Raw genomic sequence first — 72,089 nt, forward strand, 5'->3', positions numbered from 1 at the left:
CAACCAATTTCACTAGGAAAAGGTCAATATTGAATTTAGTGACAAGGTTTTGAACTAATACATTGTAACTAACAAAATCAAATGCTTTTTTTGGATCTTAAACATAAACTAAACTAATATAGGCATTAGACTTTTGAGGAATTTGCTAGTAAAGTTGACAAGATAAGCTATATAATGGGAGGTAGATGTAGAACTTAGGCTCCTGAATTGTTCTAGGTCTGTAAAAGGAGGAAGGATTTTTTCCTTTTGCAAAGATTCAGCAGAGGATTCTTCATGCAGTTCGGGAAATAAACGCGATCGGAGAAACAACTTCAAAACCAATATTCTAATAAGAAGAAATGGGATATCAAAAGGACAGACACTGGCTTTTCTTAGCTTTCCAGTTCATAATTCAATTTCAAACGGAAAAATCACACAAAGTAAGGGGAAATTGTTTCAACCATAAAACGGCCATAAGAACGGACTATAAAAACGTTGATGGTATGCTTCCTTGTGGGTACGATTTTTTATGGATACGAGTTACATTTTAGCTTTATCACTGTAAGAAACTGATCGATATGATAGGTAACTTTTAATCAGCATAACTATAGGAGTGGGACAGCCTAATTCTAATAGCTTTTTTAAAATCCCGGGGTGCCATGCATTGTCGAAGGCACCTTTATTGTCAAGGAGAAGGCAAATTGTGAATTTGTTTGTCCTGTTATTTTCTTCCTCTGTCGTAACAAGTTTTTCCAGGGCATCTACTGTTGGTTTGCCTTTAGCAAGTCCAAACTGGTCTTTATAAATCTAGTCCTTATTAATACTTAGATTATTCAAAATATATGATAAGGTTGTTTCGAAAGTCTTGCCAAAAACTGGTAATAAGCTAATGGGTCGATAAGAAGATGGTAAATAATCATTAGTTCTCCCTGCATAGGAATTGCTATGATTTTAGCATTTTTCCAGTCCCTAGGAAAATACTTAATATCCGAACATGCATTATATATTTTAAGCAAAATGGGAGCTAAGTCATGGACTTTTTTTTACAACTGTATTAACAATACCATCTAAGCCGGGAGTTTTCTGTGGCTTAGGAGAATTAATAGCATGTTGTAGATGCTGTTGATCAATAGAATCAACTGTTATAGGTGAAAATCCCGACTGTTGTCACAAGCTTATTCAACTTGACCTCGAATTTGGCGGTGATAAGAAGTTTTGGTTTAGCGGTAATCAGGGGTAGACCATTTGTTGAAGAATAACTGGCCACCTTCCTGGTATGATTCTGTGTACGTGCCGTTATATTTTGCAATGTGAATAGGGGATACTAGGGAGGGGTGGTTAGAATATATCTTATGTATTGTGCTCCAGGGATCTAAGCTACCTTTATCTTTACAGAAAATTTTCCAATCTACAAGTTTTGACTTCTCATTTTCATTCGAACACAGTCTTTTTTCCAAATATTGCAATTTTAATTCCTATTTGTATTATATTTGTAAGGCTTTGAACAAATTAGCTAATCTCTTGTTTATTTTTCATGGGTATGCTAAATATGCCGTCGATATTATTTTAAAAATGTTAGCCAAGTGTATTCCAATCCACTTTCTTGTAATTCAGCCTTGGATCAGTGAAACTTATGTTGGAGGAGTCAGAATATCTTAGTTTAAAAGAAATATACCCATGCTCTGAAAGACTGGGACATGTTGACACTTTCTAATGATAAATATCACGGGACAAACAATTACCGACAGCAGTTACGTCCGGGCTCGTGGTGTTCATTCTTGTATATGTTGCCACTTTGGATCATTTACGACAACTAGCGACCTATTTGTAAAAATTAATTCCAGTTCCTCCCCTTTTTCGTCCGCAATATTATTAGAAAGCCAAAAAGGTGTTTGGGCATTAAATTCCCCACCTAAAATTAATGCAGACGCATTTCTTACTTTCTCAATCAGTTACAGACATAAAGAAGGATTTTCGTTAGAAGGAAGACAGTAAGGTCACGCAACTGTAAAGGTCTTTTTGCGAGCATATATATAGACAACAACATATTCATTTGTCGAGACACCAAAATGTAGATCTGCTTTCAGCGTATTTATAACAAAAACTGTTGCGCTATAAAGTCTTTTTGAAGGATCAAATTTTGAAAAACACCTTAAATTTGGTGGTGCAGAGGAGACTTTAAAATTGTATTTACATATGGGTCTTGAACTAATATAACATCTGGTTTTACCATCTCCATATTTTTTATATAATTCTAATAAAGCTACATACGAATGCTGTAAATTAATCTGAAGAAATGATAAACTATTTATACATGATGCGGAAGGCTTTGCATCAGCCTCAAAACATTTTAATTTTTCTGGTAGATTGACTTTTAGCTTTTTGGATATATGGTGAATTTGAATTTGGTTAAATTTTTTGTTTCTGTAATGGTCCATTTTCTTTTCCGGTAGCTTGTCAAGATTAATTGGTATTAATTTATGTGGACTTCCTATATCGAGATCTTCCCGTGTTATATATTCAGCTATTTGCATGGTCTGACAAGATGCAAATGTTAGATCAATTATGATTGAGTAATTAGTTTGAGCATTCATATATGTTAATACCAGAACTAAAACTGGTATATCATAGATAAAATTTGCAATATCCTATCCTGACCTATTTTGACTGCCATTAGATTCCCACTTTTTTCCTTTGTCAGCGTACTAGGCTATCGTACTAAAATCTTGATTATCGCCTCTCCCTCCTTCTTCCACAAAATTTCCAGGCAAAATTTTAACAAAATTCTCTTATATTAACAGAATTATTTTGAATTTATTATATAATGAATAGTTTCTTTGTGACTGTTATTAATTTATCAATGGAACTATTTAATTATTATTAATCATTATGATCTAATTATTTTAATTATGTTTATTTAAAGAACTTACGCGTTATAGCAACCACGATCAAGCTCTTGATCTGAGTAAAACTAGAGTCTCTGTCTGCATTCAGAGATAATTAGCTTAGTCTCAGTGAGATAAACGATATGCGTGTAACTTAACCGCCGTGTAGTTAAGCCCCAAGCAACTGAAACCCAATAACTGAAGCACCGTGGAACTGAACCTCCGTGCAACTAAACCTACATGCAATTGACTCCCGTGAAGCTGAATATCCCTGCACTGTATGAAGCTGAACAACTGTTACACTGTACCGCCGTGCAACTTAACCCTCGTGCAACATTCTACCAAGTGTAGGCAATATTATTGGGTAAAACACAAGTTAGAATCTTCACATATTCGACTTTGTTGGAATTGTTTTGTTTTTTAAATCACTATATAAAGCCCTGTCAAGATGATTCACAAAAAAGCTGTTTTTTTTCCGCAAAATATAGAAAATTGGACGTCGCAAACCATTAAAGCCATATTTATTTCTCCTATTTTATGTTTTATGTCTCCACCCCCTTGTCATTGTCCAAAAATGCCCCTTCCCCCGAAAATACCCGAAAACCACCCCTCACACAGCTGGTTTTTTTTTAGTCATTTTTGACTTATTAAAAGGACTAGAACTCTCAATTTCTGATCGAATGAGAATCCTCAGAAGTTACTAAAAACCATGAGACGGGGGTGGAGACGGGGAAGGGAAAGTCCCCCTCCTATTTGGAATGAGTTCTGTTCATTTTGGGGTTTAATGTCACTCTTTATTCTTTATTAAATACAATTCTTTATTATTTCTTTATTAAATATCAGTTTCGCATTTTTGATGTTCAATGATTTTTTGTCCCTCACCAAAAAAATCACCGCCCAAACAAAAGTCCTGGATACGGCCCTGGGGATTTCATGTCGAACAGGGTCCAAATAGGCTCGTGGGAGGATCTTTCCATCGAGGAATTTTCCTTTGGGAATGGGAATTTTTCCTTTGATTTCCTGGGATTATTTAAAAACTATCAAAACTAAATGAAAATAACAAGTCTTTTCAACTGAAATAAGGGAGCAACATTAGAATTTAACAACATTAAAACGACGTATATGAGGAGGGTTTTCTCCTCCTCAATGTGCTCTTTACGCTAAATATGTCTTAGAACCCTTAAACAAGGTTATTATTATAATAAAAACAAGAGTCATTTTAAATAATTGGAACAAAAAGTCAAACTTTAGTGCAAAGACCGTGGTATTGAGGAGGGGACAACTCCGTTCATCTACAGAATAGCTTCCGTTCGTTTTAAGTTTTTATGCTACTCCACTCTTTCAGTTTAAACACATGCTTTTTAAGCTGGAAGCATTTTGTTATTTAATCCAATATGGATGTCACAGTCTATCCCATGTAGAATCATGCACATATTATGGAGTGGGGGATGTCGGGGTCATCGGACGTGGAGGGGGACTCATGTTGCTTGACCCTCAAACAAGCGCAGTTTGAATACTATTATATAGTGATCATTTACTATTCCCTTTGCGCAGTTACTATTATTCTACAACATTTTAGTTCTCTTTATATCTTCCAGAGTTCGTCATCCTACCATCCACACATCTATGAAAAAATCATACTTTTAGTTCCAACCATTCAATTGACCCAATCAAGGACTGGCTGTCCCCAAGTGGACGGGGAAGGGGCTTTACAAAGGAGGTCTTAAAGGTAATTTGCTCCCTTTTTATTATTGTTACTTTTTCATTTACTTCGCTCTTTTTCGTTTTATTATGTTCTACCAGAAAAACTGACAGAACGGGAGAAGCACCATTATGGCTGAAGTATTTTGTGTTTTTATTTTTAACGAACCCAATTATTTAGTTTGGGACGGGGGTCAATGATATGACTCTGTAAGTTCAGCCAAAGTCAACCCAGTTGTAAATGGGTACCCGGAGAAATCAGCTGTATTCTTTACCAAGTTTATTTATTTTGGATGGGCAATTCCAGAGAAGGAGGGAAATTAGAAATTTCTAAGACAGGAGAACCTTATTTCTCATTTTCTTACTTTGATAATTGTTCGGAGTTTTCCTAAAAAGGGAGAGGGTGCATTCATGACCGCAACCGGCGGAACTCACAGACAATTAGATATTCTACTAGCAGCCAATCAAGCACGGCCAAATGGAATTCAAGTCGTCTCCAAATTAGGCGGGTGAGTTCATAAGGGAGGATCTAAGGGAAATTAAAAATTCTAGGAAGGGTGTAAAGAGGGTAGCTCTAAATATGTTGGTAAAGAGGAGAAGCGTGTCTAGCTATGCTGGTGTTTGGCAGCCTGGTGCCGCAGAGAGTTCTAGTAGTTGTACAGAATCTACAAAAAGTAGTGATTCAAAAGTCTTCACACCTAACAGTCTAAGGATAGTCATCGTAGTATAGTTGTTACTTTGAATGTCCAAAATCTGGTTAATGTCGTCATTCGACGGTGACTGTCCAAAATGTCCTTTCCTCTGCTTGGATTCAATTAGCTTAGCGAATCAGCATTTCTGTCTTGTGCAAGATTTGATGGTAAAAGTTAGATTAGGTTAATTTAAGCTATAACTCTTAGAAATGGGATACAAATCTAACCTAGATAAACCTGTTACCATGAAACCTTACATAAAACTAAAAAAGTTGACTGGCAACGCTGAATTAAACCAAGGAGAAAAAGTATGTCGGACATTCCCCGGTGAATATGAAATTTCTTTTTCTAGCAGTTAACTCTCGATTTGAGTGACATATTTTATATTGATCATTAACAGATATTTATGCAAAAGGTACGATGAATTTTGCTTCCAGATGGTATAAGTATAAACAATGACTTTAAGACATATTAAAGTCATATTTCTTTTGGAACACAATCAAAGTGAGGGGGGATATCCCCCTATATTTTTTGCTTCTTCCCTTAGATTTTGAAAGTTACTTTGTTTATGGAATTCTCTAATAAGTATTTTTAGATGTCAATTCTCTAATAAATCTTAGTTTTCAGTTCAGTGGTAGTTTTATATAAAGTTCGGTCTTCTAACATGTCTTTCGTCTAAAAGCACACACAAAGTCTCTGCCAGCTATTTGTTTTCAGCAAGATATATCGGTAAATTCATTTTGCATATCGTTAGGAACTACGTGTCGGCCTTTCAGGGGGGGGTCTCAGTCAGTCTCAGTAGTGTGTAACTGTCACAGCAGAGATTATCAAAATATGTAAATGTATCTGATGGGTAATCTAACTGTATAATTGTTTTTTTTTTATGTTTTTGTTTGTTTCCTATACTATAAGTCGTGATGTTTGCATAATTCTAAATGAAGAAAATCATGATGAAATATTGGTGACTTCAAACAGTTAAATTTTGTGCTATTGTCGAAGAAAAAGTGACCAAGGCCTGGCTTGGTATTTGATGTTTCTTCAATTCTTTTGGTGTAATTGTGAGGCATTATTACCATAGTAATAAGCACTGGATCTCTGTTTTTGAAACTAGCAAATTTGCTAAGTTAAAGAAATAAAACAATAGCGACAAGATCTGTCAAACGCTAGATGGAACTAGTGATATTTTTTGACGCTAGGACAAATCTTCAGTCCCCATTCCCGCTGTTTCTAGAAATTTTTATTTTATCACTAATTAGGCTACTATTTATTTTTCTGCCCGGATAATCCTCTCAATAGTTTCTATATAAAACACTGAATTATGTCTTCTTGCTTACTTTTTGTACCCTACAGTTTCAAAGTAACTGGATACCCTGTGGTTAATTTTGCCCATTTTAATTTTTGTTTCGTTTTTAGTACTTTAATTTTGTTCGATTTCTCGGTTAGATGTTTTTCAAGTTCTGTTCGAGTTTTTCGTTGCGAAACAGTCTTAGTGGTGAATTGTCCAACAATAAAAAAACTTTGTTTTTTGCCCTTGAAGCGGTGGTGGGATTGAATTTTCCTGTCCAGGCACGTACGCAGGTATTTTTTCGGGGGGGGGGACACAAATCCTTCAAATCCCTTATTCTGTGAGAGGTATCAGGAAATTATGTGAAAGTAAAACAAATCGTGGGATTTTGGGTTGGGGGGTGCATCCCGTACGTACGTGCCAGTCCATGTCTCCCATTCACCATTTTGGAATCGTGTTTCATCTGTTTAAAAATGATTCGCTGATCACCTTACCAAAGCACTTTGTTATGAGGCAAGCACGGTGTTAAAAATGTGTCTGTTTTATTCACATAAATTATGTACTTTTTCAGGCGCAGAATTCTCACCGTAATACAAAAGAAGCGCAACATAAAATAATGAAGAACATTAATCTGTAAAATACATTTGTATTATTTCTCGGATAACGGCTGAGGAATATTGGGTCTCTTGGATAAAAACACGGGGATGAAGTTTTTTGGAAATTTGATTGAAGGCTGAATTAAATGTTTTTGACTGGCAATTATTTATTTCTATTTTACCATGTTATGTAGAGTAGTTAGCATCGTTCTGTGCTATTCTCCCTTTAAAGAGTTTTTTTTTCTGGATTTATGCTAGGGACTAGGCAGAGACTGCCGATATCGGCGTAACAGGTGTTTAACAAATATTTCTTATTTATAATTTTTTACTAAGAAAATTTTTCTTACTTAGAGACTGAGGATAAATTTGCACAAACTATTCTTGAGTTTAATTCTAATATCGATAGAGGGCGAATTCACCGTTTATCCTTGAGTTAACTGATGCTATGTGATTTAAAGACCCCCTCTGTTTAACGGATAGAAATCTCAAAAGGTGCCCATTAAAACTAAAATGTAAAGCAACTAGTATAATAGTTCTTGCGAATTGGCAATTACTAGTGTAATCGTTTATGTGAACTCGCTCTTTGTCTTTCAGTCAGTAAAATTGTATATTCAATAAAAGGAATTTCGTTTTGCGGTTAGAAATTTAAAGGAGAATTTTAAGAAGGGGAATTGAAAGGGGACAAAAACTAAGTTTGTTACATTAGTGGAAATTTTAAAATTTCATAGTCCATAAGTTAGAGCTGAATAATGTAACTTTGCTTACGGTTCAAATTTTCAAATATTAAAATTTTCCTTTTATTAAAAAGAACATTTAAGCAAATGCAAATGCCATCAAATGTAAACGGTACGATAAAATTTATTTTAAAACTTTTCAAAAAGTTGTCTAGAAAATCCAATCCAAGTCATTTAAATTAAAAAAAAATTAAAATAAGAAATGACTCTAGGATTTTCTTAGGGGGGGGGGGAGGGTAAAACGGCTTTTCAAAACGCATCGAAAATTTGTCTAAAAGTATACTAGTTGCTTTTGTACGAGTAGTACCAGGTTTCAGAGCCAATAAGCCCCTTCATCTGGCCTTGCAAATAAGTAGAAAGAGATCTATTTTTTGTTGATTGAAAAACGGGTTTTATAATTTTTGTTTGTTCTTTGGTCTCTGTTGGGAAACTTGTTTCCCAAAATTTCCCAATTGCAACATCATAGCATAAGCTAAGTTTGTTACATTAGTAAAAATTTTACAATTTGAGAGTGTATTTGTTCTTTTATCGATAGTCGATCAGCTAGAGCAGAATATTGTAACTTTGCTTGCAGTTAAAATTGTCAATACCTCGCTCTTTACGCTAGATTTCGAGTTTTGTTCCAATTACTTGAGAATGACCCCTGAATCACAAAGGCCGTTTAATTAGAATAAATAGCTCTTTAGAAATTACTGAAAATATTTTAGCGTAAAGAGTCAGGTATTTAGGAGGGGATCAACCCCCTTTTATGCCTAACAATTTATGTTTGTTTTAAGTTTTAATGTTGTTTCTTACTTTCAGTCGAAAAAACTTTTTTTTCAGTTTAATTTCTGATTTATTTTTTTTTCAAAATAATTCCGGAAAATCCAGTGCTCCCTTCATGGAAATTCTCTTCTCTCATGATAAATTCTTTTATGGTGAGATCCTCCCTCGTATCCCCCTCCCCTGATGAAATAAGCGTGGGAGAGGGCTGGTTTTCCTTCATTTTTGTTGTCACTTAAAAGGGCGCTAGAACTTTTAAACTCTGTTAGAATGAGCTCTTTCGCACCATTCTTTGAAAAATGGGTCGACAGGATCACCCCTGGGTGAAAAAAAAGAAGCAAATAGCATAAACACAGTGATTTTTATGGTAAAAAATACTAAATTCCACATTTTTGCAGATAGGAGCTTGAATCCTATACAGTAAGGTTCTCTGATATGCTGAATCTGATTGTGTGCTTTTCATTAAGATTGTATGACTTTTTCTAAGGCTCGTAACTTTTGTTGGGAAGGATTTATTTGGATGAAACTTGTATATTTAAAGTCAGCATAAAAGTCCAGTTCAGTTGATGTAGGCCCATCTATTGGTATTAAAATTCCGTTTTTACAGTTTTGGTTACTATTTAGCCGTGTCCCTCCGTACTATAGTTCGTTACCATGAACTGTTTGATAACATTGCTGCGGTCAAGATAGAATATGAGGTCAGAAGCTGGTTTCATATTAAATCAGGAGTTCAACGGGGTTGCTTTCTTAAAAAAAAATATTTTTAAGAAAACTCAAGTCAATAAAACATCGTTACTTACCCAGGTAGCATAATTATTAAGGACGGTGGAGCAGTTTCTAGGAATTTTTATTTGACCAATAATTAGGCTAATATTTGTTTGTATGCCCCGAATAATCCTCTCCATAGTATCTTTATGCAACACTGCATTAGGCCTTTAATATCTTGCAACGGCTTAGGTTATGGCAAACATGTCTTCTTGCTTACTTTCTTTACTTAAAGCAACTGGATACCCTGTCAATGAGGTCCATTTTAATATTTGTATTGCTTTTAACAGTTCAATTTAGTACGATTTTTTGTTTAGGTGTATTTTTCAAGTTTTGTTGATTGCTAGAGTTTTGGATGCTAGAGTTTTGGATTGAATGCCTAGAGTTGAAGCTAGAGTTTTGGATTGAATGCCCATGTCTCCTGCCTACCTTCTTGGGATTCATTCTTCTTGGGTATTAATAGTTCATCTATTTAAGAAGAAACTGATTCGCTGATCGCCGTACTGAAGCACGGTAAGCACGATAGTAAAATGTGACTGTTTACTTACCATAAATTATGTGCTTTTTCAGGCGTGAAAACCCCCCACCGTAATATGAAAGAAGAGCAACTTCAAAAAAGGAAGAACAACTTCAAAAAAAGAAGAACCACTTGTATAGAAACTTATTAGAAATTGGAAATGGCTACAGAATGTTATTTAAGAGAAAAGAAGAGACTCAGCGACACTCAATTTGATACCAATGGCTAATGGCAAAGCAAAATATAAGGTAGTAGACATAGATCGGGAAAATAAATTTGTATTATTTCTTAGATAACGGGTTGAGGAATATTGAGTTTCTTGGATGAGCTATTTTGGAAACTTGATTGAAATCTGAAACTGAATTAATTGCGGTTGACTGACAATTATCAATTTTTATTTTACCATATTATGTGCAATAGTTCATATCGTTCAGTGCTATTTTTCCTCTTAAAGAGTTTTCTCTTTTGGATTAATACTGGGGACTAGGGAGAGACAACACATTATGGTGTGATGGGTACTCAAGAAATATATAATTTTTCTGACAGAGATACGGGGGGTAAATTAGCATTAACTACCCTTGAGTTAATTCCTAGCTATCGGTAAAAGGCGAATTTGTCATTTATCCTTGATTTAATTGACGCTATTTGATTTTAAGACCCCTCTCTAATAGATAGAAATCTCAAACGACGCCCAATAAAACTATATTATAAGACAATTGGTATAATGATGAGTTTATTACATGATTTAGCCTTACGGCATTTCACGACTAACAAAGAAACAAAACTAAATATCTAAAATAAACTACAAATCACATAATTTTGTACATACAATCTAACTAGACAAGAGAAAACAAAAACAAAAAGACAAACTAAATAATACACACTGAATTCCGTTATCAGACATAAAAAAATCCACATATTTTTAAATAAGATTATAACCCCAAGTCCAAAGTTCTCAATCAGGAAAATTGTTCATTTGGCAAAAAAAATTTCGTTTTGCTGATAGAAGTTTAAAGGAGACATAAACTAAGTTTGTTAAATTAATAACAATTTTAATATTTTATTACGTATATCCTGATTTACAGGTAGTCGGTCAGTTAGAGCTGAATAATGTAACTTTTCTTACGGTTCAAATTTTCAAATATTAAACATTTTTCCTTTTATTAAAAAGAACATTTAAGCAAATGCAAACGCCATCAAATGCAAACAGTAAGATAAAATTTATTTTAAGATAACTCAAAAGCTAGCTTGAGCCAAATTTTTAATCTGAAGCAAAAACAAAAGCAGAATAACATATACAAGGCTTATAAATTCTTCCATATATACAAAAGGGCAAAGGAATGCACCGTCATTTTATGAAAACGATAAAGATATTTTAAAAAAAACGTACGTATATTTTGAGCCATATCTTATGGGCCATAATATAAAAAAAATATTGTGAACTTGAAAAGGGGTTAGTACAACCGTAAAAAAGAGGATAATTTTTTTTTGTCAATTTTTCTCTGGATATAAGGGGCATTGTTTTTCGTATCTTGAAAAGATTCAACAGAGGATTATATATATATATATATATATATATATATATATATATATATATATATATATATATATATATATATATATATATATATATATATATATATATATATATATTCTGAATCAGCCAAGTTCATTTAAAAGGCCTCCAAGTGCCATTAGGCAGATGCGGGAATTGCCATTTAAAAATCTTACAGTTTTTTAGCTGATTTAAAAGCTCCCGAGCACCCTAGTGAAATTTTACAATACGTGATTAGCACCATTGGCAATAACATGATTTTCCAGATGACTTTTAGAATTTGCAGGGGAAAAGTTAATAGACTCGCCTTGAAAGGTATTCTCTATTGTGGAAGCACGCTTTCAATTTTTTATTGATACAAATAAACAGGTTAGACATGCTTTGTGTATGAAGACAGTTGTGCGTCGGATTCTTGCCTTTTTTATTCATTTATCTTCATTTATTGCTGTGATCAATAATGTTGATTCACACATTCTGAATGAGTCAGTCAAATTGGAAAGATTTGAATTTTTTAAATTTAAGTTTCTATGTTGTTTATTTTCTATGCAGTATTTAAATAGGAATAAGATTAGGAATAAATAGGAATAAGGTTTGATTCATAGTGAAAGGACTTATATTGGTAACACTAGATTTGATTCTCTCCACAAGGAAAAATAAAAGTAACATTATTTTTTTCTTTTTTTATGGTTAAATTTTATTTTTGTGAGAATTTATTCCCCTCTAAATGACATGGAATAAGTTATACTAGTCTATCTAAAAATTGTTTAGAATCATAAATGAAGATATTAGGCTAACCTTCAAATGGGGTTGTTTGGATTGAAAAGGAAAAGTGTTAAGAGAATAATTCATATTTCATAATATGCAGACAAATTTAGAATAGTTAAGACATTTGAAGGCACCTCCACTCTACCCCATCAAAAACCGTTCCTAGGTGGAGGAGGGCGGGCAACTATGGCAGGTACTCCGGGAGCCTTGGCTTAGGGGACACTGGGGCTGGGGAACTGCCCATTTTGATCCAATGTTTCTCTTCAATTTGGTTCTTTTTGTTTACATTTGAGTCGGGAGGTAGTGCTGTAAATGTTTTTACAGCGTTCTTTACACTTAAGTTTTCGAGTACTTTTAAAACAGCTTCTTACTGTTCTAATTAAAGAACCTTGTGTTTCAGGAATCGTTTCGAAAGAATTGGGACCAAATATACACTTTAGTATATAGAGCTTGGTGCTTAGGAGGGGGCTACCCCCTTAAAATACCTAATAATTTTTGTTCGTTTTAAATTTTAATGTTGCTCCATAATTTCAGGCGAAAAAACTTTTTTTCTTATTTAATTTCTGATTTTTTATTAAAATAATGCCAGGAAGTCTGGCTCCACCTCTACGGAAAAATCCTCCCCATGGACATATTCCTTAGACAATTCAAAACTGGTGAAAATTTACCCCAAACAATTACCATTAACATCTCTTCGTGTAAAAATGAGTCGACAAAGTGAAAGCAAGACATAAGAAGAATTTCGCATTGGAATTCTGGCAAATTTCCCAGTATAAAATTCACCGCCTGGAAACTTCCCTCCCTATGGAACATTCTCCATGTGGAAAAATCCTCTGGAGAAAATTCGCTTCTTACCCGAAAATGTATGCATACTTCCCAATAACAAATACTGTACGTGACCAATCGGCAAATCTTATAGCGTAGACCCTTCCCCAGGGGCTATTGGGGGTCGTGTTATCCCTAAAGGCATACAAATTCTGCCTTTCAACTATGCTGAATAAAATGGCTATCTCAAAATTTGGTGCTTATATGAAAGGGACTGTTCCCTCCTCAACACACTGCTCTTTACGCTAAAGTTTTTACGGTTTTAAAAAGTAGATTTGAGAGAAAGAGTCAAACTATAATCAGTTAATGTTTTACCACTCTAGATGTCTATATGAGATCTCAAATCAATCACCCCAATTTTTGGCTTGTAGATTTGTTTGATTATGTTTCCTGTATATCATGCCGCGGGATCTAGAGGCGATATGGCTATGGGATATATTAGAAATAGTCTTTTTCCCGATTTGACGATCTGGGGGGGGGGGAGTGGGGACCGGTTAATTAAAAAAAAGAAGAAAAAATTAAGTATTTTTAACTTACGAACGGATAATTGGATCTTAATGAAATTTGATGTTTGGAAGGATATCGTGTCCCAGAGCTTTTATTTTAAATCCCGATCAGATCCGGTGACATTGGGGGGAGTTGGAGGGGATAACCTGAAATCTTAGCGGAGGGATCGGGATGAAACTTGGTATGGAAAATCAGCAGAAGTCTTAGATACGTGATTGACATAACCGGAACAGAACCGCTCTATTTGGGGGAGTTTGGGGGGGGGGGGTAATTCTGAAAAAATAGGAAAAATGAGGTATTTTAACTTACGAAGGTGTCATGGGACCTTAATCAAATTTTATTACTAGAAGCACCTCGTAACTCAGATCTCTCGTTTTAAAGCCCGACCGGATCCAGCGTCATTGGGAGGGGGAGTTGGGGGGGCGGAAATCTTGGAAAACACTTAAAACGGAGACATCAGGATAAAACTTGGTGGGAAGAATAAAAACAAGTCCAAGATACGTGACTGATATAATAGGACCGGGTCTTCTCTTTGTTAGAGTTCGGAGGGGGAGGGGGAGTAATTCGGAAAAATTAGAAAAAATGAAATATTTGTAACTTACGAATGGGTGATCAGATCTTAATGAAATTTGATATTTAGAATATTGATATTGGGGGGGGGGGGTTAGAGGGGGAAACCAGAGTTCTTGGAAAACGTGAAAATTGATGTATCTTTATCTTACGAATGGGTGATAGGTTCTTAATGAAACTTGATATATAAAAGGAGCTTATATCTCAGATGCTCAATTTTCAAATCGGATCTGGAGACATAGGGGGTTGGAGAGGGAGAAACAGAAATCTCGGAAACTGGAAATCTCGGAAAACGCTTAGAGTGGAGAGACCGAGATGAAACTTGATGGAAAGAATAAGAACAAGTTATAGATACGTGATTGACATAGTTGGAACGGGTCCATTCTCTCTGGGGGAGCTTGGGGGTGTTCATTTGGAAAAATTAGAAAAATTTAGGTATTTTTAACTTAAGAAAGGGTGACCGAATCTTAATGAAATTTGAAATTTAGAAGGAAATCATGTCTCTAAGCTCTTATTTCAAATCCCGACCATATCTGTTGACATCAGTGGGAATTGGAGGGGAAAACCGGAAATCTTGGAGAATGCTTAGAGTGGAGATATCGGGATGAAATTTGGTGGGTAGAATAAGCAAATGTCTTCGATACGTGATTGAGATAACCTTACTGGATCCGCTCTCTTTGGAGGAGTTTTTTCATTGCTTTTTTTTAAATAATGCTAGAAAATCCTGCGCTCCCTTCATGAAAATTTTCCTCCCCCATGATATATTCCTCCAGGGAAAGTTCCTCCAATATATCCCCCTCTTCTCAACCCACCCCCCTCCACCTAAAAATCCCCCCGAAAACGTCTGTACACTTCCAAATAACCATTACTATATGTAAGCACTGGTCAAAGTTTGTAACTTGTAGCCCCTCCCACGGGAACTATGGGGGAATAAGTCGTCCCCTAAGACATAGTTATAAGGTTTTTCGACTACGCTGAATAAAATGGCTATCTCAGAATTTTGATCCGGTGACTTTGGGAAAATAATTACCTAGGTGCCCTCCAATTTTTTTGGTCACTTAAAAAGGGCACTAGAACTTTTCATTTCCGTTAGAATGAGCCGTCTCGCATGATTCTAGGACCACTGAGTCAATACGATCAGCCCTGGGAAAAAAAAACAAATAAACACGCATCCGCGATCTGCCTTCTGGCGAAAAATACAAAATTCCACATTTTTGTAGATAGGATCTTGAAACTTTTACAAAAGGGTTCTCTGATACGCTGAATCTGATGGTGTGATTTTCTTTTAGGGGTTTTAGGGGTTGTTCTCCCCTATTTTCTAAAACAAGCCAAATTTTCTCAGGCTCATGACTTTTAATGGGTAAGAATAAACTTGATGAAACTTATATATTTAAAACCAGCATTAAAATGCGATTCTTTTGATGTAGCTATTGGTATAAAAATTCCGTTTTTTAGTTTTGGTTACTATTGAGCCGGGTGGCTCCTTACTACTTTTCATTATCAAGAACTGTTTGACATCTGCGTGTTTGACTCTGGACTCTTACCAACATAACTTGAATGAACGAATTTATTTAGTGATTCGACTTACAAAAAGTATTTCACTTTCTATTCTAAAGCTAAACACTGGAAAAAATTTTTTAAAAAGAAGGTGAAAGCAACATAATTCATTTACCACACATACATATAAAATACAGGAAACGTACTAATGAGTTCTAAATTTCACGATTCTAAAAATCTAGGCGACCAATTTTGGTAATAAAATTCATGAATAAACGACGTACATCTTTCATATGCCACACCAAGTTTAGATCCAATTTGAAGCTTACGCTATAAAAACCTAAATTTACTTCTAATGAAAATCTAGCTGGTATGTACAAGGGACAATCAGAAATGACATGATCCATAGTTTCTTCTTTACCACAGACACATAAAGGCGAATCTATTTTCTTAATTTTATATAAAAATGAATTTAATCAAGAATGACACTTGTGTCAGCTTAAAAGATGGGGTTATCTTTGCCGCTGCTTTAAAATCATTGAGTGTTTTAAAAAAGTGTTTTGTCCACGGCTTGGTTGCAATTTTGAAGGTTGAAAACCATCGAGTTAAAATCATATTATGTAATTTTTTCCTATCAAAGTTAAAAATTTGGTCACTTGTATTTTCACAACTTGTAAATAATAATAATGCTTCTTCATCTATAAAAATACTATGCATATTTGACCTGAAACAAATGCCAGAATGCCTGTTTTCTTGACTTGGCTAATAATTTAGTCTATCTTTTTATTGCATCTGCTCAAAGATACTTCAATTGGACGTTGATCGAGAGGAAAACATCCAGCAACAGCTGTCACTGTATCTGTTTTCGTACATCGGAGACCCTTTGAAATGGCAATCATTGCCATTTCTACCCATGCCACTACCCATACAGGCGCAGCGTATAGTATATTGCTTTCAATGACATCTTTATATAATTTGCTTAAAGCCAGTGGTTTTAAACCCCATGTTGTTTTTGCTGCTAACATAGGTTGCAAGGAATACTGCTTAGCTGCATCAACTCTGGTTGTGACATGTTCGCTCCATGACAGCTTTCGATCCAAAATAACACCGAGGTGCCTAACTTTTTCTTTTATTTCTACACGGGTATTCATAAATGTTAGCGTTATATCTGGTACTACAAAGGGGCTCTCCTCCCCTTTTTATTGTTTTGTTGCTTGAAATTGTTTATTGTTTGAAAAAGTAGAGTTGTGAGAAAGAGTCAAACTTTAGCATAAAGAGCGGGGCGTTAAGGAGGGGACAGTCTTTTCATATACGGACTAATTTCTGATCGTTTTAAGTTTTAATGCAACTCCTTACTTTCAGTTGAAAAAACTTGTTTTTTTTTAAACTGAAAGTAAGATTTTAGCTCACTTAATACTGATTTTGATTTTATCTCACTGTATATGAATAATTAAAACAAAATTTTTAAATTAATTTGTTCTTGCTAAATGGTTTTCTCAAAGTTTTGATTGGAAAATTTTGAGAGAAAAGAGGTGGGGAGGGGGCAAGGCCACTAAAACTTTCAGTTTTATTTATGACCGTTTTTATTAGTAATAAATATACGTAACTTACAAATTAACTTACTTATCGAACGCCTATATTTGTATATTTTTATTACGTATATCAGAGGGTTCGCCCCTTGTCAATACCTTCCCTTTTACACTATAGTTTGAATTTTTTTTGCCAATTCTTTAAGAATTACCCCTGAATCATAAAGGCCGTTTAGTTAGAACAATTAACTCTTTTGAAATTGCTAAAACCACTTCAGCGTATTGAGGAGGGGACGAACTCCTTTATATACGTAATAATTTCTGTTCGTTTTAAGTTTTAAGGTTGCTTCTCACTTTAAGTTAAAAAACTTTTTAAATAACGTTTTTTTAAATAATGCTGGAAAATCCAGCGCTCCATTCATGAAAATTCTCTTCCCCCATGATAAATTCCTCCATGGAAGGATCCTCTCACGTAGAAAAATCCTCCCTGAACATGTCCGTATACTCCCCAATAACCAATACTATATATGAACAATGGGCTAAGTTCATAACTTACAGCCCTTCTCGCAGGGGCTGTGGGGGATTTGGTTGTACTCAAGACATAGTTATTACATTTTTCGGCTATGCTGAACAAAATGGTTATCTGAAAATTCGGATCTAGTAACTTTTAGAAATAAATGAGCGTGGGAGGGGTCTAGGTGCCCTCATTTTTTTTTTTTAGTCAATTAGAAAAGGACGCTAGAACTTTTAATTTTCATTAAAATGAGCCCTCTTGCGACGTTCAAGGACCACCTGCTCGATACAATTATCCCTGAAAAAAAAGAAATAAATACGTATCTGTGATCTTTCTACTGGCAAAAATACAAAATTCCATTATTTTGTAGATAGAAGCCTCAACAGTAGGGTTCTCTGATACGTTGAATCTGATGGTGTAATTTTCATGACAATTCTATGAGTTTAGGGGGTGTTTCTTTCTTTTTTGAAAATAAGAGAATTTTCGCAGGCCCGTAACTTTTAATGGGTAAGACTCAACTTGATAAAACCTATATATTTAAAATCAACATAAAATGCGATTCTTTTGATGCTACTATTTGTCAAAGTTACGATTTCTATTGAGCCGGATTGCTCCTTACTGCAGTTCGTTACCAAGAACTGTTTGATTGTTATCGGTCAGTCATAGCGTTTGGAGTGTATATTTGATGTTTAGCATTGCTCAACTCATCAAAAATATTCAAAACATTGCCATTTTCCTGCGTTATTTTCTGTTTTGTAAACAGGAGTGGCCATGTGACATTATGTTACTCTTTGGAAAAATGTTATGAGTTTTATTTTTGTTCATGGGTTTATAAGGTATTACTTTTACAATTATAGTACTTTTTTAAAAGCTTAAGTTGCCACTGATTCAGTTCAAAAAGTGATATCTTACTTTACTGTTTTTACTAATTCAAGATGGTGGGGAAGCGGTGTTTATCCATCCTCTTGCGACAAACTGGAAAATACCTTCCCTAATTCGCTTTTTTTTTTGGAAAGAAAGGTGAAAATACCACCTTATGTCATGGAAAATACCCTAGCCCTTCCCTCCCCAAAAGATTTACCCTCATACTCTATATAGCCCCCTCCCCCCCAAAAAAAAATGTATTAAAAATGTTGGATACGGCCCTTAAGGCAAAGATTCTTAGACTTATAGCTTTTGATGTGTCAGCTTAAATCTGGCGATACACCTTAAAATAGATTGTCTTGATGCCTATGTTTTTCGATATAACTTTTCTATCATTTTCGGTTAATATTTTCCCAGGGTGCTCCTTACCTACAGTTAGTTTTTGTTACCACGACGTGTTTTTTTTTCTTTTTTTCTCAATTTGATTACACGTTTGAAGAGATACATTAGTGCAACTAACTAAAGTATTTGGCATATTGGGGATATACTCAAATTAATTCATTCATAATTTTAGTTCTGCTCTAAGGCTCTTAGATCATTCAGGAAGATGTATCAGAAAATTGTTCATGCATAAGAGCAAACCTTTTGTGCATATGATGCTGTGGATAGATCAGTTAGAATAAAACTGAAATAAGTCAAAGAGTTCACTAAGTTAATTAATAATAGAACTTTGACAATAAAATGCAAACAGAAACTAAATTGAAAACAAATTTAAATGCAAAGAAGCTTTTCAGACAAAAGCAGAGATCGAAAATTAAAACTAAAGAGGAGAAAAATAAAGCCTTGTAATGATTCAAACTTAGAAGGGCCAGAAATAACTAGCTTATCAAAGAATAAACAAAACTAAAACTAAAACAAATTATAACAAATAGAGTGAATACAAAACATGCTGAGAATGAAGATGAAATAAATTATAAAATGTTTCAATTAAAATATATACTCATGTCGAACTTAATACAAACAAAAATTATTACCAACATGATTTTGGGAACTAAGCTCCCCCTACCCCTTAAATCTGCTGAATATTTGCTTTATTTACAATTTATTAAAAAAAACTTTCAATTTTAAGACACAAAATTCTATTACATAAAATCTGGAACATTGAATTCCAGAAATTCTCTAGAATTAAAATAATTATAATTATATATATATATATATATATTAAATACAATTATAATTACAGAAATAGTATAGACTAAAAATAAGTATTGACTAAACATTCAATTTTTTTTATTACTTTTTCCAAGTCATCATTGTCAATCATTGGAGTTATTTCATTTTTTAATTTTTATCGAAATTTCGAAGAGCTAAACACACTGTCGAAAATCCACACAATTTCTTCATAGCCAAAAATGACGAAATATTTGAGTCGGGAGGGAGGGATGATGTAATTCAATTGTCCCCGAGCAGCAACAGCAATATGAGTGGTTTTGGGTTTACAGGTAGCGAGAACAAGTAGCCATAACTCCTGTTCGTTATAATTTTTGTTGTACTTGGTATCCATTTCGACTTTCGCTCGTTTTATGATTTTTTTTTTGTATTTGTATAAGTATCTGTTATATGATTGCTTCATATGACTATGTATTTTAATTTCTGTTTGTTTTTTTTATTGATTCTTAGATATTAGCTTTATTTTGTAATCAAAAGAAACAAGGTTTTTTTCAACTGAAATTCTGGGGGAATATTAAAACTTAAAATGAACAGAAATTTTACCGTATAGGAGGGTCTTGGAACAGTCTTGGAAATTACAGTAAAATTAATCTAAAAAAAATTTATATAATGCTATATATATGATTTTCTTCCACAATAATTTAACTTTATTTTCAATGTTGTAACAAGTACAAAAGAAAATATTTCTACTAGTATTCGTTGTCATTAAAAGACCAATGACAGAGTAGGCTTTTGAATTTTACAGTTAGGGAAAGGGGTAGTTGCCAAACTGTTGCTTGTAGTGAAAATTATATGTGAAGAGTACCCACAAGCTGACATATGAATTCACTACAATCGGAAATGCTTTCTCTGAGTGGAATGCTGGGAATTTCTGTATTTTTCCCCTTAACAGACATGTTTTTGTGTTTTATTATCATTTATATTTATTCCAGGAGTGATTGTACTTATCTAGCTGTCACTTTGAAAGAAAAATTAATTTCTTACAGTTATGAAGCATAGAGGTGTCAAATATATTGTTTTTTGGCATTCAAAATAAAAATATTAAATTAAAATTTTGTATTTGATCTTCTTAATCTTAGTTCTAATGTTTTACTTTGAACAAACTACTTTAATAATGCGTTACTTTTTATAAACACTGAGTCTAAAGGTCTTGAATATTTTTGTGTTTGATAACGAAGTTCAAAATTTTCGGTATTTTTAAAAAATACCCGAGAAACGCTTCGGCATTACTCAACAGAACTGAATGCACGGGGTTTATGTATTGTTTTTTTAATTGGCTATTGTTTAGTGTACTTCTTGTAATTACTTTTTTTAATTTTTATACACTTTTACTTTAATCAACATACTCTTCAATTGCCATTAAAAAATATTTGTCTTTAACCCTCGTTAAATAAAAAAAAAAACAAGTTTTTTCAACTGAAAGTAAGTAACAACATTAAAACTTAAAACAAACAGAAATTATTAGGTATATGAGGGGTTCGTCCCCTCCTCAACCCCTCGCCTTTACGCTATAGTTTTTCGGCACTTTAAAAAGGTTATTCATTGTTCTAATCAAACGACCCTTGTGTTTCAGGACTTGTTTTTCAGGAATTGGGAAGAAAAAAATAAACTTTAGCATATCAAGTGAAACGTCGAAGAGGGGGTGGGCCTTTCATATACGTAATAATTTCTATTCGTTATAAGGTTTAATGTTGCTCCTTAATTTCAGTTAAAAAAAACATGTTTTTCTATTTGATTTTTATCCTTTTTTTAAATAAAGCCAAGATACCTGGTTCCACCTCCATGGAAAAATCCCCCTCCTCACGGAAATATCGTCTGGACAATTCAATCCTGATGCAAATTCACCCGGGACAATTACCCTTAACATCTCTACGCGTAAAAGTGAATTGGAAAAGATAAAACAAGAAATATAAAGAAATTTCGTAAAGGAATTCTAAGAAATTCATCCAGCGTAAAATTTCCCCTGAAAAGTTCACCCCCTGAAATTTCGCTTTCCATGGAAAATTGTCACCGTGCAAAATCTATCCAGCAGAAAATTTGTCATCTCCTCCTCATGCGAAAAATGTATGTATATTTCCCAATAACAAATGCTATGTGTAAACAATATTGAAATTTTTTAACTTAAAACCCTTTCCCCAGAGGTTTTAGGGGGTCATTTTATCACCAAAGACATAATTATCGTGCCTTTCAAGTAGACTGAACAAAAATGCTATCACACAATTTTGACCAGAATATTTTGGGAGAAAATTAGCGTAAGAGGGGGCCTAGTTGACCCACAATTTTACTGGTCACTTAAAAAGGGCACTAAAGTTCTTCTTTTCCATTAAAATGGGCCCTCTCCCGTCATTTTAGGTCCAACGGGCTTATACAATCATCCTGGAAAGAAAAAAAAATATGCCCCAACGATGTTTCTATTTAAGAAAAAAGAATGTGAAATTCCGCATTTTTTTAAGATTGCAGTTTGAAACCTCTTCGGTTGGGTTCTCTGATATGTCTACTACCACTATTACTATCAGCTCACCGCAGCACCAAGCCACATGAGGCCAACACAGCTACGCACGCTCCTCTCATATCTCAATCTATTCAAACCCTTCCTCTTTACACCCACCCGGGAAGTTCCCATTTCTTTTAAATCTTTCTTTATGAGTGTCTCCCATCACAAGCGGGGACGACCTGCTTTTTTTTAGCCCTAGACGGATGGCTGAAAAGAATAATCTTCGGCAATATATCGTCCTTCATCTACAAAACGTACACTAGCTGTCTCAACCTTTTTTCCATTATAGCCCTAGAAAGCGGAAATGAACAATATTTTTGGTAAAGCCTACTATTTGAATTACGGTCAGTCAGCCGGGTACCCAGAAAAATCAGTAGACAATTTTTCTGGAAAACATTTCTGGAAAACATCCGCTTTTCGAAAAGCCCATGCTTCAGCCATATTTGACCACTCTCATCACTGTACCTTCCAATATTCTAATCTTGGTTTGCAATTATTTCAAACTTGTTTTGACTTTGAAAAAATACCCTGAGCATCGGCTGTTCTACTTTTAACATCTTCACTGCTCATAACGTCTTTACTAATAAAACTACCTAGGCAAGTGAAGCTGCCCACCTGATCAATCTTTTCGTTGCCCAACTTCACCTTTTCATCTTCGCTTTCTCCTAGCCTTGGTAACTTAGTCTTCTTAACATTAATTTTCAAACTTATTCTAGCACCCTATACTCGAAAAACCTCTAAAAGTTAATTCATTTTTCTCACACTTTCATCTAGGATGCTAAATTAAACAGCATAAGCTAAGTTCAGGAGAGTGTTTCCTCCCCATTTGATTGCATGGTCTCCCATTGCCTTTCCTGTGCTCCTTAAGGCAGAGTCCATCAAAATAATGTGCATAAAGGGGAATAGAACACCACTCTGCTTAACTCCTGATTTAATACAAAACCAGCTGCTAACCGCATTTCCTACTTTAACCACGAAAGTATAATTCTCGTATATAGTACTAATCACTTTAATGTATTTGTCTGATATACCATATAAGGATAAAACCTTTGCTAAAGCTCTTCTATCATTAGAATCAAACGCTTATTCATGATCTATAAAACAGAGAACCAGAGGTTCTTGAAAACTAAGGCACCTCTCAATTATTAACCTAAAAGTGAAAATTTGGTCGACGAATCTTCTAACTTTTCTAAAACCACACTGTTCGTCTCTTAAAACTTTGTCTACAGCATCTCTCATTCTAAAACGTATTATATTACTAAGTAATTTGCTACCTACAGAGACCAGACTAATGCCTCGATAATTAAGACACTCACTCCTATCACCTTTCTTACGTAGTGGTTTAATTAAGGTTTTCCTAAAATTGTTGGGTACTTCAGCTTTTTCAAAAATCATATTTATAATCTTCAGTAACTTATTTCTAAGCTTAGAGCCACCATATTTAAGAAACTCATTTACCACACTATCAACACCTGGGACCTTATTATTTTCTATTCCTTTTAGTACCGTCGCTAATTCATCCTCATAAAACAAATTTTCCTTCACATCCAAGGTATCAAAAACTATTTTATTTTCCTCTGTATCTTTTCCTGGAACTGTATCTCGGTTTAGCATATTCTCAAAATGTACCGCTCATCTCTCTTTAGCTTTTTCCTTATCACTTATTGTTGCCCCGTTCCTATATTTAACTGGGTCAGGTCCAGATTTAATACCTCCTCTCAATTTTTTAACATGCCAGTACAATGTTTTACTATTATTCCGTCTAGCTGCATCTTCCAGATCTTCGGAACAGCACTCCTATATACCCTAGTATCTAGGCTAGTATCTAGTACTTTGGCTAGTATACCATCTATCCCAGTTTTTACCGACCTGGGTGTTAAAATCTCATGGTAAAAACACCATATTTCTACCTAAGATCCTGTCTATTTGCTCCTTTAACTGTAAGTAAAATTCATCTGAGTCACTAGTTTCTCCGCCAGTCGGTCTAATAGGGGAATATACCACTATAACTGATATCCTGAACTTATAGTCATGAAATAAGCAAATAGTATTCTATTAATACCTTCCAAGCCTAAATAAGACTTAGCAACTTCCTTATTCATCATAACCCCTACTCCCTGTCTATGTACCCCATTCTTCCTGCCTCAGTAAACAAATTCTATATCACCTAATTTCATGCTTCCTACCCCAGGGATATGAGTTTCCGGAACTCCTAATAAGTCCATTTCAAATCGCCTGAATTCGTCAGTCAAAATGTCTATACGATAGTCATTTTTTAATGTCGTAGCGTTTCAAGTTCCAATTTTCATGTTCTTTAATTCATTGTAATTATTTTGGTCTCAGGAACAAGAATGATCCCGTATACCAGTGCAGAACGGGGATCAACACGTTTTCTCAAGCCTACACCGAAGCGCTTAAGCCGGCTTAGAACCGGACAGCAAGAAGACCCTAGGACCTCTGGAGTAAATGTTGGTTTTGTGGAATCCCGGGTTCACCTTTGTCACATCACGGTTTTCAGCACTTGGCGATGCTCTTCTATCAACAAGAGTCAAAACCTTGCACAGACAGTTCCAAGTCTATTACCTTCAACTCATTATATATTCATGCCTACAAATATTAAGCTAATACGGGGAGGCAACCCATGGTAGATAAATTAGCTAGGAAGAGGATTTTATTCCCAAGAAACCCATGAAAGAATACCAAACCAAGAACAATTATCCATTAATCAGAATCCCGTGCGAATGCCGTGTTGTTTACTTGGCTATAATTTGCTCAAGGGGCGCCACTCCTCAAGTGAGAATAGAGTTGACTGTAAGATCCCCAGTCTTGCAGACATCCCAAAAGGGTCGAGGCAGCTCTTTGCAGAGACCGTTATTCAAAGATCTGGATCTTACACCCCGCTGCAATTATTTTCCTATAGTGGATCCTCCTACGATTGTGTTCTGTGTCACTATACAATTTAACCCGTTACTGGGAGAATGTTTGTAGCTCTCGGGACATGTGGACACGTCAGCGAGCCCTGTTGACTGTACATTTGAAGGGCCTTCTTCTTCCTCCACTTGTATCTATGGCCCCGGGCGAGGGTGTCCCAGTTTCTATTATGGACCCCCAGGGACAAGGTCCACCCTTGCTCTGTGCTTCCTATTTAGGTACCCTAGATATCTGCAGGGCCTTGCACCACATTTTTACTTGTCTTGAATATTAGTCCAAGTCGCTTTTTACTTCCAGTTTCTTATCCAGAAACTTTTCGATTAGATTTTCTGGTGATGAAATTGCTTTGGGCTTCTTCATTTTATTTAGTTGAATGGGACAATAAAATGAAAGAGGGTCAATTTGACAGCTGGGTAGTAAGTTTAAATTTTGGTTTTCTTTCGCTATTCTATTTTTTATTAATATCTGAATATATAGGGATTTAAGTTCGAGGGGGAGAATAGTCCTGTTACAAAAGAAGTAAATTTTAGATTGCTTGTATAAAATAAAAACCTGGTATCTTTGCAGGCAGGATGATTTTTGAGCATCTTTATTCTTTCTTTAAACTATTCTAAGGTGTAGGAAATTACATAATGACGAGTCTGCATCTGTTAGAATCTATAGAAGCAATAGATCCTTCTGTAATTTTGTGTTTGATTTTCTTTTAAGATAAATTGTATAATAATTAAATATATTATTGATTAAATAAATTAATCCCTTTACCAGGAATCCTTGTAGTTTAAAATTTACTGTATTTTGTTTCATTTTTTATACAATTTATTTGCTCTTTTTATTTGAGAATTTTTTCCTAAAATTATTTAAAATAAACTTATTCATACGAAAAAAAATTCTGTGATATATTACTTTATATATATACCTCTTTATATATATATACTTGCATATATGTATATATTCCTTTTTTTTCCACTGGTGCCTTTGACCTTTACTTTTCTTTGGGAAAGTCTCTTTCCGGAAAGTTTTTTGATTAATTGGTATTAATAGGAATAAATTCTGCCTCCAATTCAAGTCCTTTTTTCTTCATCCACAAATGTAAACCTGCCCAACGATCACTTTATTGTTTGAGTCACTTTATCCCGTTCTATTTTTGTTTCCATTTTTATATATAAATCCATCAATAAAACTAGTGCAAATAAATAAACTGATGATCTTCCCCTATGTTTGTAAGATTACAGAAAACTAGTGCTTCACTGAAAATACAAAACAGCATAGGCTGTTTATGGCTGTTTATACAGTAAATTTTACAGCATACAGCATATGCTAAACAATCTTGTTAATATTAAGACTGCAGACTTGCTTTTGAGTATCCATCACAGCTTGAAATTTCCCGTTTTGTAGAGAGAAATAGCTACATTTCAAGATTTTATATTACAGTTGATATGTTCTTCGTTTCTAGAAATACAAAGTGAGACCTAGTATTATACATGGCTTTTGAGTTTTCAGTAAAGTCCTAGTTTTCTGTAATCCAACTAACAGAGAGAAATACCACCTGTTGATATATTTACACTTGTTTAATTGATGTTTGCTAGATAGGCTATTAAAAAATAATTTTTGTTTGTTTTAAGTTTCATCTTCGCTCTATACGTCCCTCGAAAAAACATTGTTTTTTCAAGTTAATCTTCCCTCGTTTTTGATTAAAAATTTATGGAGAAAAGACACTTCCACGGTCTTTTTTATTTATACGGACCAGTTTCTGCTCGTTTTAAGTTTTATTGTTGCCCCTTAGTTTCCGTTGAAAACTTAATTTCTTATATAACTTCTAATCAGCTCCAATCTAGGGCAGATAAGACACTTTAACCATGATTAAGGAGCTGATGAAGAAAGTCTTGCAAAAATTGAAGGAAAAAATGAGACTAGAGTGAAAGCGAAAATCCAAACATAGGGTCGTCACTTTTTGTAAGAAAAAAAAAAGAAAAAAAATCTTCAAGTATTTGTTTGAAAAAAACGTAAATTTAGTAGCACACAACAAAGTGACTCCAGACGAGTAGCTTCTACACAAGAGATAAGCTAAGCGCACAGGTTTTTATATCGACATGCTTGTGGAAAATTTTGCTAGGTCAATAGAAATGGGCCTTTAGGCTTAGGAAGCTATTTGACCTGTCTCCGAATAGAAAATCCACTCATTACTTAGAAATTACTCAAAATTAAAAAATGGATCATTTCCTGTGTAGGTACGATAACTGGTATTATGAACTAAGTTTGTTTTCATTTTAAAAATTTTGGGAAGAATTATCTGAATTCTCCTGCACAACTGCTGTCATTTGTATTTCTTCCTCTTTGGATGCACTATCCTACTTATGGAGGGAATATTACGGTGGAACCGTCAAGTAAATAATTTGAATAAGTAAGTATAACAATTCAATTTTGAATGGCTCCAGAACCACTTTGCTATGGGACAGAGTGGGCAAATGCCCCTTCCAGACCCCAGTTCCCCCCCATCCAGCTGAAATTTATTTTCTCAGAAATTGTTGTTAAAACTAAGAGAAGCGTGCATAATTCAAGCATCTACTGAAATAGGTCAGTTTTCTTTAGTACATCTTTACCTTTTTCATTACTATATGGCTAAGTTTTCTGTTTTCCCTGTCATTTTCACTTGATTTGGGAACAAGATTTTGACAAGATTACGCCATTCTTCGGGGTATAGAATTTGTTACAATCTGCTCGATTTTATCATTCATTCCTTAGTCCCTACTCAAAACTTGCATTCAAAGAGCTGAAATAAGCTTAAAGCAATGCCTTAAAATACAGTTTTTTCCTAAGGAATTAATTTTAGTTTCTGTTGGTCGGCCCAAGGACCCCCGGCTCCCCTCCCACCGTAATTATTTTTTGAGTACGTCACCGCCTTAAATAATATCCTCCCAGGATATGCTTTGAAAATTAGTGCATTGCTTTTACAAAAACAGTAAAATTATCTGAAAAATACTCATATGGAAGAGACAAAATCTTGATAGAAAAAAAAACAAGCAGGAATGGAACTTAATACACTCTAATTTGAAGTCTGATGCTGTAGTAACAGAGCCACACCTAGAACAGTCTAAATTTATATATTCGGTGTTTGTATCTTAATTGCGTAGCTTGTTAATGGGGGTTGGGGGAGGAACATACGGGAGCTGTTTTTGCGAACCTCCAGTTAAGGGTGTTTAGGGTTTTGGACAATAATTATTACAATAATGATATGGTTTATACTTACAAGCTTTTCCACTTAGTAATTGAAACCAAAAGTATTGTTTTTAGTGCTAAATAACACTTAAGGATGGTAGAATTGAAAAAAATCACGTTGATATTAGCAATAGCTTTCGAATGAGCAATCAAACATCACCCTTAAAATTTCTAGTAGCTCACTAGACCCAGCTATTCCACTTTAGACATGGTGCCGAAAGTGCCGTTTTCAGTGGCATTCGGAACTTCCTGATGGTGGAATTTATAGGAAGGACATAGATATGAGCAATATCTTTTATATGAGGTCTGAAAAATCTGTCTAATATACCTGTGATACCAGTACGCCCGATAACAATACGGCCATACCGTTATCCGTGATATCGATACCTCCGATACCGATACAACGTACAGCCCTTTCTTTAGGGATTATGGAAGGTTATATCATTACCAAAACTATAGATATTGGAACTGTGAACTATTTTAAACAAAATGGCAATCTCAAAATTTTGCTTGGATGACCTTTTGGGGATGGAGCCATTGGGGAGGGGAACTAGTTGCCCTCCAGTGTTTTGGTCACTTAAAAGGGCACAAGAAAATTTGACTTCCTTTATAATGAGCTATTACACATCTCTTTCTAGTCACCCCCTAGCCATGCTAGAAAAAGAAAACAAAGAAAAAACAGGGGACGGATCAGTGCTACCCATCAAAAAAGTGATTTTCCTTGTTGTTCAAGGAGGGGGACTGTAATCTCGTTTCCTAGGTTTTCGATTATGCTAACTCCAATGGTACACTTTATTTTGATCTGACACAATTTTCGAGGGGTTTCAGCCTTTTTTCGAAGTCACCACACATTTGTTTTCGCAATTAACTTTTACTTTTAGGAAGAAACGAAATCATAGTTACCATTTCTGAATCAGTGTCAGATTGCATTTTTTTTAACTAGGTAATTTTCTTCTAAGCCCCTTTTTTAACTTTTTGTTACTATGGGCTATGGCTCGCTCTTTACTACGTTACAACAGCCGTTTAAGCCATAATTCTTCTTTAAGCAATTGCACAGTTAAATATACCCAAGCACAACGCGGAATTATTGTTTAAGAACACCAAGCATGGTAAGGGAAAATGAACAGTTCGAACGAATTGCAAGCAATGAGCGATGCGGCTCAATTAACCGAAACTCTAGGAAACAGAGTCTTGATAACAATAGATACATCAAAAGAACCGAATTTTGATCTCAATTCAAAATTCATATAATTCATCGAGTTTAATTCTACCCATAAAAGTTACGCGTCTTATTAAAATTGCCCAACTTTTGAGAAAAGGGGGGGCACCCCAAATCACCAAGTGACCCTAATGAAAATCACACCATCAGATTCAGCATTTCAAATAACCCTATTGTAGACGTTTCACGCTCTTATATAAAAAAAAATGTGGAATTTTCCGTTTTCTGCCAAAAGAAAGATTAATGATGTGTGTTTAATTGCTTCTTTTTTTTAATTAAAATTTCAAATTTGCCTAAGTGTTACGTGATGGTTTTTACTATTTTAAGAAGTAGAGTTGCGAGAAAGAGTCAAACTTTAGCGCAAAGAGCAGGGCGCTGAAGAGGGAACAGCCCCTTTCATATACGGGGTAATTTCTGTTCGTTTTAAGTTTTAATGTTTCTCCTTGCTCTCAGTTAAATTTTTTTTTTTTGTAATTTAATACCTTATAAGCAGATCAATGAAAATAAAATTCATAACATCTTAATCACACATAACATCTTAAGAGTAAAATAATGTCACATGGCCACACCTGTGGATGTCATGAGTATTTTTTGATGAGTTGAATAATGCTAATTATTAAATATATACTGGAATGCTATGACTGACCAATTAGAATATAAAAATATATAGCAAGAGTTAACCAGCTGTATCGATACCAAGACAAGCTGGTGAAAAAGAGCGCAAGGGGAGATAAACGGAACTTTCTAGAACAAAAGGCAGCTATGGAAGAAGAAGCGGCCAAGCGCGGCGATTCCAGAGCCGTCTATAAAATCACCAATGAAATCATCGGGAAACGTCGCAATCTAAATGGACCAGTAAAAGACGGAAACGGGAAGACAGTCACAGCCCCTGATGAAATCTCTGAAGTTTGGGCCCAACACTTCGAGAAAGTTCTCAACCGACCTAGTCCTCCGAACACAGCAGATATCCCCACAACCCCTTTCCTGGAACTTCAAATCAATACGGAAGAACCGTCAACCGAAGAACTGGTACAAGCCGCTCGCAAACTGAAGAACGGCAGAGCACCAGGAAGCGACAGGATATCAGTAGAAATGATCAAAGCCTCTTTAGGCGCTTGCATAACTGTGTGGATCACAGTCTTTGCATGTATATGGAAATCAGAGAAAGTCCCCGAAGAATGGAGAAAAAGCACACTCATCAAGCTTTTTAAGAAAGGAGATGCAGCAAAATGCGATAACTGGAGGGGCATCAGTATCCTTTCTATCTCGGGGACACTATTCTCACAGATAATCCTTCGTCGCATCCAGACAGCTTTAGATAAGCACTTGCGAGACGAGCAAAATGGCTTCCGCCCATACCGCTCCTGCTCCGACCTTATATATGTCCTACGCATGATGATCGAAGAATGCAATGAATGGAGGCAAAAGATGTACCTTGTCTTTGTGGATTTCGAAAAAGCCTTCGATTCAATACACCGAGATTCGCTATGGAATATCCTCCGATATTACGGCATTCCAGAAAAACTTGTATCCTTGATCATTGCCCTATACGAAATCACCGAGTGCTGCGTTCAGACCCACGAAGGAAATACAAGGTATTTCCATATCATGTCCGGTGTCAAACAGGGGTGTGTCCTCTCCCCCTTGCTTTTTGTCCTTGTAATCGATTATGTGCTCCGAGACTGCACGGGGTTTGGTATCCAAATCTGCGACAACAAACGACTAGCAGATCTTGATTTCGCCGACGACATCACCCTGATGGAGGCAAACAAGGAAAGGTTCCAGGATCTTCTCGAAGTAATCCGAGAGAAAGCGAGTCTTTTGGGACTAAAGATCAACTCGGACAAAACAAAAAGCATGGCAACGAGCGACTCACCACTGGGCTTAAAGTGCGGGGACAATACAGTAGAGCAGGTAGTGGATTTTAGATACCTTGGAAGTACAGTCGAACGAACTGGATCCAGCGAAAAGGAGGTGCAGTCTAGGATTGGACAAGCCAGTGGAGCTTTTAATCGACTAAAACCAGTGTGGCGATCGAAAAAGTACTCCCTGAAACTGAAAATGAGGCTGTTCAACAGTAACGTCATCACCGCCCTCCTTTATAGCTGTGAATGTTGGAAATTAAACCAACACCAAGAAAAGAGGATTCTTGCCTTTGAGAACAACTGTCTTCGCAGAATACTGAACATTAACTGGAGAGACCACATAACCAACCAGACTGTTCGGTCTATCTCGCGCCAGCCCCTGGTAACAGATGTCATACGCCAACGAAGATGGCGCTACCTGGGGCATGTTATCCGTATGGAGGGAGACAGACTCCCCAGAACTGTACTGGAGTGGTAACCAGAGGGAACCCGAAGAAGAGGGAGGCCGAAGAATACACTTCGTCGTACGTACCAGCGGGACCTAAGACACATCAATGCGATAGTCCAACCCCAGTGGGAAGACGTCTGGGCAGCAGCACATATGAGGGACGACTGGCGGCTCTTTTTGGATGCCCTGGGTGCCTCTGGCGGCACAGGAGGAACTAAGGTAAGGTAATAGCAAGAGTTGGTAACAAGGCTAACAAGGAACACATCAGAGCTGATATAGGCTTTTCAAACTTAAAGTAATTTCACTTCATTCCTTTAGGACAAGTGAGACACTAAAGTAAGGAAATTACATATCATTCAAATAGCTTGCCTAATTATCGAGAAGTTTGGCGATATCCGCAGTGGCGCCATTTCAGAAAACCTTAGGGGGGGGGCAAAAATCGATTTCGGGCCCCCATCCAGCCTTAAAAATTTTAAAATTTTCGAACATGCCTTTAGGTACCGTACTACCTTTGGGGTTCGCATTTTGCAGCTTATTTAGGGACCAAAAACAGTACCAAAATAGAACATTTACTGTATAAATCAGAAACTTACGTACAGTTACTTCAGCAATGGATATCTCCTTTGCTTCATTTTTGCGAAGTCGTCGACAAGCTTCTCAAAATTGAGCTCCTTCACTGCAGCTTTCTCAGAGAATATAAGCAGCAAATGCGAAAGTCGCTCGTTTTCCATCGTTGTCCGGAGGTAGTCCTTCACAAATGTCAACACAGAGAAAAAACGTTCATTTGAGCACGTAGTGAGCGGGAGTGTGAGGACTACCCTGACGACCTTAAGAAGCTCAGAATAAGGTTCTTTCAATCCTCCGAGGCGTTCGAAGACATCTAAGCGTTTGCCGGTTTCTGTGGAAGCTGCGACACAAATGCACGAGCTATTAAAGCTTGACACTTCAGCTGCATAGTATCGATTCCCGCCTGATCGAAGTATGTCGCGATCACAAGAAGTAAATCTGAGTCCATAAAATCTTTGGATTTAGGGTTAAGGCAACGTGTGGCTTCGAGCACTGGCAGCTGGACAGAAAAACACTCTTCAAACTCATTTAACACTCTGTCCAAAACCTCGTAGAACTCTCTCCACATTTTGTCTTCCGTTGTTGTGCTTTCGGAGTCAATGTTGTGCTTTCCGATTGTTGTTGTCGTCAAATAGTCTCTTAGTCTTCCGGATATCTTCTGAACTCGTTTTGATTTAACAGGTATGGCTGAAGAGAGAGCACTTGTTTCCGACAGATCAGCTCCGACATTAATGGCCATCTCTTTAGACTTGCCGTATAGGACACGAAAATACTCGTCATCACGCATTTTCCTCAGTTCGTTCTTTGTTGCACTGATTAAAGTGCAAGCTTCTGAGATGACCAGATCTGCTGCCTGTAGTTGTTCAGAAAGAGGGTTTATCACTGCAAGAACTTCGTGAATGACATGCAAACTGAATATGAAGGGAAACGACTCTAGCTGGTTCTTAAGGCCCGTAGCTTCTGCCGCTGCCTCCCTGTCAGAAGATTCTTGAACTACTGACAGAACTGCGAGTATGCAGTCATATCTAACCAGGATCTTAGCCACTGATCTATACCAGTAAGACCAACGTGTCACTACTGTCCTTTCAAGCGTTAGCACAGGCACATTGGCAGTTTTCTGGGCTTCGACGAACAACTGGTATCGAGTGTTGCTGTTGGAGACGAAACTGTAAACTGTTTGCAAAACTGAAAATACTGATGAAATTCTTTGTATTTTCTGCATACAATCGCCAATGACAAGGTTAAATCTATGGGAATGACAGTGTGTGTACACCGCTTGTGGTGCTTTTTCCCGGAGACGGGCCTGTACTCCTGAAAAGTGTCCGCTCATTACACTGGCCCCGTCATAGCACTGTCCAACACACTTTGACCAGTCAAGGCCGACACCCTTTATTTCGTTGTAAATGAAGTCGGCCAAACTCTCAGCGTCAACCTTGCGCAATAAGTAAGTATAACAATTCAATTTTGAATGGCTCCAGAACCACTTTGCTATGGGACAGAGTGAGCAAATGCCCCTTCCAGACCCCAGTTCCCCCCCATCCAGCTGAAATTTATTTTCTCAGAAATTGTTGTTAAAACTAAGAGAAGCGTGCATAATTCAAGCATCTACTGAAATAGGTCAGTTTTCTTTAGTACATCTTTACCTTTTTCATTACTATATGGCTAAGTTTTCTGTTTTCCCTGTCATTTTCACTTGATTTGGGAACAAGATTTTGACAAGATTACGCCATTCTTCGGGGTATAGAATTTGTTACAATCTGCTCGATTTTATCATTCATTCCTTAGTCCCTACTCAAAACTTGCATTCAAAGAGCTGAAATAAGCTTAAAGCAATGCCTTAAAATACAGTTTTTTCCTAAGGAATTAATTTTAGTTTCTGTTGGTCGGCCCAAGGACCCCCGGCTCCCCTCCCACCGTAATTATTTTTTGAGTACGTCACCGCCTTAAATAATATCCTCCCAGGATATGCTTTGAAAATTAGTGCATTGCTTTTACAAAAACAGTAAAATTATCTGAAAAATACTCATATGGAAGAGACAAAATCTTGATAGAAAAAAAACAAGCAGGAATGGAACTTAATACACTCTAATTTGAAGTCTGATGCTGTAGTAACAGAGCCACACCTAGAACAGTCTAAATTTATATATTCGGTGTTTGTATCTTAATTGCGTAGCTTGTTAATGGGGCTTGGGGGAGGAACATACGGGAGCTGTTTTTGCGAACCTCCAGTTAAGGGTGTTTAGGGTTTTGGACAATAATTATTACAATAATGATATGGTTTATACTTACAAGCTTTTCCACTTAGTAATTGAAACCAAAAGTATTGTTTTTAGTGCTAAATAACACTTAAGGATGGTAGAATTGAAAAAAATCACGTTGATATTAGCAATAGCTTTCGAATGAGCAATCAAACATCACCCTTAAAATTTCTAGTAGCTCACTAGACCCAGCTATTCCACTTTAGACATGGTGCCGAAAGTGCCGTTTTCAGTGGCATTCGGAACTTCCTGATGGTGGAATTTATAGGAAGGACATAGATATGAGCAATATCTTTTATATGAGGTCTGAAAAATCTGTCTAATATACCTGTGATACCAGTACGCCCGATAACAATACGGCCATACCGTTATCCGTGATATCGATACCTCCGATACCGATACAACGTACAGCCCTTTCTTTAGGGATTATGGAAGGTTATATCATTACCAAAACTATAGATATTGGAACTGTGAACTATTTTAAACAAAATGGCAATCTCAAAATTTTGCTTGGATGACCTTTTGGGGATGGAGCTATTGGGGAGGGGAACTAGTTGCCCTTCAGTGCCCTTTTCCTGTGCCCTTAAAAGGGCACAAGAAAATTTGACTTCCTTTATAATGAGCTATTACACATCTCTTTCTAGTCACCCCCTAGCCATGCTAGAAAAAGAAAACAAAGAAAAAACAGGGGACGGATCAGTGCTACCCATCAAAAAAGTGATTTTCCTTGTTGTTCAAGGAGGGGGACTGTAATCTCGTTTCCTAGGTTTTCGATTATGCTAACTCCAATGGTACACTTTATTTTGATCTGACACAATTTTCGAGGGGTTTCAGCCTTTTTTCGAAGTCACCACACATTTGTTTTCGCAATTAACTTTTACTTTTAGGAAGAAACGAAATCATAGTTACCATTTCTGAATCAGTGTCAGATTGCATTTTTTTTAACTAGGTAATTTTCTTCTAAGCCCCTTTTTTAACTTTTTGTTACTATGGGCTATGGCTCGCTCTTTACTACGTTACAACAGCCGTTTAAGCCATAATTCTTCTTTAAGAAATTGCACAGTTAAATATACCCAAGCAACTATTGGAACTATAGGAACTGTGAACTATTTTAAACAAAATGGCAATCTCAAAATTTTGCTTGGATGACCTTTTGGGGATGGAGCCATTGGGGAGGGGAACTAGTTGCCCTCCAGTGTTTTGGTCACTTAAAAGGGCACAAGAAAATTTGACTTCCTTTATAATGAGCTATTACACATCTCTTTCTAGTCACCCCCTACCCATGCTAGAAAAAGAAAACAAAGAAAAAACAGGGGACGGATCAGTGCTACCCATCAAAAAAGTGATTTTCCTTGTTGTTCAAGGAGGGGGACTGTAATCTCGTTTCCTAGGTTTTCGATTATGCTAACTCCAATGGTACACTTTGTTTTGATCTGACACAATTTTCGAGGGGTTTCAGCCTTTTTTCGAAGTCACCACACATTTGTTTTCGCAATTAACTTTTACTTTTAGGAAGAAACGAAATCATAGTTACCATTTCTGAATCAGTGTCAGATTGCATTTTTTTTAACTAGGTAATTTTCTTCTAAGCCCCTTTTTTAACTTTTTGTTACTATGGGCTATGGCTCGCTCTTTACTACGTTACAACAGCCGTTTAAGCCATAATTCTTCTTTAAGAAATTGCACAGTTAAATATACCCAAGCAACTATTGGAACTATAGGAACTGTGAACTATTTTAAACAAAATGGCAATCTCAAAATTTTGCTTGGATGACCTTTTGGGGATGGAGCCATTGGGGAGGGGAACTAGTTGCCCTCCAGTGTTTTGGTCACTTAAAAGGGCACAAGAAAATTTGACTTCCTTTATAATGAGCTATTACACATCTCTTTCTAGTCACCCCCTAGCCATGCTAGAAAAAGAAAACAAAGAAAAAACAGGGGACGGATCAGTGCTACCCATCAAAAAAGTGATTTTCCTTGTTGTTCAAGGAGGGGGACTGTAATCTCGTTTCCTAGGTTTTCGATTATGCTAACTCCAATGGTACACTTTATTTTGATCTGACACAATTTTCGAGGGGTTTCAGCCTTTTTTCGAAGTCACCACACATTTGTTTTCGCAATTAACTTTTACTTTTAGGAAGAAACGAAATCATAGTTACCATTTCTGAATCAGTGTCAGATTGCATTTTTTTTAACTAGGTAATTTTCTTCTAAGCCCCTTTTTTAACTTTTTGTTACTATGGGCTATGGCTCGCTCTTTACTACGTTACAACAGCCGTTTAAGCCATAATTCTTCTTTAAGCAATTGCACAGTTAAATATACCCAAGCACAACGCGGAATTATTGTTTAAGAACACCAAGCATGGTAAGGGAAAATGAACAGTTCGAACGAATTGCAAGCAATGAGCGATGCGGCTCAATTAACCGAAACTCTAGGAAACAGAGTCTTGATAACAATAGATACATCAAAAGAACCGAATTTTGATCTCAATTCAAAATTCATATAATTCATCGAGTTTAATTCTACCCATAAAAGTTACGCGTCTTATTAAAATTGCCCAACTTTTGAGAAAAGGGGGGGCACCCCAAATCACCAAGTGACCCTAATGAAAATCACACCATCAGATTCAGCATTTCAAATAACCCTATTGTAGACGTTTCACGCTCTTATATAAAAAAAAATGTGGAATTTTCCGTTTTCTGCCAAAAGAAAGATTAATGATGTGTGTTTAATTGCTTCTTTTTTTTAATTAAAATTTCAAATTTGCCTAAGTGTTACGTGATGGTTTTTACTATTTTAAGAAGTAGAGTTGCGAGAAAGAGTCAAACTTTAGCGCAAAGAGCAGGGCGCTGAAGAGGGAACAGCCCCTTTCATATACGGGGTAATTTCTGTTCGTTTTAAGTTTTAATGTTTCTCCTTGCTCTCAGTTAAATTTTTTTTTTTTGTAATTTAATACCTTATAAGCAGATCAATGAAAATAAAATTCATAACATCTTAATCACACATAACATCTTAAGAGTAAAATAATGTCACATGGCCACACCTGTGGATGTCATGAGTATTTTTTGATGAGTTGAATAATGCTAATTATTAAATATATACTGGAATGCTATGACTGACCAATTAGAATATAAAAATATATAGCAAGAGTTAACCAGCTGTATCGATACCAAGACAAGCTGGTGAAAAAGAGCGCAAGGGGAGATAAACGGAACTTTCTAGAACAAAAGGCAGCTATGGCAGAAGAAGCGGCCAAGCGCGGCGATTCCAGAGCCGTCTATAAAATCACCAATGAAATCATCGGGAAACGTCGCAATCTAAATGGACCAGTAAAAGACGGAAACGGGAAGACAGTCACAGCCCCTGATGAAATCTCTGAAGTTTGGGCCCAACACTTCGAGAAAGTTCTCAACCGACCTAGTCCTCCGAACACAGCAGATATCCCCACAACCCCTTTCCTGGAACTTCAAATCAATACGGAAGAACCGTCAACCGAAGAACTGGTACAAGCCGCTCGCAAACTGAAGAACGGCAGAGCACCAGGAAGCGACAGGATATCAGTAGAAATGATCAAAGCCTCTTTAGGCGCTTGCATAACTGTGTGGATCACATTCTTTGCATGTATATGGAAATCAGAGAAAGTCCCCGAAGAATGGAGAAAAAGCACACTCATCAAGCTTTTTAAGAAAGGAGATGCAGCAAAATGCGATAACTGGAGGGGCATCAGTATCCTTTCTATCTCGGGGACACTATTCTCACAGATAATCCTTCGTCGCATCCAGACAGCTTTAGATAAGCACTTGCGAGACGAGCAAAATGGCTTCCGCCCATACCGCTCCTGCTCCGACCTTATATATGTCCTACGCATGATGATCGAAGAATGCAATGAATGGAGGCAAAAGATGTACCTTGTCTTTGTGGATTTCGAAAAAGCCTTCGATTCAATACACCGAGATTCGCTATGGAATATCCTCCGATATTACGGCATTCCAGAAAAACTTGTATCCTTGATCATTGCCCTATACGAAATCACCGAGTGCTGCGTTCGGACCCACGAAGGAAATACAAGGTATTTCCATATCATGTCCGGTGTCAAACAGGGGTGTGTCCTCTCCCCCTTGCTTTTTGTCCTTGTAATCGATTATGTGCTCCGAGACTGCACGGGGTTTGGTATCCAAATCTGCGACAACAAACGACTAGCAGATCTTGATTTCGCCGACGACATCACCCTGATGGAGGCAAACAAGGAAAGGTTCCAGGATCTTCTCGAAGTAATCCGAGAGAAAGCGAGTCTTTTGGGACTAAAGATCAACTCGGACAAAACAAAAAGCATGGCAACGAGCGACTCACCACTGGGCTTAAAGTGCGGGGACAATACGGTAGAGCAGGTAGTGGATTTTAGATACCTTGGAAGTACAGTCGAACGAACTGGATCCAGCGAAAAGGAGGTGCAGTCTAGGATTGGACAAGCCAGTGGAGCTTTTAATCGACTAAAACCAGTGTGGCGATCGAAAAAGTACTCCCTGAAACTGAAAATGAGGCTGTTCAACAGTAACGTCATCACCGCCCTCCTTTATAGCTGTGAATGTTGGAAATTAAACCAACACCAAGAAAAGAGGATTCTTGCCTTTGAGAACAACTGTCTTCGCAGAATACTGAACATTAACTGGAGAGACCACATAACCAACCAGACTGTTCGGTCTATCTCGCGCCAGCCCCTGGTAACAGATGTCATACGCCAACGAAGATGGCGCTACCTGGGGCATGTTATCCGTATGGAGGGAGACAGACTCCCCAGAACTGTACTGGAGTGGCAACCAGAGGGAACCCGAAGAAGAGGGAGGCCGAAGAATACACTTCGTCGTACGTACCAGCGGGACCTAAGACACATCAATGCGATAGTCCAACCCCAGTGGGAAGACGTCTGGGCAGCAGCACATATGAGGGACGACTGGCGGCTCTTTTTGGATGCCCTGGGTGCCTCTGGCGGCACAGGAGGAACTAAGGTAAGGTAATAGCAAGAGTTGGTAACAAGGCTAACAAGGAACACATCAGAGCTGATATAGGCTTTTCAAACTTAAAGTAATTTCACTTCATTCCTTTAGGACAAGTGAGACACTAAAGTAAGGAAATTACATATCATTCAAATAGCTTGCCTAATTATCGAGAAGTTTGGCGATATCCGCAGTGGCGCCATTTCAGAAAACCTTAGGGGGGGGGCAAAAATCGATTTCGGGCCCCCATCCAGCCTTAAAAATTTTAAAATTTTCGAACATGCCTTTAGGTACCGTACTACCTTTGGGGTTCGCATTTTGCAGCTTATTTAGGGACCAAAAACAGTACCAAAATAGAACATTTACTGTATAAATCAGAAACTTACGTACAGTTACTTCAGCAATGGATATCTCCTTTGCTTCATTTTTGCGAAGTCGTCGACAAGCTTCTCAAAATTGAGCTCCTTCACTGCAGCTTTCTCAGAGAATATAAGCAGCAAATGCGAAAGTCGCTCGTTTTCCATCGTTGTCCGGAGGTAGTCCTTCACAAATGTCAACACAGAGAAAAAACGTTCATTTGAGCACGTAGTGAGCGGGAGTGTGAGGACTACCCTGACGACCTTAAGAAGCTCAGAATAAGGTTCTTTCAATCCTCCGAGGCGTTCGAAGACATCTAAGCGTTTGCCGGTTTCTGTGGAAGCTGCGACACAAATGCACGAGCTATTAAAGCTTGACACTTCAGCTGCATAGTATCGATTCCCGCCTGATCGAAGTATGTCGCGATCACAAGAAGTAAATCTGAGTCCATAAAATCTTTGGATTTGGGGTTAAGGCAACGTGTGGCTTCTAGCACTGGCAGCTGGACAGAAAAACGCTCTTCAAACTCATTTAGCACTCTGTCCAAAACCTCGTAGAACTCTCTCCGCATTTTGTCTTCCGTTGTTGTGCTTTCGGAGTCAATGTTGTGCTTTCCGATTGTTGTTGTCGTCAAATAGTCTCTTAGTCTTCCGGATATCTTCTGAACTCGTTTTGATTTAACAGGTATGGCTGAAGAGAGAGCACTTGTTTCCGACAGATCAGCTCCGACATTAATGGCCATCTCTTTAGACTTGCCGTATAGGACACGAAAATACTCGTCATCACGCATTTTCCTCAGTTCGTTCTTTGTTGCACTGATTAAAGTGCAAGCTTCTGAGATGACCAGATCTGCTGCCTGTAGTTGTTCAGAAAGAGGGTTTATCACTGCAAGAACTTCGTGAATGACATGCAAACTGAATATGAAGGGAAACGACTCTAGCTGGTTCTTAAGGCCCGTAGCTTCTGCCGCTGCCTCCCTGTCAGAAGATTCTTGAACTACTGACAGAACTGCGAGTATGCAGTCATATCTAACCAGGATCTTAGCCACTGATCTATACCAGTAAGACCAACGTGTCACTACTGTCCTTTCAAGCGTTAGCACAGGCACATTGGCAGTTTTCTGGGCTTCGACGAACAACTGGTATCGAGTGTTGCTGTTGGAGACGAAACTGTAAACTGTTTGCAAAACTGAAAATACTGATGAAATTCTTTGTATTTTCTGCATACAATCGCCAATGACAAGGTTAAATCTATGGGAATGACAGTGTGTGTACACCGCTTGTGGTGCTTTTTCCCGGAGACGGGCCTGTACTCCTGAAAAGTGTCCGCTCATTACACTGGCCCCGTCATAGCACTGTCCAACACACTTTGACCAGTCAAGGCCGACACCCTTTATTTCGTTGTAAATGAAGTCGGCCAAACTCTCAGCGTCAACCTTGCGCATGTGGTAGCAACCTATGGCCCTTTCTTTGATTTTCAGGTCATGAACATAGCGCACTAAGATCGCGAGTTGTTCCTTTTTCGAGAGGTCTTTTGTCTCGTCAGCAAGAACGGCAAAATATTTTGCTTCTCTGACTTCTTTCGCGATAGAACTTTTGATTTCATTTCCTATGACCTCAATGTAGTCGTTTTGGTACTCGTGTGACATGTAATGGCCATAGGCCTTACGAGAGTTTTTCATCAAGTCCGGGTTGATTTCTGTTAAAAGATGTACTGTCTCTACGAAATTCCCTTGATTGGCACTAGACTCCCCTTCATCATGGCCACGAAACGCAAGACCTTGCCGTCCAAGTAATGCTGTAGTCTTTAGTAGAGCTTTTACGTACTGTCTATTCTCTAGTATTTCCTTTTCGCGTTCTTTGGAGAGGCATGACGCAACAGATTCGGCCGCCTCCGTCTCAATAGCTTTAAACTGAGTCAAAGAAATGGTACATGCTTTGTGTCGGTCGCTGTTTTCGTGCTGCCGTATCAGTTCAGAAATGTCTTTCCACTTTCTAAATCCTACGTCAATGAATGCTCTAGCTCCATACCTTTCGCCTGATCTTAGCGAGGATCCACTGAAATGTCGGCAATTGAAACAGAACACCGAGTCCTGTTCTTTCGAATATTCGAGCCATGGGTATGCCAAGAAATAGGAGCTGTTAAATTTTCGTGTGCGATTCCCGATGGTAGTGGCGGGATAGTCAGTCAAAACTGGTTGGCAGGGGTTATCATACGGGTTCACGGACAAATCGGTACTGATCGTTCTGGAAGCCATTTCCTCCGTTTGTGGTTCGCGCAGGTTTGTCTCCTCAGAAATGTGTCTCACGTCCAGGGTCTGCTCGTTTGTCGGTAAAACTTCGGTTGCCGATGGGTTGTCCCTTGACGTCCCAGCATCACTATCCTACAGAGTAATCAAGTTTTAATTAAAAACAAATTAAAAGTGATGTCCCAGTTACTTCTTTTATCAGTACTTCACCGATAGTTATATTTCTAGTTTACTAAATACTCGACAAAATTTGCAACTTGGATGTGTCCTCTTGTAAATTATTAAGTTTCATCCAGATGGGATAATTATTCGAAGTATCAAAGAATAGGTCGCTGAGTATTCTTTTTTTATGGCACTTGCCCTTCGGCCAAGTGCCATATAGCGATCGCAATTTCTGTCCGTCCGTTGGTCTGTCCAGGTTTTGCTAGTTCGGGCACTTCCACATACGCTAGGACGATGAAACTTGGCAGGCATATCAGGGACCCCAAATGATTAAGTTGGAAATAGTCACTTCCCCGATCCGAGCATCGTGGGGGGAGTGGAGGGAGGGGGGATCTGGAATCTTGAGGTATTTGCAAATTTTGAACAGGTAATCGGATCTTAATGAAACTTGATATTTAGACCTCGTGTCTCAGACATCCCACTTCAAATCCGGACCGGATCCGGTGACTTTCGGGGGAGTTAGAGGGGGACCGGAAATATTGGGAAACGCTTATAGACTGGAGGGATCGGGGTGAAACTTGGTCGGAAGAAGAGTCATAAGTCCTAGATACGTCATTAACATAACTGGACCGGATCCGGGCACTGTGGGGGACTTGGGGGGGGGGGGGGGGGTCCGGATTTCATATTAGCTCTTAGCTCTTGTTCATAGTGAGTTTACACATAAACTATTATTTTTATGATTATGCTAGTTTTAACATTTAGTCCTTTTATATTAGTCCTATAGGTACTTTTTGGCATTCAGGCGTCATTATTGCCCAAATTATTATAATGATAAGTAGGTTGAAAGTCTAATTGAAATTGGATTAGTATAATAATATTTTGCTCTTGTATGTAGTCTAACCTATTTATTTGACTAGATCTTCTAAGGCTTTATTTCCATTTTTGAGACAGTTAGAAATCTACATTTTATTGGATCAAAGCCGTTACATGTGATTTTTGATGCTTGCCGTACATCGCGTAATTTGAGCTAAAACGATGAATCATGGAATGAATCTTTGACTCTGTTTACTTCACAGTATTTAGTTGAGGGTATTAGCGTTTTTGTCGAACAACTTTTTTAATATAAACTACAGAAATCACCCTTAGTTAATTCTTATCTTCAAGGAACAGCTCTATTCCATTGGCAATAAAAGAGGAGATAAAAGAATCAAATAAAAGAATCAAAAGGAGATTAATCAAATAAAATAAAAGAGGAGATTAATTCAATACGGAATGTTTGAAAAGGCCATTCTGGCAATTTTACATATGCTGAGAACTCAAATGTGAGTTATGCTGAGAGCTCTTATTTAAAATTCCGACAAGATCTGTTGACATTGGGGGGTGGTGGAGGAGGAAACCGGAAATCTTGGAAAACGCTTAGAGTGGATAAATTGGGATGAAACTTAGTGAGTAGAATAAACAAATGTTGTAGATACGTGATTGACGTAACCGTAATGGATCCGCTCTCTTTGGAGAAGCTAGGGGGTGGGATTCAGTGCTTTGGCGAGTTTGGTGCTTCTGGACGTGCTAGGACGATGAAAATTAGTGGGCGTGTCAGGGAGCTGCATAAATTGACTTGATAAAGTCGTTTTCTAGATTAGACCATCTGGGGGGCTAAAGGGAGAGGAAAAGTAAGAAAAAAATTAGGTATTTATAACTTACGAGTGGGTGATCGGATCTTAATGAATTTTGATATTTAGAAGGGCCTCGTGACTCACAGCTTTTATTTTAAATCCCAACCGGCATTAAGCCTCTGATTTTCTTTTTAAATCAATCTATTGATTCTTAGAATTTTGCTAGAGCTCATACCAAAGTGAACAGATCCGTTCCAATTATGTCAATCACGTATCTATAGCTTGTGCTTATTATTCCCATCAAGTTTCATCGTGATCCCCCCACACTAAGCGTTTTCAAAGTTTTTAGACCCCCCCCAATTCCACCCCACTTTAATGACTCTGGATCCGGTCAGAACTTAAAGTAAGAGATCCGATTTAGGAGGTCCTTCTAAATATGAAATTTCATAAAGATCCGATCACTCCATCGTAAGTTAAAAATACCTAATTTTGTCTAATTTTTGAGAATTAACCCTCCCCCACCCAACTCCCCCAAATAGAGCAGATCCGTTCCGTTTATGTAAATCACGTATCTAGGACAACTGTTTATTTTTTCCACCAAGTTTCATACTGATCCCTCCACTCTAAGCGTTTTCCAAGATTTTAGGTCCCCCCTCCAACTCCCCCAAATGTCACCAAATCCGATCCAGATTTAAGATAACAGCTCTGAGACATGATAGCCTTCTAAATATCAAATTTCATTAAGATTCGACCACGTTGGTAAGTTAGAAATACTTCATTTTTTCTATTTCTTCCGATTTGACCGCCCTCCCACTCCCCCCAGATGGTCGAATCAGGGAAACAATTTTTAATTTAATTTGGTCTATACGCCTGCCAAATTTCATCGTCTTAGCTTACCTAGAAATGCCTAAAGTAGCAAAACCGGGACCGACAGACCAACAGAATTTGCGATCGCTATATGTCACTTGGTAGATATCAAGTGCCATAAGAACTAGGACGTGAATTGTACATAATTAACATAGAAAACAACACAAAATTTAGAGCAAGCAACAACAAAAAACATAATCAATTCAACTACGAAGCTATAATCAATTAGTTCGTGGTAATGAACTTTAAGTAAAAAGCGACGCGGCTCAATAGTAACCAAAACTCTAAAACACGGAATTTTGATACCTATAGATGCATCAAAAGAATCAGATTTGTACACTAATTTCAAATATATAAGTTGTATCAAATTTAGTTTTACCCATCAAAAGTTACGAGCCTGAGAAAATTTGTCTTATCTCCGAAAAAAGGGAAAAACACCCCCCCCCTGAAAGTAATATAACCTTAACAAAAATCTCACCATTTAATTCAGCGCATCACTGAACTTTACTGCAGGAGTTTCAAGCTCCTATCTGCTAAAATGAGGAATTTTGGATTTTTTTGCCAGAAGAAAGATCAAGGACGCGTGTTATTTTTTTTTTTTCAAGGGGTGATCGTATTGACCCAGTTGTCCTAGAATATCGCAAGAGGGCTCATTCAAAGGTAAATTAAAAGTTCTAGTGCCCTTTTTCAAATGACCAAAAATTTGGAGAGCAACTAGGCCCCATCCCACCCTCTTTTTACCCTAAGTCACCTGATCAAAATTTTGAAACAGCCATTTTGTTTAATATATTTGAAAAATCTAATAAATATGTCTTTAAAGATGTCTTAATTGTCCAAAGTCTCTGGGGGAAGGTGTTCAATTTGTGGACTTTGCCCTTTTTTATAAATAGTATAGGTAATTGCGAAGTATACAGACGTTTTCAGTTTTTTTCTGGTGGGGGGGCAGCTCGAGGAGAGGAGGTTATGTAGGGGAGCTGAATTTTCGATCAAGGGGGCACTGGATTTCCAAGCATTATTAAAAAAAGAATAAGAAATTAAATGAAAAAAAAGTTTCTTCAACTCAAAGTAAGGAGCAGGATTGAAACTTAAAACGAAAAGAAATTATTACATATGAGAAGGTTCACCCTTTCGTCAATACCTCGCTCTTTACGCTAAAGTTTTTTTTTTAGTACTTTCAAAAGAGATATTTATTCTAATCAAACGGCCTTTGAGATTCAGGAGTCATTCTTAAAGAATTGGAACCAAATTTGAACAGCGTAAAGAGCGAGTATTGACGAGGGGGTGAACCCCTTCATATACTTAAAAATTGCTATCCGTTTTGAGCTTTAATGTTTCTTCTTACATTCAGTTGAAAAAACATGTCTTTTTTATTTCATTCAATTAAGTCCAATGTGCTATTCAATTTTATGTTTTGTAGGTTTTTATAGGTTTTATAGGTTTCTGTGATACACTTCTTTATTTATTTTTTTTGTTTATGTAGGATTACCTTGCAAAGCTATCATTCCCTTGATTCTATATTTTAACCTAGAATCAATAAACACAAAATATGATGCACGAGTACTGCTGTCGGGTGATTAAACACTTTTTGAAGCAAGGTAAACTGAAGCTAGCCATAGTAATTCATGCGGACGAAAACTTATTAGGTTTGAAATTTCTTATCTTTGTCGCTTTTTCTTCTATCTATCCTCTTCAAAAGAAGAAACTCAACAAGATTTGTCTGAGCATTATCTTATAAACAGTTCTTGGTAACGAGCTGTAAGTAAGGAGCGACCCGGCTCAATAGTAACCGAAACTCTAAAAAACGGAATTTGATACCAATAGATATGTCAAAAGAACTAAACTTTTATGCTGATTTTAAATACATTTTGTTAAGTTTAGTCTTACCCTTCAAAGGTTACAGGCCTGAGAAATGTGCCTGATTTTCAAAAAATGGCTGAAACACCCTTATAACTCATATAATCATAATAAAATCATACCATCAGATTCAGCGTATTAAGAGAACCCTATTGTAGAGGCTCCAAGCTCCTATCTGCAAAAATGTGGAATTTTGTACTTCATATTAGAAGAAAGATCACGGATGCGTGTTTATTTATTTATTTTTTTTGCCCAGGGGTGATCATATCGAACCAGTGGGCCAAGACATCGGGAGAGGGCATATTCTAACGGAAATTCAAAGTTCTAGTGCCCTTTTTAAGTTACCAAAAAAATTGGAGGGCAACTAGGCCCCCTCCCACGCCATTTTTCCCCAAATTCCCCTGACCAAAAACCTGAGATAGCTATTTTGTTCAACATCGTTGAAAGGCCTAATATTAATGTCTTTGGAGATAACATGAAACCCCAGAGCTCTTGGGAAAAGGTTTTCAAGTTAAAAAATGTGACCATTGTTTACATATAGTATTTCTTATTCGGAAGCATGCATACATTTCTAGGGTGGGAAGGGGAGGACGATTTTTTTGGCTGGGGGACTTAGCTCGGGGAGAATTTTCCATGGAAAATGAATTTTCTAGGGGATGAACTTTTTAGGGGAAATTGTGTACTGGAAAAATTTTCCAGAATTCCTATACAAAATTTCTTTATATATCTTGCTTTCTATTTACTGGCTCAATTTCACGCTTGGACGTGTTAAGGGTAATTGTCCCAGTAAATTTTAACCAGGATCGTATTGTTCAGAGGATGTTTCCAAGGGGGATTTCTCCGTGGAGGTAAAGCCAGATTTCCTGGCTTTATTTAAAAAATGATCAGAAATTAAATAGAAAAACAAGTTTTTTCAACTGAAATTAAGGAGCATTATTAAAACTTAAAAATAACAAGAATTATTACATATACAAGGGGGGTTGCCTCCTCCTCAACACTGCGCTCTTTATCCTAAAGTTAAAATTGTCCCAATTCTTTAAAAACGACTCCTCAAACACAAAGGGCGTTTTATTAAAACAGTAAGTAACTTTTTTACAAATGCTGAAAAACTTTAGCATGAAGAGCGGGGTGTAGAGGAGGGGGAAGACCCCCTCCTCTATGGGGGCACTGTGGGGGACTTGGGGGGGTCCGGATTTCTGGCAATTCCGCGAGATCGGTACTTCCTGATGCAATAGGACGATGAAACTTGGCAGGCATATCAGGGACTCAAACAGACTAACTTGAGATTAGTCGTTTCCCCGATCCAACCATTGTGGGGGGAGTGGAGGGATGGGAATCCGGAAACTAGTGGCATGCATAACTTTTAAACGGGTGATTGGATTTCAATGAAACTTGGCAAGTGGAAAGAAATATCGTCTCAGATGTTCCATGTCAAGTCTGGATCTGATCCGATATTTGTGGGGGGGGGGTGGAGGCGCCCACTGGGAAACTCGTGAAATGCTTGTAGTCGAGGGATTGGATAGGGTACGCTCCGATTCCAGTCGAACTTGATGGACGGGAACCGGAGATGTCAAAGATGTGACTTTTATTTTTTCAAGTCGTGTTCGGCCACAGTAGGGGGCCGGGAAATTGTGTGGCTCGCATATGGGTCAAATGAGTGCAGCGATTTAAATGAGACTTGGAATGTAAAGTAAGCATATGCCCTAGATGACATATTTTACTGTCCGAACCAGATCCGACCACGGTCGGGGAGGGGGGGGATTTATTGAAAAATGCTGAGATTCGAGTGAAACTTGATAGGTGGTGAGACAAGATGCTCTAGATGATCCGTTCACGAGTGTCCGAGCCAGATTCGGCCGCGAAAGGGGCAGCTGGAAGGATGTACCGGAAACCGTGTTGCACGTCTAGGGATTAAATGAATAGGTTTATTGTGCTGAAACTTGGAAGTTACAACAGTCATCTGCTCCAGATGATCCGAGGCAATGCCAGAAATGCACCGACTTGAGTGAAACTGCATATTCTATTTCTAGCTCCGAACCGCATTTTTGGAGTGGCGGGTGTGGTTTGTGACGGGCTCATCTCCTTTGTTGTACTGCCTACTCGTAACAAGTGCCATATGAGCTCGTAGCTCTTGTTCTGGTTCGTTCAGTAAGATTGGTCGACGAAACAAAATTTAAAATGTGGTAGATTTACTTACAGTCGGTTTGAAAAACGAAGCCAATCGTCGTTGCATCTTTATTTCTTCTTCTTTCCTTTGGGCTTTTATTTTCCTTTTTTTGCACCACTCGCACCGGATGAACTCATGTTTCAATAATCCGATTTGAACTTGAACATAACTCAACACTGTTTCACGGTTCTTTATTTGATGAAGGGTAACGAGAAACTAAATACAAAACTGGAATGACACCCTGGTCTGGATACCCTCTTTTCCAGATGTTAGCCTACACATAAATGTGCCGACTGACGGGATTCATTAATCACTGGAGAGACTTCAATGTCACAGAAGTACTCCGAGCCCAGAAAGGACTTTACAAACCCCTGCCAAAAGGGTGACCATAAATTAATTAGGGAGAACGGCAAAAACAGGATACTTTCTTGAAATGCAATAATCGTCGAGTATCTTGAATTTGCTATTTAGTAATAATTCACAGTAGAAATACGGTAAAAAAAAGAGAAAAAAGTAGAACAAGGACGAATAAACAAAGAATTACGTGGTTGAAATTGGGCCCCTCCAGAAATCAGGGGGGGGGGCCATGGCCCCCCCTGCCCCCCCTCCAAATGGCGCCACTGGATATCCGGTCAATATTCATCCTCCCCATGGAGCCCCATCTCCTGAGGACAAATCTCTCAGCAGACACATGCTCCCTAGAAAATCACCCTCGCATAAAATCCGGCTAACAAAGGGAAAGAAAAACAAGTAAAAATAATGAAGAAAGATACGACTGATGAATATTATTTTCCAAAATAAAAATGGAATGCACGGTGTAAAACATTCAAAGGTGTTTATTTTAATATTGTTATTTTTTTGTAAATTTAATGTTATCTTTTGATTTTTATTTTTGGAGGCATGTTTTGAGTTGCCAGAGAAGGATAAGAAAAAGTTTAAAGAATGTAGTTTGTAAGCTTATTTAAATAAACTTACAACTAGGGTGTAGAGATGGAGGCTGTGAATAGAGTGGGATGGAGGCGAAGCTTGCGTAGCTGTGGTGGTTTCAGGTGGCTTGGTGCTGTTCTGATTTGTTAGTTGTAGCAGTTATTTTTAATAAGGACTTTGGTTAATTTTAGAGCTGTTTGGTAAAAAAAAAAATCCCCAAAAAGGAACTTCAGATGTGAAAAGCTTCAGATATACGGCTTGTAGATAGTTTTCAGTCACAAGGGGTGAAATGGCATTATTTAAAATAGATGGGGATACCAGACCCAGCACATGGTAAGTACCTACTCTTGAGTTTTAGTCCAAGGCTGTTTCTCCGTGTACATGTATCATATATTACCTTCCATGAGGTATATAACAAACACTCTAAATGTGCCACTAGTTGTACATCACCTAAATATTTCAATTCAACTTTATCTTATCCCGCTATGATAAGTCAATTCCCAAAAAACACGAAGAAAAGTATAAAAGAAACAAAAAGAAAAAAATATTTGCTATAGGACGTCCTATATAATATATCCTATACAATAAGTATGTTCATAAAATATATTTATTTAAGTAGGATATATAAGCAGAATATTTTTGCCTTGGCTACTCAATCTTTAATATGTAGGGAATTTTCCGGTGGGTAACTGTCTAAAGGGAAATTGCTCACCAGGGAATTTTCCCGGAGGAAATTACCACGGGAGAGGGGGATTTTCAGAAAGAGAATTATTTGTTGGGTAAATTTCCCGGTAAACTCCCCCAAACATCCCAACCCCAAAAACTCACATGTCCGGGTGGTTCTTTTTCAAATCAAACTTATCCTCTTATAAATAACCATCCTATTTCTTAATTCATTCAACCCTCCCTAAGAAAAATACGGGTCCGCTCCTAGAGCGTGAATGCTCAGAGCTTTAAGACCTTTCAGTAATTAGGAGCGACTTTTGGATTAAAATTCTTTGTACATACATCGTGTCTTGTAAGAGCAAGAAGGGTGCAGCAAGATCTCGAAAATTGAGTCAATTACGTGTAATTTTTTTGTAAGTCGCAATAAACGAGAATAATTTTGTCACAGAGAAAGGTGAGTCACACATACTATAGACTGCCGATAAATTGACTTGGATGCAATAATTTTAAGAATGTTTGGGTCTATTCTGTTGCATAATGAGGGATGTATAGACAATTTTATGTCAGGATTCAGGAACAGGCAGCAGAGAGGGGAGTATCGGGACAAATCTAACAATTAGACAATTATTCATTATAAATCGTTTCTCTAATCAAGTAGATAATGAACATTCATAGCTTTTATCCATTAACGTAGCCAAGTCGAAGATAATTCGTTTCAACCCTCTGAAGCGGAATATAGATATGCCTCTAGTCCCTTTCCCGATTGTGAACGAAATAAAAATCTTAGGAGTAACTTTCACTAGTGACTGTAGTTTAAGTGCCCATATTAATTTAACCGTCCACAAGGCTAATGCAAGCCTTCAGACACTTACCAAAATTAGGCGTTTTGGGTGTGATACTAAAAGCCTTCTCCATGCCTACACTTGTTAAGTTCGCCCGTTGCTCGAGTACGCGTGCCCGGTGTGGGGTCCATCTGCTATCCGCACAGCGTACCTATTACGCGACATAGAGTGCGTCCAGAAAAGAGCAACAAGGATTATACTCCGAGACCGTGGCATACCCTACGATCAAGCCCTAGCTAAATTAAATTTATCTCCACTTAAAGTCCGGCTGGAACACCTTATTCACCAATTTAGAAAATTCATCCTAGCCAATAAGAGCCACCGATCACTACTTCCCGAACCAGCCCCTCCCAATAGCCGAACTCGATTACGAAATAAACTTGTACCCCCTAAAGTACGAACCAATCGATACGCAAACTCATTTGTGCCTTTTTACACATCAGTTTTTAATGCTGAGTTGTAGTGTGTGGCCGAGTGGTTAACGCGCCGAACTCACGAGCGAAGGGTCGCTGGTTCGAATCTCGGTGGTGCCGACCGTTTGGTTTTAGGACGAGGGTTAGTGGCGTTTCCCCGTAAGACAAGCCAAAAGTTTACCCAGCTTCAAATGGGTACCTAGAGAAATCTAGGGAAAAGCACGGGAAAGCGTCGGATGACTAGCCCCCAACCACGCATTGCACCCCGGCCGAGGGCGGAGAATCAGGAGATCGGCACCTGCGCTACGCGAACCCTAATCGGTTTGCATGCGAAAGTTTGCTTGTTTGCTTGCTTGCGTACTTAGGTGCATTTCCTTTCCAGAGTAAACAACTTTTCAGACAAAAACAGGAAGAAAGTGTTTGAGGGGATAGCTATACGCACATACTCAATACAAAAGCAATTGTTTATGTTTACTACGTTTTGCTAAGCTAAAATGAATGACAAGATACAAACAAAAAAGACACGGAAATGAAACCAAAAGCTTAACATCTCTTGTAGAAAGATTAAATAAAAAAAACAAGTTTTTTTTAACTGAAAGTAAGGAGCGACATTAAAACTTATAACGAACATAAATTACCCCGTATATAAAAGGGGCTACTCCCTCTTCAACGCCTTGGTCTTTGCACTAAAGTTTGACTCTTTCTCTCAACTCCACTTTTTAAAACAGTAAAAACTTTAGCGTAAAGAGCTGGGCGTTGAAGAAGGAGCAGCCCCTTTCATATACGGGGTAATTTCTGTTCGTTTTAAGTTTTAATGTCGCTCCTTACTTTCAGTTAAAAAACTTGTTTTTTTTATTTAATTTCTGAACATTTTTTAGTTAATCCATGTTTTGATTTCGGCTCTCCGCAGATGAATAATTAAAGCGAAATTTGTATATTTATTTATTTGGCTAAATGGCTTTCCCATAGTTTTGATCGAATGCTTTTGCGAAAAAAGGAGGGGAAGGAGGCCCAGTTGCTCTACAATTTTTTGGGTACTTAAAAAGGCAACTAGAACTTTTAGTTTTTACGAACGTTTTCATTATTACAAGATATACGTAACTTACGAATTAGCTTATGTAACAAACTTCTATGTTCGTATGTTTTTATTGCGTATATGAGAAGGTTCGCCCACTCGTCAATACCTTGTCAATAACTCTTTGCATTAAAGCTTAAATTTTGTCGCCTGAATCCCAAAGGCCGTAGAATAAATAGTTGAAATTACTAAAAATCCTTTAGCGTAAAGAGTGAGGTATTAGGAGGAGGTGAACCCCTTATATGCGTAATATTTCTGTTCGTTTTAAGTTTTAATGCTACTCCATACTTCCAGTTGAAAAAAACTTTTTCATGTTTATTTTCTTATTGTTTTTTTAAATAATGCTAAAAAATGCTGCCCCCCCCCCTTTATGGAAATCTTCTTCCCCCATGACAAATTCCTCCATGGAAAATTTCTCCCACATAGCCTCCTCTTCTCAACCGCCCCTCCTAACCAAAAAATTCCCCTGAAAACGTCTCTACATTTCCCAATAACCATTAATATATGCAAACACTGGTCAAAATTTACAAATTGCAGCCACTCCCACGGGGACTGTGGGGGAGTAAGTCGTCCCCAAAGACATAGTTTTAAGGTTTTTCGACTATGTTGAATAAAATGGCTATCTAAAAATTTTGATCCGACTACTTTGGGAAAAAAATGAGCGTGGGAGGGGGCCTAGGTGCCCTCCGATTTTTTTGGTCACTGAAAAAGGGCACTAGAACTTTTCATTTCCGTTCGAATGAGCCCTCTCGAAAAATTTTAGGACCACTGGGTCGATACGATCACCCCTGGGAAAAAGAAAAAGAAAAAAAAAAAAAAATAAACACGCATCCGTGATTTGTCTTCTGGCAAAAAATACAAAATTCCACATTTTTGTAGATAGGATCTTGGAACTTGTACAGTAGGGTTCTCTGATACGCTGAATCTGATGGTGTGATTTTCATTAAGATTCTATGACTTTTAGGGGGTGTTTCACCCTATTTTTTAAAATAGGGCAGATTTTCTCAGGCTCGTAACTTTTGATGGGTAAGACTTAACTTGATGAAAATGCGATTCTTTTGATGTAACTATTGGTATCAAAACTCCGTTTTTTAGAGTTTTGGTTACTATTGAGCAGGGTAGCTCCTTACTACAGTTCGTTACCACGAACTGTTTGATTAAATAATAAAATAAAGTTTTTTTTAACTGAAAGTAAGGAGCGACATTAAAACTTAAAATGAACAGAAATTAATTCGTATATGAAAGGGGGTGCTTCCTCATCAACGCCCCGCTCTTTGCGCTAAAGTTTGACTCTTTCTATCAACTCTACTTTTTAAAACAGTAAAAAATTTTAGCGTAAAGAGCGGGGCGTTGATGAGGAAGCAGCCCCTATTCATATACGAAGTAATTTCTGTTCGTTTTAAGCTTTAATGTCGCTCCTTACTTTCAGCTAAAAAAAACTTAATTTTTTTTTTAATTTCTGAACCTTTTTGAATCAATGCACGTTTGGATTTTGGCTCTTCGCAGATAAATAATTAAAACGAAATTTGCATATTTATTTTTTTGGCTAAATGGCTTTCTCAGAGTTTTGATTGAATGATTTTGAGAAAAAAGAGCAGGGGAGGAGGCCTAGTTCCCCTCCGATTTCCTGGATACTTAAAAAAGGCAACTAGAACTTTTAATGTTTTACGAACGTTTTTATTAGTAAAAGATATACGTAACTTACAAATTAATTTACGTAACAAACTTCTGTATTCTTTTGTTTTTATTACGTATATGAGGGAGTTCACCCCTCTTCAGTACTTCGCTCTTTACACTAAAGCTTAAATTTTGTCCCAATTCCTTAAGAATGACCCCTGAATCACAAAAGCCGTAGAATAAATAGTTGAAATTACTAAAATACTTTAGCGTAAAGAGCGAGGCATTAGGAGGAGGTGAACACCTCATATGCATAATAATATCTTTTCGTTTTAAGTTTTAATGCTGCTCCTTATTTCCAGTTGAAAAACTTTTTCATATTTTTTTTTTTATTTTTTTTTTAGATAATGTTAAAAAATCCTGCGCTCCTTTATGGACATTTTCTTCCCCAATCATAAATTCCTCGATGAAAAGTTTTCCCAACATATCCCCATCTTCTCAGCCCCTCCCCCCAACCAAACAATCCCCCTGAAAATGTCTGTACACTTCCCCATAACCATTACTATATGTAATCACTGGTCAAAGTTTGTAACTTGTAGCCCCTACCACGGGGACGGTGGGGGAGTAAATCGTCCCCAAAGACATAGTTATAAGGTTTTTCGACTATGTTGAATAAAATGGCTATCTCAGAATTTGATCCGGTGACTTTGGGGAAAAATGAGCGTGGGAGGGAGCCTAGGTGCCCTCCAATTTTTTGGGTCACTTAAAAAAGGGCACTAGAACTTTTCATTTCCGTTTACAACTGAATTTACCGCAGGTAATTCAGTTGTTATTTCATAATATTTGCTATGGCTCAACTTGACCTAGATTCAGAGTGAATATATTCTTTTTTTTAGATTTTAAACCTGCATTAAATTAGTGGCTTATACTCGGATTATTTGAGCGACCATAGATAATTTTTGAATTCATATAATTAAGAAGAGTACTGGGAACAAGCAGAAGGGGGGAAGGAGCCTCCCGCAAGCGACGTATTGTACCTGCCGGTATTAAGTTACCCGTAAATTGCGGGGAATAGTTGAGGGGGTCCTTACACTTCCCTTGTTCCCAGGTTCTTTCATTCATTGTGAATCATCCCTGTGAGATAATTTATTCTGAATTAACTGACGCTTGATTATGAGCTTGGCTCACCCCTGCAATAATTTTCGGACTGGTTACTGCGGGCTGATTAGCAACGAAAATGGATAAAAATAATATCGTTTGGAATGCGGTATTGAACTTTGTGTCGAGGTCAATGCTCGCTGGCATAAAACACCAGCTGATTGTAAGCCGTGCTGTGGAATTCTTCAGTAGTGATGACATTCTAAGTGCAAAAGAACTGTTGCTGTTAAAATCTGGTCTACCGGACCATATTTTGGTCTACCGGACCAGATTCGCAAGTCTCTGAAAGATGATGAAAATGTTTTGGATATAGCCAAATTCTTTGTCAAGTCAGCAAAGGAAAATCGTGCCTTGCCTACCTTCGTTATTTTTGAACCTACAGAAGTCCCGGCTTGTATGGAGGAGATAAATGCATGTATAACTACTAAAGTAAACGACATGTGTCGTCGTTTTGACTGCCTTATGGAATGTATTAACAAAGGTGAGTTCCACGTTTCTACCCATACCAGCCCCTTTAGTGAACTTTACGCTATTAACCTATCCCTTGGCTCGGCATATGGATAGAATGCGGGAGACCCAAGAACGGCATAGTGAACCAAATGCGGATTTCCACAAAGCACCATTTTTCCAAAGAACTGCAAAAACATAGAGCCGCTATTCGTTCTGATTTTTCAGAAAAGATAATGAGTAATCCGACGCTTATGTGGAAAAGTTTGACCCGCAACCAGAGGGAAAGAAACGCTCCGTCAGCTCATATCTCTGCTGCGGCCTGGTAACAACATTTTTTGAAAGAATTTTCAGAACCTGATTCCAAAGTAGAATATCCTTTTAAATGTGATCTCAATCGGATACTGTCAAAAAAGACTGTATCCACGTTTATTGTTTCATTGTCTGATATTATGAATTCTGCGCATAAAATTGAGAAGCCTTTTTCGAGGGGTACAGATAATATTTGTGCTAAACACATTCTTCTTGGAAGTCCCCTACTACTTTGTCACCTTGATCTCATGTTCCAAATGGTGTTCACAACTGGAATAGTTCCAACCTCATTCTCTTCTGGTCGTCTTCCTCCTGTTCCAAAAAAAATAAATCGCTGAATGAGTGTTCTTCATATCGCCCTATTACAGTTGCTACTACTTTCTGCAAGATTTTTGAAACACTCGTAATGCCAGAACTTACAGATAAATGCTACATGCCGCCATATCAGTTTGGCTTCCAAAAAGGCCTAGGGTGTGCCCACGGGCTTACTGCACTGTCGTCAATACCTATAGATGCGGATAAGTCTGGTGATTCACTTGTCCTAGGGAGTCATGATGTAAGCCATGCTTTCGACTCTCTGATTCACGCACACATTCTCCTTGAGCTATATAAACGGGGAGTTGACACGTCTGCCATTCGTGCTTTGTACGATATGTATAACCATCTTGCTGTTGTAATCAAGCTACCTGATGGGACCATAACACGATTCGTTATTCCAGTCCGTCGAGGTGTCAGACAGGGTACTCTTACCTCTCCAGTTGCCTTTAATAACTGTATCCTGAACGCCCAATCCAGCGCAGTTCCTTCGTGTATTTTAAAAGGGATTGATGTGTCACTAATCGCTTATGCAGATGATATTTTTAACCCCAGTCGAACAGTACAGTCGTTCGAAAGAAATTTTGCTATTTTAAGTAAAGAATATGCTAAGATTAACCTTACATTCAATAGAGAAAAATCGGACGGGGTTCTGTTTAACTGGGTTGAATCTCGAGCAGGATTTACTATTAATCTCGACGGCGCGCCAGTTTCCCCAAAATCACAAATGAAATATTTAGGGCTTCCTATTGGTGACACTCTTAAAGCAACTAGAAGGCTCTTGATCCTTCATTTCCAACGTCGAACAGCAACTGCATAGGGAAGCTTGGTAGCAAACAAACTTCGACTCAACCGCAAACTGCTAGCGAGGCTCTACAATGCTTCTGGACTCCCGAATTTCCTATACCTTGTACCTTTTTGGCGTACGTTTACGATAACCGAGACGAAGGAACTTCGGCGAATCTATTTCCGGTATGCCAAATACCTGCTTGCCCTTCCACCATGGTCAAGCAACTCCTGGGTCATTAAAAGATACGGCATCATAGACCCAAATGCTTCTATCAGAAAAAGCATAGAAGCTTATAATAGTAGAATTGGTTGGCACCCATGGAGCGCTATTTTGATTCAATGAATGTTTCGCTTTTGTATGTTTTAATTGTTTTTAAGTAAGGTGAAGTGTTGCAAAGTTTTTTGTGTAGTTTTTTAGGTCATTTCCTTTTTCCTCTTTTCTTTTATTCACATTATACTCCGTTTTTCATGTGTATTATAACGGGTTATAAATAAACTCAATTCAATTCAATAAACATGCATCCGTGATCTGCCTTCTGGCAAAAAATACAAAATTCCACATTTTTGTAGATAGGAGCTTGAAACTTCTACAATAGGGTTCTCGGATACGCTGAATCTGATGGTGTGATTTTCGTTAAGATTCTATGACTTTTAGGGGTTGCTTTTCCCCTATTGTCTAGAATAATGCGAATATTCTCAGGATCGTAACTTTTGACGGGTAAGTTTTGACTTGACTTTTGATGGGTTATATATTTAAAATCAGCATTAAAATGTGATTCTTTTGATGTAGCTATTGGTATCAAAATTCCATTTTTTAGAGTTTTGGTTACTTTTGAGCCAGGTCGCTTTTTACTACAGTTCGTTACCACGAATTGTTTGATCATGGTTGCTGCAATAGCTGCAATCTAGTAGAGAGCATCAAAAAGTAACTAAAATCTTACAAATAAGTATTTCGAAATAAATTTTCTAGTGACTAAAAAGGTCATTTGTAGCGGATTAAAGTTTTGTAAGTGTTAATTCGCTTAATTATTTTCTTAAAATATTATTCTGAAAATTAATTTACAAAACAATAAAAAAGAGCAAGAAACACTTCCAAAATCACATCGGAGCCCTTTATTCAGTGAACTGGTTAAACCATCTACATTATGCACCACTGAGATCAATCTTAACCTTAAAATACCGAGCATTGAGGCCATCATTCAGGGATAAACGCTCCTCAGACGAGACCATGAACGCATTAGCGGCGCTAAATAAGGTGGAGGAGGTGTTGACGTTATCTATAGAACAATATACCATATTCATGCTTAATTATACCAGGTATCAGCAGGAGAAAAACTTTATGGGTTAGGGTGACCTTCCCAAATAAGTTCCGTCATTGCACGTGGAAACCTTCTTATTCCGTCTCCAATAAAGCACGAACAATCTGGCAAAACAATAAAAGTGATTGGAACGGTTTGAGAAACACTCTTCGTTCTCAGCAGTAGAGAACTTCCACCTTCGAAGGTCTAGAGATAGATACAGAGAGGCACCAGTGGGCCATGGTTGACTTTGTAGAAAAAAATACATATCCCTTCAAAAAAAATACACATGTCCAGTAAGGACAAGCTTTGGTTCAACACCTAGTGAAAAGATGCTAACCGAGTAAAGCAACAGGAACACAAGTGATGCCTGCTTTCAAAGAGCGAAGAGGACATAATTCCGGACAACGACGGCGGAGAAGTGCCAAATTTTTCCTACTGAACCAATACTGTCCTGGATCGAACAAATTAATATTCAAATGGGGATAAATCCATTTATCTAGACGGTAAATTAAAATCTGAAAAATATCAAATACCTGGACTATTTTTATTTTTTTACTGTCTAAATAAATGGATTTATCTGCACTTGAAAATTTATTTGTTCGTCATAAAACGGCAGTGTATTCTAAGAAAAGAATACCTAGTTTAAGGTGTTACGTCGTATACATGGGGAAATGAGACCATCCAAGTGAACAAATATAAACTCAACGTTTCGTTTGAATTTAGAAGACAGGGAAGGCATTGCCATCTTCATAGGAAATTTGTATTACTTTTGGGCAAGATTAAAGACTTCAGGACTTTGAATTAACTTTGTCAGTGAACTCTCCCCGAAAATCTAATGAATAATCCGGAAGCTCACTATTTTCTGAATGAGCCGAAAAGTAATTTATTTTTTGTGTATATAAATACTAGTTTCAATTATATCATTTTATTATTATATTATCAAATATATTATTTTAGCTTGCTGTATATTAGATCGAAACATCTAGACTTTTGTATATGTTTTTATCACTGTCTAAGTAAATGGATTTATCCCCATTTGAAAATTAACTTGTTCATCATAGAACGGCATTGTGGTCTAAGACAAGAATACCTGTTTTAACGCGTTACATCGAAAATGTGTCCTGGATCGTATGAATTTTCCTGCTCTTAATATCCTTTCATTTTGCAGCTTCCTGATGTGACCGAACCCATTGGTCCCGACAACATACGAAATTTTGTCTTCAAATCTTGCAGTACTGAAATAGCTGGACCTTTGTCATTGGTTTTCCGGATCTAAAATTGGTTTCACTCTGGAAGTTTCCCATAGTCACGGAAGTCTGTCCATGTTAGTCCTACCCTAAGGCCAGGCGGTGATTCAACTAGCGTGGGTTCTTATAGGTCTATTAGTCTCCACTCCTGTGTTGACAAAATATATAAAAGCGTCTCCAATAAAACATTTTATTTATTCCTGCATTAATCTGACCTTCTCGGCAATCGCCGATATAGATTCCACCAGAAACGCTCAAAATTAGATTATCTAGTGGCCTAGCATAAAAAGTGGATCGAACTTCTAGCAATGGGTACAACGTCAGGCTATTGTCATTCGACGTTACCAAGAATTTTGATAGAGTATGGCACCGTGGTCTGATAAAAAAAAAACTCCATGTGTACAATGTTTGTGGATTTCTGTTAAAAGTAATCAAGAATTTTCTTTTTGACTGTTCACTGTGGGTCGTCCTCAACGGGTCTATTTCTAACGAATTTTCAGTGAAAGCACCGATTTCCCACGGTAGCGTCTTTGTATCTACACTTTTCCTCATCTACATAAACGAAATGGGAGACAATCCTGCAAGCCCTCTGCTCTGCTGACGATATCACGACACAGTAAGCCGTATCAAAACACGAAGACCCAGTACAAGCCTTCATTTCACTACAGGTGGGTCTCTTTAAAATTGTAAGTGGTTTGATGCATGGATAATCCACTTCGATGCATCGAAAACAAGGGGCTTCTTATTACGCAATCAAACGTGCCACGTCAACATCCTAGCTTCATCTTCAAAAACGAAACTATTAAGAGAGTTGACGAGTTTCTTCCACTGGGGATTTATTCCTCTGCTGATCCCTCTCAGAATAGCCACCTTGATAGGGTGGGAACCTCCTGCACAGTAAAGCTGGGCGTTGCTCAGCGCTTCAAAAACCTTCTTCCATTCAGCTGAATAATCCTATTATAAAAGTCCTGCATTAGACAAACAACTGAATATGGATGCCCTATGCTACCACTCCAAAAAACCTCTTGGTACCTCTCCAGAATAGGTCGGGCTTTACCTCTACACTTGGTTCGCTTCAGTACCTAAATGAAAGGTTTATCGTTGCGTTGATGACAATTTATATAACTAAAAGAATTCACCTCCCCCAGACATGCTCTCTCGTATTATGCACCTTTCTCCCCCTCCTTCGTCCAGCCATCAAGGCAGACACGAAGGCTAATATCTCGGTCAAAATATCTATAAGACATGCCAATAGCCAAGTTGTTGAGGAATATCTTCATGTGCCGTCGGTAAATTTGTCAAAAGGAGGTAAATTAATAGCGGCATGTCAGAAACTTTTATGCACCTGGCGTTGTAAATAAAAAAAAAATGTATTCAATATTATCTCAAACACAAGCGGGCTTGTTTTGACCCCAGCACTTCACACTGCTAACAAACGATATCATGATGTTTCTACAATACAGGCTTACTTAAGCGTTTTTTTGTTCCACAGTAAACCACTTTTTAGATGAAAGCAGGAAGGGAGGGAGGGGGTGGTATCTAGACGGATGAACTCAACACAAAAATCCTTTTTTTCTTTTCCCAATGTTTCGCTATGTTAAATTGAATGAAAAGGTACAGATATAAAGTCATGCATATAAAACCAAAAGCTTATCCTTATTTTGGCAGAAAGATAATATTTTCAGCAACAGTTGTAATATAGTTCAATTTAGGCAGCCTCACAAGGAACCAAAACTTACAAATATTTTTTCAAACCAAACTTTCTAATGAGAAGAATGGCCATTTGCAGTTGGTTCAGGAATGGCACATATTATTTCACTTAATATTTTCTTAAAGTGTTATTTAGAAACAGAATTACAGAAATTTTTATAAAGACCCAGAAACCCCTCTAAAATTATACTGGACCAAAACAAGATGCATCCCATTGGTATTACAATTTTTGAAAATTCCATGGGAAAATTACTGACCCTTACCTTGAAAAAAGGAAACTATATTCTGTATGAGAAGCACTGATTTATCCTTTTTTTCTATTTTTTCTTACTTTTAATGAGGCATTGGAACAACAAAGAGAGATGTTTAATGACACCATCAGAAAGTTCGATCTGTCACCCAAAAATTGCGGTTTAGTACCATCCCCCCTCCGATTTTAATTGCCACATATAGAACTAGGACACAGGAAACAATACATTGTATTAAGATGTTATAAGCTACTTATTTTTCAGTTTAATTATTGTAGAGTTATTGCGGAAGAGGGCATTCAAAGCCAAATCATCAAGTGAGAAAATTTTAAGATTTAGGTCACAAGATTGTTATAAATTTTTACCATACAATAAACTTGTGACTTGAAAAAACAAATAATCAAACTAAATAAAATTTAAAAGACGATTCAGTCTATTTGTTATGCTGTGCCTCTTGGCATTTGCAATAGAGCTTGGGTTCTTTTAACAACTTCATAGAAGAAATTCTTACTTGCTCAGAAATATCAAAGGTAAATGCTCCAAAGACTCATTTTATGACAAACACTGGATTTTTAAATGCTAATTTAAGGAAAGGTTGGATGAAATTGAAAAGAGAAATTACAAAAAAACTAGTTGCATATTCATCAGTCTCATTGCTTTCGTAAGTTGGAAAAAGGTTTTTGTAAATATTATTGTCAGTATTTTTAACCAAAAAATAAGCAGAGTTGAAATTTAAAATGAAAAACAACTTTTGTTTATTAAAACCTTTTTTGGTTTATCCGATATATTTAAAAACTATTAAAAACAAACTCGTTCGTGAAACTATTCTTTCTTAAATTTTTTAGAAAGGTGAAATAGCATTGAAAAATTATTTACTTTCATAACCAGTAAATAACTACCAAGAGGTCTTATTTTTTTATTTTCCAAACACCCCTTTCAGTGTTCTATTTCTATATTTTGTTGTGCCGGCTTTGTGTTTTCAAAAAATCACTATTTTTCTAAATACTCCTAACACAGGCAAATATCGGGATCTAGTTTGTCAATAATAGGTTGCATAAACCACGAGACAGGTTGTGGGTTGTGAGCTATTTCCCACGAATAAAAAAAAAGACGAAATGAAAACTGCTTGAAACAAGTCCCTTGGAAGAACTAAACTAACCCACTGACTGCAATAGTGTCTTGTAATCTGGGTTCCTTTTCAAACGAGTCCTTGTTTAGCAAAACCCCATGTATCCGAACCCTTTAACCAAAACCATCTCTTTTAAGTCAATCCCCATTTAACATAACCCCAATTTAGCGAAGCTTTCAAATAAATCAACTTCGATTACACTCATACCCATTGCAATTCACACTTCCTCAACTTAAGTTAGGTTGAGTTACCTAAACTGGGGCTCAGTTAAATGGGGATTAATTTAAAGTAAAGTTAAGCAGGATTTAGTTTTAAAATGGGTTGTGTTGCACGGAGATTGTGATACATAGAAGTTGAGTTAAATATATTGGATGGAAAGGGACTTAGTTAAGCACACACCGAATGGAGCTCCTTCGAGTGATGCTTGACTAATAGACCTGAAAATTAAGTGTGAAGTTGGCTCTTAATTTTCTGATTTTTGATGCCACCTATATAGAATTAACTTTATAATGTTTTCAGAAAGAAAGGAAGATAATGTAGTTGGCTTTTTATCCTAGGCTAATAAACGCCTCGTCTGTACTGTTATCGAGTTTCAATATGAAAAGTAGGTCTAAAAGCCCGTTTTTCATTTTCTATGGGCAGACTATAATGTTCCTAATAAAACGTATTTCTTGATTAAGTTCTAGGCTAGCATAAATTAATAGATGTTAATTAGTTAATAAAGTAGACTAGGTCTATCTGGTAGAACTCTAGTTTAAAGGTTCCTTGCTGGCTTAGAAATTAGGTGAATGAATTTAAGGCCAAGAATGTGCCCGGGAAGGTATTTTTAATCTACAGAATCAAAACTTTTATTATATCCTGCGTTTCAAAGATTAAATAGGCCACATGTCAGAATGATGCCTAGCCTAGGTTACCTGAATTTTGAAGAAAAAACTTTTGGGTAAAATTCTAGTTAATTGACTTCTTGCTATATCAGAAAGGGTTTAGGTTAGGAAAATGAAACTTTCAGGGATAAATCTTCAGACTAAAGTATGTCCTGGGAAGGTATTTTGAAGCAACTACCTCCACTCCTTTTCCCTCTAGAGGGCCCTGACCTTTGATGACCTTTAGAAATACGTATGTTGAAACCTTGCAAAATAGATCTTCTGCTTAATTGAAATACAACAAAATTGTTTTCAGCTTCATAACTTTGCTCAATTCCATTTTATAAGGATTTAAAGATATGCAAATACATTTCCTAAATTTTGAAAAAACACATTGATATAGCTCAAAATTCTACTCAAATAACAGGAATTACATTTTCAGAACTAAAGGCAGAGAAAAAGCAACTAGTAACTGAAAATTAAGGTAAAATGTTGTTTTGTCAAAATTTCAATAAGTATAGACCTGTCATGTAGACAAATTTCAGGGCCCTCTAGAGGGAGAAGGAGTGGAGGTGGGTACCTTAAAATACCTTCCTTGGACATACTTTTTCCTGTAGACCCATCCCTGAAAGTTTCATTTTCCTAACCTAAACCCTTTCTAAGATAGCAAGAAGTCAAATAACTAGAATTTTACCAACTTTTGTCTTCTTTTTTCTGTTTCAATCTTTGCTAAATCTTTCTGTTTTAATCATAGCTAGCCTAAGTCTATAGCCTACACCTAATTGAAATTTGATCTTAAATTCAAGTTTTACATTCATTGAAATTTCAAATGGAATTCATCCTCCTACCCTAATGGTTAAATACAGGCTACAGCCCAAATTGTAGCCTAAATATATATGAAAACTTTGGTTCTTTTGGTAGATTATTAACCAATATGAAATAAAATGAAAGTATAAAAAATTTAATGCACAAATAGGCTATTTTTCATTTTGGTAGAATTTTTCTCCATTTAAGGGGTGGTTTTCTAAAAAAAAAAGAGATAATTTTCTAGTTTATCTACTTTTGATATCTTTGTAAGATGTTTGATTAGGAAAATGAACCTTTCAATAATGAAACCATGGCCAAAAATAAACACTTGGATGGTATTGCCAAGCCTCCATGTTAACCATCTTCTGATTTCTAAGTCTTAGAAATTTGCTTACTTAACAAGCTACTTAAGCTATTAAAATTTTAACTAGCCTACTTAACTAATTGACATTTTGACAACAAAAATTTAACCTTAATTTTCAGTTATAATTTATGTTTAACCCACTAAAATACAAGATGAGTAGAGTAAATAAAAGATAATGAAAGAAAAATAACACAACTATATGAGAGATAAAAAATATACAACACAACCATAACTTAACTAAAAAATGAATCTCTAAAAAATCAACACAATTACAAAGTGAAAACTAACAAATAAATAAACAAACTAAATAGTGGAATGGGCCAAGAGAATCAACATAATCCACTTTAAATTTTGAGCCTAACTTCTGCAAAGAAGTAATAATTACAAGTCCCAAAATACCAAATTGTTTTCTTGTTCCTACAAGACTGGGGTAAATAAAGCCAAAACTTACAATGGCAGAAATATGATATACACAATTTAGCCCAATTCTTTTATTTTCAGTATAGGTGAAATACCAGACAGGAAAAGTATTGAATGATTACAAAAGCTACTATATAGTAATGCAAGCAATTTTTGAGAATAATGACAACAATTAGCCACTATTTTACCATAACCTACTTTAAGTTTTTTTTTAACATCCCATACAATATTGGTCCTAAAAGCTAATAGATTCAAAAAAATATGAATGCCTAACCACTGCAATTCAGAGACACAACAGACAGAGAAGTTAGAACATGGAAGACAAATTAGCATAGACCTTGCATTAAAGACTAGGTATTCACAAATATCAATATTCAATGGCAGACTTTGGAAATACTTTGAAATAGATGAAACAGAATTCAAGAGCCTAGATCTAGAACAGCTTAAACAAAATATATCATCTGCAAATGCAATATAGGCGAAATTTCCAAAATTAAAAGAAAAAGAGTGTATAATTCTGGGTAGCATAATGTGTATACAAATACTGAAAAGATGTGGTGAAGGAACACCATCTTGACACACTCCAGAATGGATTGGAATATTCTCATAAAAAATAGAGTGAAACTTTAACAATACATGGGAATTCCTATACCAAAACTGAAGTACCCAAACAGTTGTATTCAATGAGAAGGTTTGATTAATTCAGTTTATTTAGAAGCCAACCAACCTGCAATAAAACATGACACACATAAACAGCAAGTAAAGCTTTACAGGCAGCACAAAAGGCAATAACAAAAAAACAAGCACTAAGCATACAGCATCTTCCTTTGCATAAACAACAAAAATAGCAAAATTCTTCTGAAATATTGTAATAACATAAACCATAATTATGTCTCTCACACATCATTTTGTGATTCACAGATCAAAAGTTTGTCTTGGTTTTATGGGCCTTCCATATCTTAACAGGCATGGACCAAGTAGAGCCCTGCTTGTATTGGTATTCTTGTTATTGTTCACTGGAGCTGGATTCAGAGTTGCAAACAGTGTGGCTGCAACATCACTAGTTTTGTCAACTCTAAACCTTATTGGGGTAGTAATGGGTGGCCTGGTAGCATATGGCTTTTTAGGGGACTCTGTATCCTCAAGTAATGGATCTGGTGCAATAAGCTGGTTCTCATCCGGGACTACTACTGGTTTGTGTGGAATGTTGATTTGGTTTCTGTTGGAGTACTGAATCTGGGTTTTAAATGTACACAATTTCTTCTTTCAGTACTTTTGTTTTCAGCTTGTACAAAGTAAGATCTAGGCTCAGGCGTTGACAGAACTGTCCCCTTCTTCAACTGTTTTTCTTCTATTGACAGTTTCATCCAAACTGTTTGTTTGGGCTTTTCTCAGGTAAGTCTCCTGCATGCTGGTTATAGTGAGTTTTTTTCCTATACTGATTTCTTTCATGAACCCTGATGATGTCTTTTCTTGGTATTATCTTGAGATGCAGCTGAATGGTTGGTAGAATTGACCTTGGAGTCCTGCTCATGAGCTGTTGTGCTGGTGATGAAGATCCACTGATAGGAGTACTCATGTACTCTAGGAGACCAAGATATGGATCTGCCTTGGAGTCAACTGTCTTCTGTATGATTCTTTTTGCCATGTCTACTGCCTTTTCTGTGTCCATTTGACTTTGGGAAATTTGGGCTTGATGTACAGAGCTGTATGTCATACAGTTGTAGAAATGTAATGAACTCACTGGATGAGAACTGTGGTCCATTGTTTGACCAGATCTTCAAAGGTATGCCATATCTGGCAAAATGGGACTTGAGTTTGGTGATGATTACCAATGAGGTTTTGCAGTTCAGCTTGTCAATCTGTTTGAGAAATGGCTATAGTAATTGCTAGTAATAAGGTAATTTCTTCCCTCCAACTGATAGAGGTCAATACCAATGATTTCCCATGAGCCTTGAGATAGTGGGGGGATAACATTGTCTCTTTGGTATTGCTTGGTCTGTATTCCCCACAAGATTCACAGCTTTTTAAACCTTTCTATTTTCTGGTTCATTCCAGGCCAGAATTTCAGTTTTATTAGATTTTCAGTTTTATTACATTGTCTGACCAGAATTCATTACAGTTTGTGCTTTCCATTTGGTTTTTTCCATTCCCATGTGGGGTACATGCAGGTGCTGTAGAATGTTTGGCTGGATGGTTGGAGCAATGACAATTTGGTCAGCCTTCAATATGATGCCATTGACAACTGCTAGCTCTTCTCTGAAATTCTAGTACAGAATAATGGATCTTGGACAAGACTTCCTGACAGCAGGCCACCCTTCCTGGATAGCCTTGGTGAGGGTTTGCATTACTGAATCTTGCAGATTTGCTCCATTTTTGTATTGCTGACCAGAATATGTTTAACAAATGAGTTTACATGAAATTCTATCTCATTTTGAAATTCGTCATTTTCTTCAGATGGGTGCAGACTTGACAGGGCATCAGCTACCAGGATGTCTTTGCCTATAATATTGTAAACCTCCAAATCATAGGCCTGTATCTGATAAATCATCCTTTGCAACCTTGATGGTGCCTGAGAGTAGCACTGTTTCATCTCATTCAATGCTTTTGTGGCAAATGCTACTATCTTTCCATGAGTTAGGAGTTCTACCCCAAGGCCGTGCTTTGATGAATCTGTTTTTAATTCTACTTCTTTGCTTTGAGCATCAAATGCTTCTAGGTTATGACAAATAGAAACCTTGATCTTTTCCATCTCTGATTTGTGAACATCTGTCCACTGGAATGTAGCCTGCTTTCCTAACTCTGAATGAGTGGTTTAAGGCGGAGAGATTTGGAGCATAATAGGATAGAAAATTGACCAATCCTAAGAACATCATGAGCTCTTCCTTGCTTGTTGGATATAGCATGTCCTTTATAGCTTGAAATTTCCTTGGATCAGGTTTTATATATTCAGCTGTGATGATGTGGCAAAAATAAGGGATAGTTGGAGCACTGAATATACATTTTTCAGGGTTGAATTTTACCCCTTCCCTTCTGGCCCTCTCCAGCACATATATAAGGTTCCTATCATGCTTGTCATCCTTACCAGATACTATTGTGTCATCCACAATCACACCTAGTCCCTCTAGATTGCTGAATATTTCCTCCATTTTCTGTTGGAAGATGTACTGAGCACAGACAATGCCAAATGGCATCCTCATGTATCAATACCTTCCAAATGGTGTATTAAAAGTTGTCAATATTGATAATTCATCTGATAGTTTGAGAATCCAATATCCAGACTTTGTATCTAGTTTGGTGAATCTGTTGTGACCATGGAGCTGTGCAGCTACATCTTCAAAAGTTGGCATGGGGTAATAGGGTCGTTGTATAGCGTTATTTAGATCCTTGGATCTAAACACAAACACAGAGAACCGTTTTGTTTTTCAACAGTGACAATCGAGTTTACCCACCCCATTGGAGTTGTGGCCTTTTGTATAATTCCCTGTTTTTTCCAGCTGTTCTAACTCACTTTCCAGCTTGTCATGAAGGGCAAATGGTTTGCGTCTCACTGGATGTACAGTTGGCACAGCGCCTGGCTTCAGATGTATGGTGCATTCACCTGCAATAAAAAATGACACACATAGACAGCAAGAAAAGCATTACTGGCGGTGCAAGGTAAGCACAAAAGCTAATAACAAAAAAACAAGCAATAAGCATACAACTGGAAGAAAGTTGAGGAATATTGACTCCAGAACTGACAAGGGGAAACATAACTTGAGCATGAAAATCACTGTCAAAAGCTTTAGACAGGTCCAGGGCACAAACATGGACCTCAAAGCCACTGGCTTAAGCCTTTTAAAAGACAGAAGTTAAAACATTGTGGGCTGCTGGCGACCAATATGCCATCTAAATCTAAACTGATTTTGACTGTTATCCATAATTTCTGTTACAAAAGGTAACAAAACATACTAAAATTATTTGCTAACATTATGGGTCTATAGGAATCACAACTTAAAGGATCCTTTTTGTGATTTAGCACTAAGGTTCCTGCACTGCTTAGAAAGGAGTTAGGCACCAGAGAAGATGCCAAGCACATTTGGAAAAGCAGCTGCAGGCGGAACACTAAATCTTGCTACTCTGTTTGGAGGTGGGAGACAGCAATACCATTATGATCATTAGGTTGTGATTTAATTTGTTTAATACTTTTAAGCACTTGTTCCCAGGAGACTAGGATTATATGATTCTGTTTCAGCTTCAAGGGAACTAAATCACTAAGGAGATACAAGAAACAAGAGTGTATAGCATAGTTAATAAATGTGAAAATACTAGAATAGTGCTTAATCCAAGAATCCACAGGAATAGCATCGCCAGAAGCTTAGGGTTCCAGCTTACAGGAATTGATCACTTGTCTCAGTTGAGAAGCAGTTTTGGGAAATTACGGGCCATTATACCATACACTATGCAGATACTGCTTGAATTCTTCTTTGGTCTTCTTTTTAATATTAAAACCATGGCCAACATTTAAGCAGCCAAAGGCAATCCAGATATGAAGTCCTAACTTCACTCTATTTTTAATGCCTTTGAATTTGGGGACATATTTCAAATGGGACTACAAGTTTTTAAATAAACTTGGACACAAGTGACAGCAGCAGCTTCTGCTTGTTTCAAACAGGCAACAATTTGAAGGTAATGTGTGCTTAACAGGGAGTGAGCCTTTGCTAAATAAACACTAGTGCACAGCAAGCTGAATGGGATTTGAATATTTGAGAGGAGAGCAGCAAGGGTAGAAATGTACAATGGAAAGTCAATTTTCCTCCATTGACTTTTATAACACCATTTCTTATCAAGCGGGCTGCCAATTATGGGCAACTGTGATATTGAGAAAGAAATGGAGACACTTCAGGATATTGGGAGATGGTTGTAATCATGCTCATCCACATGTACATCCAAGGAAGACAATGAGTTCCACTATTATGATTGTATGCATGTCTAGCAACTTTTAGGGCAATGCAAAAACCAGCAAGTAAGGACTCTAAAATAAGTTCAGTGTGGCTTGACTTATGACGATGACAAATAACTTATTGAGGAATATCAAAATAAATAATCGCAAAATATATAAAACTATAAATTAAAATGAGTGTTGAAATATTGTCAGAATGATTTCCTGCATTGCTGTGTTGCTCCAGGGTTGTATGGCTGTAGCTTGTTGTGGTGCCGGGTGTTGTGCTTGTTTTGTTTGGTGGTAGGATATCGTGATGCTTCTGTGATGAGAGAAAGCCATATCCGAAGCCCATTAGAAGTTCGTGCCTCCTTGTTTCAAGCGTTGTTAGACCTGACAGAACAAAACATTCTTCATAAGGTAGCAGTCTATCCCCCAAAATCACTTGCAATGCACGCTTTTTTATTCCCTCAAGTTTGTTAGGTTGATCTTTTGTGAGACCAGCGTGCCAGAATGGGCAGGCATATTCTACAATTGGTCTCATGTGAGTTTTGTAGTAAGTACGCATTGCATCTTTGCTTAGATTAAACCGGCATAATTTTGCCAAAGACCTTTGTAGAGGGATAATTTGGGAAATTAAATGATTTTTATGGTCGTCCCATGTCAATCTATTGTTAAAAATGACACCCAGAATTCTCGTTTTCTGAACTACTAGTATCAGGTAAATCTGGTATTCTATGCTTTAAAAATGAAATCCTCATTATTTCTGATTTGTTCTATTTATGGTGAGTTTTTTTGCTGAAAAATCTTGCTCCAGTCTTGTTACCTTTTCCTGTAGGTCTAGGATTTCGCTCTGCTTCTGTAGCGAACTTTGTGCGATCTTTGTGCCATGTAGCCATAAAAAAGGGTGAAAACCTTCCTTGCATTTTAATATCTCCTCATGACTAGAGGTATCAAAAGCCTTCCTGACATCTGCTTGTAGAAGCTCAACAATTGCCTCATTATTTTAAAGGTGGGCTACCATTGTTTCAAAAATTTTTACAAGGTAGTGGCTTGTACTACACCCCTGTTGTAAGCCGTATTGTCGGGTGTCTGTTATTTCGCTGAATCCTTGTAGTTGCCATTTGTTAAAAAAAGTTTCATGAATATTTGATAATAATGGAGTTAGAGAAATTGGTCGCAGATTGCCCAGTTCTTTGGGGTTCATGACTTTCGGGACGTGATTCTTTGCATAAATCACAGTTGAAGTTGCCCATTAGAACCCAATTGTATCCTTGACTTTCAGTATTTTTGATCAGACTGCTGAGAGAGGAGCACACAGTTGCAAATTTTGTTAGAGAAGAGCCAAAAAATTATCAGCGGTACAAGTGGTACAATACAGGAGTGAGGGGTAAGGATTGTTTAACTAGGCATTCAAGTCCACCCAAGGGTCTTCCTCTAGTTTTAAGAGGTTTTGGCAGGGTGTGTCTTTTGTAGATACATGGG

General features: G+C 37.1%; 3 protein-coding genes and 1 long non-coding RNA gene across 8 annotated transcripts in view; 2 read left to right on the plus strand and 2 right to left on the minus strand.

The window, feature by feature from the left end:
* Positions 1 to 32,825: 32,825 nt before the first annotated feature.
* Positions 32,826 to 35,134, minus strand: LOC136028460 (zinc finger MYM-type protein 1-like). The gene is made up of 2 exons (XM_065706302.1): positions 35,099 to 35,134; positions 32,826 to 33,944 (listed from the first exon to the last, which is right to left on the minus strand). The coding sequence occupies exons 1-2, from the start codon at positions 35,132 to 35,134 to the stop codon at positions 32,826 to 32,828; spliced, it is 1,155 nt and encodes a 384-aa protein (XP_065562374.1).
* Positions 35,135 to 40,438: 5,304 nt separating this feature from the next.
* On the minus strand, positions 40,439 to 49,634 carry LOC136028461 (zinc finger MYM-type protein 1-like). Its single transcript, XM_065706303.1, has 2 exons — positions 49,064 to 49,634; positions 40,439 to 42,505 (listed from the first exon to the last, which is right to left on the minus strand). The coding sequence occupies exons 1-2, from the start codon at positions 49,097 to 49,099 to the stop codon at positions 40,439 to 40,441; spliced, it is 2,103 nt and encodes a 700-aa protein (XP_065562375.1). The 5' UTR covers positions 49,100 to 49,634.
* A 5,694-nt stretch (positions 49,635 to 55,328) lies between these two features.
* LOC136027916 (uncharacterized) lies at positions 55,329 to 60,339 on the plus strand. Its single transcript, XR_010617694.1, has 2 exons — positions 55,329 to 56,212; positions 60,064 to 60,339. It is a non-coding gene; the product is annotated as an uncharacterized LOC136027916 (long non-coding RNA).
* A 3,413-nt stretch (positions 60,340 to 63,752) lies between these two features.
* Positions 63,753 to 72,089, plus strand: part of LOC136027919 (uncharacterized) — a 40,381-nt gene continuing 32,044 nt past the window's right edge. For 2 of the 5 annotated variants that reach the window (XM_065705355.1, XM_065705353.1), the window contains exons 1-2: positions 63,757 to 63,833; positions 69,181 to 69,340. Coding sequence is in view for 1 of the 5 variants with exons in the window: in XM_065705353.1 (XP_065561425.1) it covers positions 69,297 to 69,340 (44 nt within the window). In the remaining 4 variants the exon portion in view is untranslated. Of the gene's footprint in view, positions 63,834 to 69,180; positions 69,341 to 72,089 lie in introns of all 5 variants that reach the window. The other 3 variants (XR_010617697.1, XM_065705354.1, XM_065705356.1) reach the window with 2 other exon arrangements.

This window comes from Artemia franciscana, chromosome 6, assembly GCF_032884065.1.
Source record: "Artemia franciscana chromosome 6, ASM3288406v1, whole genome shotgun sequence".
Classification (NCBI taxonomy): Eukaryota; Metazoa; Arthropoda; class Branchiopoda; order Anostraca; family Artemiidae; genus Artemia; species Artemia franciscana.

What these genes read in the sequence shown, in the direction of transcription:
- LOC136028461 (XM_065706303.1), bottom strand. Translation starts at nt 49,099, where the DNA reads ATGCAACGACGATTGGCTTCGTTTTTCAAACCGACT. An exon ending in CTTCGTTTTTCAAACCGACT is followed by an intron (nt 42,506 to 49,063) that starts GTAAGTAAATCT and finishes ATTACTCTGTAG; the next exon opens with GATAGTGATGCTGGGACGTC.
- LOC136028460 (XM_065706302.1), bottom strand. Translation starts at nt 35,134, where the DNA reads ATGGCCGTATTGTTATCGGGCGTACTGGTATCACAG. An exon ending in CGGGCGTACTGGTATCACAG is followed by an intron (nt 33,945 to 35,098) that starts GTATATTAGACA and finishes TTATTGCGCAAG; the next exon opens with GTTGACGCTGAGAGTTTGGC.